This window comes from Amphibalanus amphitrite, unplaced genomic scaffold (genome assembly GCF_019059575.1).
Source record: "Amphibalanus amphitrite isolate SeventyFive unplaced genomic scaffold, NRLGWU_Aamphi_draft 000148F_arrow, whole genome shotgun sequence".
In the NCBI taxonomy this organism is placed as follows: Eukaryota; Metazoa; Arthropoda; class Thecostraca; order Balanomorpha; family Balanidae; genus Amphibalanus; species Amphibalanus amphitrite.
In genome coordinates, this window is record NW_024881643.1 from 1 (window position 1) to 57,253 (window position 57,253).

A 57,253-nucleotide genomic window follows, 5' to 3' on the forward strand; every position below is an offset into this window, starting at 1 on the left:
GTGGAATTTTGGACATAAGTCAGACGCGTGCATCTGTTTGTCGTATTAAATTTTGGTGGGGGTGGTTCGGTGGTTGCACGTGGCGGTCGCATCTTTGCGGGATTTTGGGCCGCGGCCGGCGCCGAGCAGTGAGCACGTGCCCTAGGCTCAGATTCTTCGCTGCGAAAATGATATTTCTTCCCGTCATGAAATAAGATGCCTTTAAGAAACAGGTAGATCGGATCTTTGAGATAAGCCCACTTTACAGATCTGACGCGCATGTGACATTTCTCAACACTCACATGACTATTCTGATGAATTTTGTGTTTTGCAATGTTTTCACCCAACCAAAATAAAAAGTTCAAAGTGTATTTTGAGTGGCAACGCAAGCAGTATTTGGGTAATTTCACAATAAAATATCAATAAACTGTCCTAATCAAGTCACGTGATGCTACCAGATTCTGTGCTCAGACCATATCGTGTCTGTTGGGGGTCGGAATTAGAAAAAAGCTCTTGATTGTCTTGGTAGCGCGGCAAATATGAATGTAAACAACGATGGCGTATTTTAGTCTATAGATTAGACCAGGATATTTATCCAAAGAGTAATAAGTGTTTTGTTTTCAAGTGTTGTAAGTAGTTCGTTTTTGTTGCATATTCCGTAAATGTACCCGATTACGTGATTGTCATGCGTCGGGCGGTGTCCGCTAACGCAGCGGCCCAGCGCCGTCGTCGGGCCCGTATGGCCGAGGCGGAGCGACAAGCTGAGGCCGAACGGAACGCGGCCCAGCAGCGAGCGCGCCGGCAGAGGGAGGCGGTGAGGGAGGCCGAGGCCGCTCGCCAGCGGGAGCGCGCGGACGACGACCGGGTGCGACAGCTCAACGCCGAGAGGCAGCGCGCGTTCCGAGCCGCACAGGAGGAGGGAGCTAGGCGGGCGGAGTTGGAGGCCAACGCTGAGCGCCTCCGCCAGCAGCGAGCGGCGCAAGATGAAGAGGCCAGGCGGGCGGAGTTGGAGGCCAACGCTGAGCGCCTCCGCCTGCAGCGAGCGGCGCAAGATGAAGAGGCCAGGCGGGAGGAGTTGGAGGCCAACGCTGAGCGCCTCCGCCAGCAGCGAGCGGCGCAAGATGAAGAGGCCAGGCGGGCGGAGTTGGAGGCCAACGCTGAGCGCCTCCGCCTGCAGCGAGCGGCGCAAGATGAAGAGGCCAGGCGGGCGGAGTTGGAGGCCAACGCTGAGCGCCTCCGCCTGCAGCGAGCGGCGCAAGATGAAGAGGCCAGGCGGGCGGAGTTGGAGGCCAACGCTGAGCGCCTCCGCCTGCAGCGAGCGGCGCAAGATGAAGAGGCCAGGCGGGCGGAGTTGGAGGCCAACGCTGAGCGCCTCCGCCTGCAGCGCGAGGCGCATGAGGAGGAAGCGACGCAGGCCGAGCGTGAGGCCACCGCGGCGCGCGTCCGTCAACATCGCGAGGAACAGGACGAGGACGCCAGGCACGCTCAGCGTGCTGAAGACGCCCGGCGCCATCAGCAGCAGCGCGCTGCCGCCCGTGCGAGGCCAGCCTCGCTTGCGGCCCGCCGACCGGCGGACGTTTTGTCCGGCGAGCAGGTGGTGGAGGCCGATGATGTCGGTGCGATGGTGAAAGTGTGTGCGTCGTGCGGAGCCCTGCGGTGGGGGGTGAGCGCGCCACGTTCTGCTGTGCAGGCGGCAAGGTCCGCCTTGACCCGCTCCCGGCCCCGCCGCCAGTCTTACGCCGCCTTTGGACTGATGACACCTTAGAGGCGCGCACCTTCCGGCAGTACGTCCGGCACCTCAACTCAGCGCTGGCCCTATCGTCTTTGTCCGTGCGTGAGGTGCCGCCGCCTGCAGGCACCGGCGGGTACGCACCGTGTGTGGTGGTGCAGGGGCGGCTGTACCACCGACTTGGGCCGCTGGAAGTCCCTGAAGACCGGCCACCCTCCTTCGCCCAGATATACATCAGTGACCCGCTGGCCGAAGATCCGGAGGCTGAAGCGGCCATTCGACTCGGTCATGTGCGCCTGCCGGCAGCGACCTCTGCCGCCGTGCAGCACCGGCTGCTGGACCTGCTGGGACAGCTTCAGGCCATGCTGCGCCAAGTCAACCCCTGGGTGCACGATTTCATCATGGCTGCCGAGGTCCTGGCACGGGAGGTGGAACACCGGCAGCTGATCATCAGCGTTGCAGCCCGACCCGCCGGCGAGCACGCGCGCCGCTACAACGCCGCCGAGGGACTGCGCGAGGTGGCGGTCCTCATGGGAGAGGAGCCCGGACAGCACGACCTGGTACTGCGCCGCCGAGCTGATGGCGGGACCGGCGTGCTGCAGACCATCGATGAGAGCCACCGAGCGTGTGACCCACTCCATTTCGTCCTCCTGTTTCCACTGGGGACTACAGGGTGGCACCCGGCGATTGCTCAGGCGCCGCAGCCCGGCAGGGAGCGGCAGCGAATGGTGACAACGCTCCAGTTTTACGCGTACCGGCTCCAGATCAGGCCCCACCAGGACGACAGCCTCCACCGCGCCGGTCGCCTGTTTCAAGAGTTTGTCTGTATGGCCTACGCCAAGGTCGAGGCCATCCGGCTGAAGTACATCTCCACTCACCAGCGCGAGATCCGGGCGGACCTCTACCAGAGCGTCCGTGACGCCGTGGCGGCTGACGCGGAGCTCGGCCAGCAGGAGCAGCCCGAGGAGGGACGTGAGCAGGCTGGTGTACCGGTCGTCGGAGACGAGTCGTTCTGCCGGCTACTTTCATCGGTGGACCCCGCCATATGAGGCAACGGTGAGCTACGCAAACAAACACCAATCTTAAATTACTAACCACTATTTTGTATTCGCTGAAGTCTTATTTGCACTATTACCACTCATATTAAATTTGCTTGAATGCATCATAATGCACTCAAATCAGCATAGCAACGTTAAAAAAAAACGAACAAACACCTGTGCTCACATTTAACGAATAAGTTAGTATTCGCCAATTCATTTTTGTTTGGACTATAATCTGCCTACAGGTGCCAGGTGGTCATATTTTTGGTTCTACGACAAATGTCACTTTCAAACAACCGTCAACAGCTTTGTGTTTGGACTATTTTCTGCCCATAGTCATGCTTTTGGTTCTACGGTAAATTTTACCTTCAAACAACCATCTAATATTATCTACATTTTTCCTCAACTTTGCAGTTACATGGACGCCATGGCCATCGTGAGGGCCAAGGGGAAGCCGACCCTCTTCATTACCATCACGTGTAATCCGAAGTGGCCGGAGATCGCAAACGCCCTGTTGCCCGGACAGAAGCCCGAGGATCGACCCGACTTGGTGGCTCGAGTGTTCCACCTCAAGCTCCGCCGCATCATCGGGGACCTGACCAAGCAGGCCGTCTTCGGCAAGCCGAGCGCCTTCATGTGGGTCATCGAGTTTCAGAAGCGCGGTAAGTCACAACATGGCTTTGACAGAAATCCCTGTACAGACATGAGCTCAGTCGCGGGGGGACGTGACACGCACCCAAGCAATATGCACATTTATTCCGATTTAAAGCTCACGCCTTAACGGCCAAATAAATATGATCGAAGAAGTCAACGTGAAAAAGATTTCGTCGTGTAAAGTTCATAGTGCTTCGCGTTGTTTTACCTTTTGACGGCGAATATAAATTCACTTATTGTTAGACTATCCCGCAATACACGGCTGCATGGCGGGTTGCCTAGCTTCTGTCGTATTAACGCAAATCATCTGCGACAATCGGTTGAGCTATACCAGTCAGAAATGTTTTGCGTCGCTTTAGCTTCTGAGGGCGAATATAAATTCACTTATTGTTAGACTATCCCGCAATACACGGCTGCATGGCGGGTTGCCTAGCTTCTGTCGTATTAACGCAAATCATCTGCGACAACCAGTCGAGCTATTCCGGCCAGTACAGGCGCTGGCGTTTCCATATAATTCACTTATTGTTAGACTGTCCCGCAAGACACGGCTGCATGGCGGGTTGCCTATAGCTTCTGTCGTATTAACGCAAATCATCTGCGACAATCGGTTGAGCTATACCAGTCTGAAATGCTTCGCGTTGCTTTAGCTTCTGAGGGCGAATATAAATTTACTTATTGTTAGACTATCCAGCAATATACGGCTGCATGGCGGGTTGCCTAGCTTCTGTGTATTAACGCAAATCATCTGCGACAACCAGTCGCATTCCGGCCAGTATAGGCGCTGGCGTTGCCATATAATTCACTTAAAAGTTGAATCTGAGGGCACCCATTTTGTAACATAAAGTCCGTGGCAGTGTATTAAAAATGACAAAATACCGCTGCGTGTCAGTTTGCTTACCCTCTACCATACTAACGTACCGAAGCTACGCATCTTTAAATATCAGTCAAGCGATTCCAGGTCACACTAGAACGCATCAAAATCGTGAGTCTGACATTTTCTTTTTGTTTGCAGGCCTGCCTCACTGTCATCTCCTGCTCATCCTGCAGCCGGAGGACCGGCCTCGGACCGGCGCCGATGCGGACACGATCGTCTCGGCGGAGCTGCCGGACCCCACCGAATCGCCGCAGTCGGCCCGTCTGCAGCAGATTGTCCTCACCAGCATGGTTCACAACGAGTGCGGCGCTGCTCGGCCGACCGCCACCTGCATGAAAGACGGTCAGTGCTCCAAACGGTTCCCGAAACCGCTCTCCCACGAGACCATCTGGCAGGAGGACCGCACGTACCCCCAGTACCGGAGGCGCGGACCCGAGGACGGCGGCCAGCAGGCGGAGCACAATGGGAGGATGGTGACGAACCAGTGGGTCGTGCCCTACAATCCGCTCCTCAGCCTTCGCTACGAGTGTCACATCAACGTGGAGGTGTGCTCCTCTGTGGACGGAGTTAAGTACATTTTTATGTACATTTACAAGGGCTCCGACCGGCAGATGGTCCGCGCAGATCAGCTGATCGAGGCCGGTCAGGACGAGGTGGCAGCCTTCCGAGACCTCCGCTCCATTGGTGCGAGCGAAGCATGCTGGCGGCTGTTCAGCTTCGAGATGAGCGACCGGTCACCAGCGGTGCTGGCGCTACAGGTTCATCTCGAAGACCAGCAGCTGATCTTCTTCCAGCCTGGGGAGGAGCGGCAGGCAGTGGCTGGGGAGCCGCGCCACACGCAGCTGACTGCCTGGATGACCTACAACCGGGCGTCGGCCGGCGAGGACCCCGAGTGCCTCCGGGTGCTCTACCCGGACTTCCCCCAGAAGTACCGCTGGGACGCCGGCCAGAAGCGGTGGCACCGGCGCCGCAACATGCAGGCGGCGCCCACCATCGGCCGGGTGGTGAGTCTCACACCCAGGCACGGGGATGTATTCTACCTCCGGGTATTGCTGCATCACGTCCCCGGCGCCACGACATTCGCCGATCTGCGCACGGTGGACGGCCAGGTGTGCGACACACACCAAGAGGCGTGTCGGCGGCGTGGCCTGCTCCAGGACGACCAGGAGTGGGCGGAGACGCTGGCTGAGGCCGTCCGCACCCAGCGCCCCGGCCAGCTCAGGCAGCTGTTTGTGGTACTGCTTCTATTTTGCGCGCCGGCCGATCCCGCAACCCTCCTCCACCGGTTCCAGGCAGCAATGGGAGAAGACTTCGCCCACCGCCACCCAGAGCTGCCGCCGGAGACGGTGACGGGACTGGTGCTACTGCGCATCAGCGACTCCCTCCAGCGGGCCGGCAAGACGCTGGAGGACTTCGGCCTGCCGCCCGTGCCAGCTGAACACCAAGCAGCGGCCGCCGCCTTGGAGGGGGCCGAGGAGCTGCGGCGCCTGCCTCCCATTATACGGGAGGAGGTCGACTTCGACCGTGCCGACCTTCAGCACACCGTCGACCAGCGGCTGCCAGGCCTACTGCCGGATCAGCGCCAGGCGGTGGACACGGTGCTGGCCGCGGTCGACGGCCAGGAGCCGCTCGCCCTATTCTTGGACGCGCCAGGTGGCACTGGCAAGACATTTACTTTTAATTCTCATCTCTGCGGTGCGAGCCAAGGGCCTGGTGGCACTTGCCGTGGCGTTCAGCGGTATCGCCGCTACACTGCTGGACAGCGGGAGGACTTTTCACAGCCGTTTTAAAGCTCCTCTGCGACCGGACGACACCGTCATTTTCAACATCTCCGCCCAGAGCGAGCTCGCCCAGCTGATCCGGTTAGCGCGCCTCATCGTGATGGATGAGGCTCCGATGGCGCACCGGCACCACATCGAGGGCCTCGACCGGACGCTGCGCGACCTGACGGGGTCCGATCAGCTGTTCGGCGGCAAGGTGGTGGTGCTGGGCGGCGACTTCCGGCAGGTTCTGCCTGTCGTCCGGCACGCCAACCAGGCAGGCATCGTGGACGCCAGTCTCCGCCGCTCGCCGCTGTGGCGCCACTTCAGAGTGCACCGACTGCGGGAAAACATGCGCGCCAGGCTGGCGCAGGAGGAGAACCAACAGGCCGAGCTGGAGGAGTTCTCCACCTGGCTGCTGCAGCTCGGCAACGGCGAGCTGCCCACGACGCCGATGGACGGGTCACCCTGCCGCCGGCGCTGGTGCTGGAAGCCGAGTTGCCGGCCGTCATCGACTGGACCTTCGGCAACCTGACCGACGCCGACAGCATGGCGTCCCGCGCCGTGCTGGCGCCCACTAACAGCACCGTCGACTCGGTGAACAGTTATGTCACCGACATCTTCCCGGGCCAGGCCGTGGAGTGCCTCAGCGCAGACGCCACCGTCGGGGAGGAGCAGGAGCCGGTACCCCAGGAGTACCTCAACGGGCTGTGTGTGCCGGGCCTCCCGCCTCATCACCTGCTTTTGAAGCCCGGCATGCCGGTCATCCTGCTCCGAAACATCGACCCGGCCAGGGGACTGTGTAACGGCACCCGGCTCCTGGTGGTGGCCGTCCACGGCGGCCGGCTCCTGGAGGCGACCGTGGCCTGCGGCAGCGCGGCCGGCCGCCGGGTTCTCATCCCCCGCCTGACGCTGCAGCCGCCGGACGACGCCTTCCCGTTCGAGTGGCGGCGGCGCCAGTTCCCGGTGCGGCCCGCCTTTGCGCTCACAATCAACAAAGCGCAAGGTCAGACGCTCCGGCGGGTGGCCGTCCTTCTGCGAGAGCCCGTGTTCGGCCACGGACAGCTCTATGTTGCCGCGTCCAGGGTCGGCCGCTGGCGGGACCTGCGCTTCGTCCTGCCGCCGGGCAGCGGTGGACGGACCGCCAACGTCGTCTACCGGGACGTGCTGTGAGCCGGCAGGACACCGCCCAGTTTCTCTACCCGCAGGCATCGGTTACGCTTTGAACCACCTGCGGGGTCTCTTTTCTGTTAAAAAGAGATCCATCTGCAATTCATTGTGGCCGCCTCCTCGTGGCGATTGTGGGTAACGCTAAGAGCCACACAAAGCACAGGTGAGAATTGATTTACGAAATGTTATAAGTCACTACTTAATTTCCACTATTGTGCCTAATTACTTCAGTCCAGCTGGATTTGCTAATTGCGATTCACTCACGGCTTAGTATGTACCTGTGCCTGAAACGTGACTATGTCTGAAACGTTATTATAAACATAACCTATATGTAGTAAATTATTTGAACTACACATCCAAGTAGCTTATCAGTCTGAATTGGTTAGGTCAATGACCTATTTATTTGAATTGTATCCATTTGGACCGCACCATTCACCTTTTCGCGTACATCAAGGCTTCTAGAAGTCACTATTACACAAAACCATTACTACTCGAACTGGCCAATTATGGGCAAGCCATATCCTCGCGACGCGAAGCAAGCGGCTTGCCGCTTGTTCACATATATAAAAATCAAAATGTCCGTATGTATGTATGTAACGCGTCAGTCACGCTTTAAGGGCTATTGCTGTGGAACGGTGCGGGCTACGGGGGTGAAATTTTCGACGCAAGTCGGACGCGTGCATCTGTTTGTCGTATTAAATTTGGTGGGGGGGGTTCGGTGGTTTGCACGTGGCGGGCGCATCTTTGCGGGATTTTGGGCCGCGGACGGCGCCGAGCAGAGAGCACGCGCCTTAGGCTCAGTTCTTCGCTGCAAAACTGAGGGAAATCAGAGCCGGCAGGTCACTGACCTTTGGCAATGAATACCGGAACAGAGCACCACCGGCCAGGAGGAGACGCCAAATTTATTCTGGCCATAACTCGGCCGCTACTGGGCCGATTCTGATGAAAATTGATTTATTACGCTGCGCGTAATGCTGTCCCTCTTTACGCTGCGCGTAATGCTGTCCCTCTTTACGCTGCGCGTAATGCTGTCCCTCTAGTCACATATATAAAAATCAAAACGTCTGTACGTATGTATGTATGTATGTATGTATGTATGTAACGCGTCAGTCACGCTTGGCGGGCTATTGCTCCGGAACGGTGCGGGCTACGGGGGTGGAATTTTGGGCGCAAGTCGGACGCGTGCATCTGTTTGTCGTATCAACTTTTCGAGGGGGTGCGTGCAGCGGTGTGCACGTGGCGGGCGCATCTTTGCGGGATTTTGGGCCGCGGCCGGCGCCGAGCAGACGGCACGCGCCCTAGGCTCAGATTGTTCGCTGCGAAAATGAGGGAAAACAGAGTCGGAGGTCGTTGACCTTTGGCAATGAATACCGGAACAGAGCACCGCCGGCCAGGAGGAGACGCCAAATTTATTCTGGCCATAACTCGTTACATATATAAAAATCAAAACGTCTGTAGTATGTATGTATGTATGTATGTAACGCGTCAGTCACGCTTGGCGGGCTATTACTGTGGAACGGTGCGGGCTACGGGGGTGAAATTTTGGACCGAAGTCGGACGCGTGCATCTGTTTGTCGTATTAAATTTTGGTGGGGGGGGTTCGGTGGTTTGCACGTGGCGGGCGCATCTTTGCGGGATTTTGGGCCGCGGCCGGCGCCGATCAGAGAGCACGCGCATTAGCCTCAGTTTCTTCGCTTGCCAAACTGAGCGAAATCAGAGCCGGAAGGTCACTGACCTTTGGCAATGAATACCGGAACAGAGCACCGCCGGCCAGGAGGAGACGCCAAATTTATTCTGGTAATAACTCGGCCGCTACTGGGCCGATTTTAATGAAAATTGATTTATTACGCTGCGCGTAATGCTGTCCCTCTAGTACATTTGAAATTCCTTTCTGAAGAGTTCAGTAAAATCTTTCTCTCACCTTACCCTTCAGCATTGGCTGAGGATCAAAATTTCACTCTGGCTCCCTCTCAATATTAGGCCTCTGGAATGATATTGTTATCAAAATGAATGTTGATATAAAAAGATATGCGATTTCCAGTTAAAAATAAATAGTGACACAGTGAATAATGAGTATCCAGTCGATCTACACATAAAACAAATCATGCAAAATCCCAGCAAAAACCAACTATAATAACATATATGGCCTTGCAACTAACCACCAATGAACCACGCATTTCTGGAAACATGCGTCAGAAGCGTCACCAACAGCTGATTGCAAAGAATGTTACAGCGACTAAATTATTGCGGCCGTAGTTAGTCGAACTTGTTGCGAAAACACTGTTGTATAATGCATATTCATGTGCCATTCTGATTAAATTATTTTACACAACAGCTAAAGTTTTACAATTCAGAGGTTAATCACCGGTTTAGAAATAAAGAGACAGTAAATGCTAAATTAAATGTAATGATTTTATAGATGGTCTTGGTAATGCTCTCCGGCTGGTCATCTGTCGGCATACAAATGATAAGGACGTAAAAAGACAAAAGAAATAAATGCGACCAGCTACGTGGTTTTGTAACATGTATAACTGCTGTTTTGAGGCATTCAAAAACCAAGACAGAAAAACTGATTGAAAATTATTGCGTCATCAATGACAGCTTTCCTTCGCCTCAGAGACCAAAATTGACGCAGTCAAATGCCAATCCTTGTCAGAATGTCGGAAGTGCGCCAGTATTATATTATTGCGTTATGTTTGGGCCGGCCAGTCTATATTTTGATTTTTTGTAAGGGTAATTGGTGTGTTATTTTCGTAATATAGGGTGGAACAGAACATAGAGTAGGATAGGTAATCAATGAATTTGCATCAAATTTTGTTTAGCTGATAGCTCTTTTTATGCCGACCAGACGCAAATAAAGTAACATGTGGCATTTGCTCTGATTTTCAACATCTCATTTAAAGGGGGTGCCACCTTTTGGACACAACGCAGTTTTTACAAGATTAGCCTCACATGAACCTAAAAACCGGCTTCACTTACCTATGCTCGAGACGGTCAGCATTGAATCCGCACGTGAAGTTATCATTTGCGAGTTTTGCTGCCAGCATTCGGGCAGGCAAAAATCTTCAGCACTATTTCCTCGTCGTGTTAAGGGTATTTTATAAAACATGAAATCAGCAAAGGTATGTATAAAAGTTATACTTTTGAAGCATGTTTTATCATTTTGAAAGGGTGTATTTTTTCTTTATGGTATACACTTAAGTTTTAAAATTTTAATTGGGAAGTTTTTCTAGTAAGTTGCATGAAGGGTGAAGGGTTCCATAGATCTCTTAAGCATTGTAAAGGAAAAACCTTTACTCGACTTATTTGATGTTCTTATTTGATGATGAAATATGGCCAACAGTTACCTACTTGGTTACCTACAACTTAGTTCAAATCATGTTATCTTCTTCCTTTTTATGTTTCATCTTTTTGTCTCAGTTGCGCCATCAATGCAAATGGCAGAATGATATGTTGCCATGACAACAGGATATGCCAGCCGTCCTAGCTGCCACATCAAACGACCTTGAGTTGTAGTGGTGATATAAACAACGATCTTTTTTTTTGGCCAATGTATTAAATGCAATGTTTCGGTTTTTTGTATATTGTGGACGCGCTAACCACGTCTAAAAATTCAAATAAGTAAAATAGATTCATAGAACAAAAATTTCGGAAGGTGGCACCCTTCCTTTAAGTCTGGGTTCTTCCATAATGTATATCTAGTGCACACTGCACAGTGCACATACATAGACTTCAGTTCAGCTTCCTATAAGTTTGCTTTCAGGGTCTTTTATGTTTTATGGAATGCTTTCATCAGCATTTATTTATGCTTAGTAGTTTATTGCTTGTACCCTGGTTTGGTCATTGCCAGACTGTGGATGCTATTGCTGGTTGTTTTCAGTTTTGCATTTGAAATGTGCTTCCTTGATATATTTTTATATTTGGTTCTGTTTTAAAAGTTGTTTTGATGAATATTGTATTGTTAACCTGAGCAAATGCACTTGGCATTGTGTTTTGCATCTAAAAAAAAAAAATAGGTTCTTAAGTCTGACCGCCAAATACCCACCACACGACAAGTTTTGCTTCTCGAACCCGCCAAAAACCCTGCGGGTTTTGAAAACCCGCAGAAAGCGGGTTCGCGGGTTCAAAAAGGGCATCTCTAGTTATAGTTGGTTTTTGCTGGGATTTTGCATGATTTGTTTTATGTGTAGATCGACTGGATACTCATTATTCACTGTGTCACTATTTATTTTTAACTGGAAATCGCATATCTTTTTATATCAACATTCATTTTGATAACAATATCATTCCAGAGGCCTAATATTGAGAGGGAGCCAGAGTGAAATTTTGATCCTCAGCCAATGCTGAAGGGTAAGGTGAGAGAAAGATTTTACTGAACTCTTCAGAAAGGAATTTCAAATGTACTAGAGGGACAGCATTACGCGCAGCGTAATAAATCAATTTTCATTAAAATCGGCCCAGTAGCGGCCGAGTTATTACCAGAATAAATTTGGCGTCTCCTCCTGGCCGGCGGTGCTCTGTTCCGGTATTCATTGCCAAAGGTCAGTGACCTTCCGGCTCTGATTTCGCTCAGTTTGGCAAGCGAAGAAACTGAGGCTAATGCGCGTGCTCTCTGATCGGCGCCGGCCGCGGCCCAAAATCCCGCAAAGATGCGCCCGCCACGTGCAAACCACCGAACCCACCCCCACCAAAATTTAATACGACAAACAGATGCACGCGTCCGACTTCGGTCCAAAATTTCACCCCCGTAGCCCGCACCGTTCCACAGTAATAGCCCGCCAAGCGTGACTGACGCGTTACATACATACATACATACATACGTACAGACGTTTTGATTTTTATATATGTAACTAGGTGTCCAGCATTACGCGCAGCGTAATAAATCAAGTTTCAATAAAATCGGCCCAGTAGCGGCCGAGTAATGGCCAGAATAAAGTTGGCGTCTCCTCCTGGCCGGCGGTGCTCTGTTCCGGTATTCATTGCCAAAGGTCAGTGACCTTCCGGCTCTGATTTCACCCAGTTTTGCAGCGAAGAAACTGAGCCTAAGGCGCGTGCCGTCTGCTCGGCGCCGGCCGCGGCCCAAAATCCCCCAAAGATGCGCCCGCCACGTGCAAACCACCGAGCGCAGCTCTTCCAAAATTTAATACAACAAACAAATGCACGCGTCCGACTTGCGCCCAAAATTCCACCCCCGTAGCCCGCACCGTTCCGGAGCAATAGCCCGCCAAGCGTGACTGACGCGTTACATACATACATACATACGTACAGACATTTTGATTTTTATATATGTGAATTGATGCATTATTCATTTTCCACTATCCAGTGTGCACTTCCTGAGGACTTAGCATAGCAATTTCAAGTCCTTACTATTTGTTTGGCTGTCTTTTTCTGCACAGCAATGAAGCAAGTAAGGTTTATATAGCTATAGCATTGACTCAGCTGTATTTTTTCTTGCAAAAGTATGTTTTTAAGATTGCGGGTTTTTTGCGGGTTCAGCTCAGCCAAAATCAGCTTGCGGGTAGTTGTGGTTGGGCAAGGGGTAGCTGCGGGGCGGGGCGGGTAATGAAATTGCAAATTTGGGGCATCTCTAATACCCACCTTACATTCAGCAAGCGATAAGAGAATTAACCCGCGACCCGCTGGGGGCGGGTTACGCACATTTTTCGCCAATAACTTTTAAACACGTTACGCCAGCGACGTGAAACTTTCAGTACTTTATCATACATCAATTGGACACGTTCCCTGCAAATTTGAGCGAAATCCGTCGGAAATTTTTGAGAAAATGACGTTTTTGTGACGTCATGTTCGCCATTTTCGCCTTAAAAACGGAAAAATTTCAAACGCCGCTAACATCTTCATTTTTAAAGGAATCAAGACGTAACAAAAAAGTTATACGTGATTCTACTTTGTCTATCAAATGGCCATCTCGATTTTTTAAAAATCTAGGATTTCGGTCCAATTTTTTCTCTAAAAAACTGACTTTTTTGGGAAAATAATTACAAATCCAAAATTCTGAGTGTATCGAAAAAACCGGAATATATGTCAGAGAAGTGGTCAATGTGCACCTACATACCAATTTTTGGAAGAATCAGTTAAAAAATGTGGGAGTTATTCAAAATTTTATGACGTCACGACACACATTTTTTTGAAAAATGTTTTTTTTTTTTAAGTTCTAGACCTCGTACGGAAACAAAAATAGCACCATTCGATTTGCCGTGAAAAACTGCATCAGATAGACACCTTTTGAGGCCTTAACAACCAATTTCAAAATTTGACCTCACTTGACCTGACCTTGACCTGACCTCGACCTGAAATTCATCCAGAGGTGGTCCATATCACTTATTGAGTGTGCCTATTGAATTTATGAATAAAATAGCCCATAAAACATGTGTCGCACATGCCCTTTTCTATATTTTGTTTTTGGTGACCTGACCTGACCTGACCTGACATTGACCTTGACCTTTGAATGATATTGTATGCAACGAATATTGTCTTGGTAGCCTAAGAACACGTTTTGGGCAATCAGTCTCAGTCCATTCTTCGTAACGCACGTAACGTAACCGCATCTGACAGCTTCGTAACATGTTACGAAGGCACCAAAGCTACTTCATAAATGTCCAAATGGTTGCTGTATAAATTCGAATTCAGCTCCAAAAACTAGCCTAGAAACATGCAAAACTCGAAAAAGTGAACCGATGTCATCAAAGGTCAATGACCTGACCTGACCTTCAGGTGACCTTGACACCCACCCTATAATGCATTGGAGCAACATCATATCTCATGTTTCAACGCTTGAAACCACGAAAAGACTGCAAACGCGCGGCTATAGTGCGAGCCGATATACGCCGAATCGCAATTCCGGCCAAACATGGTCTCGAAAAGTAGGTCACAACTCACAACTCACAGGTCAAAGGTCATTTGGGTGAGGGTTATGAAATTTTCAGGTTAGGTGTAAAATTGATTAATGCGAGGGTACTACTGAAAGTTTCATCGTGATCGGCCGCCTTTTACGCGAGCTATTTGTGAAAAAACCGAGAGGGGGGGGGGGGGGTCCGTTCGACCCCCGCCCTATACGGGCGAGGATTAAGGGAAATTGCAAACACTCTCTGCATAATTGCATCCACCATTTATACTTCTGTGCATTAGAATAGACCAACTATTTCTCCTTCTTTGCGAGCTGCAGATTATGCATTATCACCTACGAACGTAGCGACACAGGTGTTAAAAAAAAATCTTGCAAAAAGGCGTCTTACCACACGGGGTGGGTAAGACATCCCGGGGTCTTACCTTATACTAGCATTATATGTATACTCACTTAAACTTACCTTACTTACCTACACTGTAAAAAAAGTTTAGCACCATAGAGGTACTTTTCAATTGACTAATTTTCAGTACCCTAGCGGTGCTAAGCTAAGCATTTTATTCGTACTTAACTGAGATTTAGTTTAGTATCAAGGTGCTAATATAAGTACCCATATTTGTTTAGCACCCGTGTACTAAATGTAGTACCCTACACCTGCTAGACCAATTTTCAGTACCCTAGCGGTGCTAAACTTTAAAAGGTGCTAAGAATAGCATGCAGTTAGTACCTTCCGTACTCACATATGAACCGTTTTAGCGCTATTGTTACCCCACAACAAGTAGAATAATGCTAACGAAAGCATTGGGGCTGAAAGTAGAATATCTATACTAGTTAAAGCTGCTGCATGAAAAGTTCGCAAAAACTGCTTTCTTTAGCAGCACATACTTTCACTAGTTACTGCAAAAAGGACTAATCAATTACCAAAAAGGAAATTGTGCAAGGCCGAAAAGACGTGCAAAAAAGGTTATATCCTAGATAAGTGATAACTACAAGCCTCAATGATTGTGTTTTGCATTCTGCAATATTCCCGTGTAAGTGCATCTTTCAAGCATCCAACACATTATAAAATTAAAAAATAATAATGGAACATTTATTAACACTTCATATCATCTGCATGAAAAACAAATGTAAATATATACACAAACAAACGCACGGGAAATAACGAAAGGTCGCTCATATACCTGCACACTCGCAGTGACCGACGATTAACGCGAGATCGACTGGGGAGGCGGCGGGGGGGGGGGGGGTCGTTGAACCGACGTTCCGTTCATGGCCATAAGTTCGACCTCATCCACGACCAGACGGCGTTTAGTGATAGACGGAACCGGAGACCCCGTGTTGTTGTCGTAGTTGTCCTCCATTGTAAGTGGTAGTCGACGGAAGAACTGACCAGGCCCCATGCCTGGAGCAAAAAAAAAAAACTGGATCAGTTCCAATATTTTTTTCTGTTGGGAGTTATTTTCGCAAACAACACAACTTTCCTTCAGACCAAGAAGCGCGATTTGCCAAAGTCGGAATATGAAACACTTAAACAATATAAGATAATGTCAAAAGATACAACGTGTCAGACTCACCAAAGTCGATCAACGTCGGTGTCGGTGGCATGTGTCGGTGGCATGTGTCGGTGGCAAATGCTCATGTACCACCCGGCCCCGGAGCACTTCACTTCACTTCACTGCACTGTTGCACTGCACTTCCCTCCACCTCACTGCCTCCCGGAGCAGGGGCACGCACTCCCATGCCACGCACGACGGATTCCACCGATAATAGCTGATTTAAGCATTCCAGAGCTATCACTCGGTGGCATGTGCCCGGAGCACTTCACTTCACTTCATTTCACTTCATATACCGGAGCACGTGCACACACTCCCACCACGACCAACGGACTCCACTAAAATGGCGAAACACGTGGCCGGAAACAGCTGGCACGCGCATGCGCATATCGCTCTGCGCCGTCAAAACGTGCTAAAGGGCTGGTGATAAGACTCCCAGAGATTTGTAAAGCAGGGCTTAGCTACTTTCTTTGGCGCCAATTTCAAATTTGTTTCCTCTGTAAGCATGTCCGGTTCTATTGTGATACTAACGTAAGCACCATATTCAGCATTACCAACTTCTAAAACACTTAAAATGGTTCTAATTAGAAATCCAGCTTGAAAGAGCACTCACTGATGGTTTGGGTACTAGCAGAAGTAGACGTTAAGCTCAGTAGAAGAATAGGTGATCTAAACTTATAATATTTGATGGGAATGTTAGCTATCATTAGCACAGTATTAGCACCATGCTTCTTTGTAAATACGTCGTAGGGTTCTTTTGACGCTAAAAGGTGCTACGAATAGCAGCCGTTAGTACCCCAAATGCTAAACTTTTTTACAGTGTACCTACACTGTAAAAAAAGTTTAGCACCATAGAGGTACTTTTCAATTGACTAATTTTCAGTACCCTAGCGGTGCTAAGCTAAGCATTTTATTCGTACTTAACTGAGATCTAGTTTAGTATCAAGGTGCTAATATAAGTACCCATATTTGTTTAGCACCCGTGTACTAAATGTAGTACCCTACACCTGCTAGACCAATTTTCAGTACCCTAGCGGTGCTAAACTTTAAAAGATGCTAAGAATAGCATGCAGTTAGTACCTTCCGTACTCACATATGAACCGTTTTAGCGCTATTGTTACCCCACGACAAGTAGAATAATGCTAACGAAAGCATTGGGGCTGAAAGTAGAATATCTATACTATAGTTAAAGCTGCCGCATGAAAAGTTCGCAAAAACTGCTTTCTTTAGCAGCTTATATTTTCACTACTGCAAAAAAAAAACTAATCAATTACCAAAAAGGAAATTGTGTAAGGCCGAAAAGACGTGCAAAAAAGGTTATATCCTAGATAAGTGAATAGTGATAACTAGCAAGTCTCAATGACTGTGTTTTGCATTCTGCAATTTTCCCGTGTAAGTGCATCTTTCAAGCATCCAACACATTATAAAATTAAAAAATAATAATGGAACATTTATTAACACTTCATATCATCTGCATGAAAAACAAATGTAAATATATACACAAACAAACGCACGGAAAATAACGAAAGGTCGCTCATATGCCTGCACACTCGCAGTGACCGACGATTAACGCGAGAACGACTGGGGGAGGCGGGGGGGGGGGGGTCGTTGAACCGACGTTCCGTTCATGGCCATAAGTTCGACCTCATCCACGACCAGACGGCGTTTAGTGATAGACGGAACCGGAGACCCCGTGTTGTTGTCGTAGTTGTCCTCCATTGTAAGTGGTAGTCGACGGAAGAACTGACCAGGCCCCATGCCTGGAGCAAAAAAAAAACTGGATCAGTTCCAAGATTTTTTTTCTGTTGTGAGCTATTTTCGCAAACAACACAACTTTCCTTCCGACCAAGAAGCGCGATTTGCCAAAGTCGGAATATGAAGCACTTAAACAATATAAGATAATGTCAAAAGATACAACGTGTCAGACTCACCAAAGGCGATCAACGTCGGTGTCGGTGGCATGTGTCGGTGGCAAATGCTCATGTACCACCCGGCCCCGGAGCACTTCACTTCACTTCACTGCACTGCTGCACTGCACTTCCCTCCACCTCACTGCCTCCCGGAGCAGGGGCACGCACTCCCATGCCACGCACGACGGATTCCACCGATAATAGTTGATTTAAGCTATCATTCCAGAGCTATCACTCGGTGGCATGTGCCCGGAGCACTTCACTTCACTTCATTTCACTTCATATACCGGAGCACGTGCACACACTCCCACCACGACCAAAGGACTCCACTAAAATGGCGCAACACGTGGCCGGAAACAGCTGGCACGCGCATGCGCATATCGCTCTGCGCCGTCAAAACGTGCTTAAGGGCTGGTGATAAGACTCCCAGAGATTTGTAAAGCAGGGCTTAGCTACTTTCTTTGGCGCCAATTTCAAATTTGTTTCCTCTGTAAGCATGTCCGGTTCTATTGTGATACTAACGTAAGCACCATATTCAGCATTACCAACTTCTAAAACACTTAAAATGGTTCTAATTAGAAATCCAGCTTGAAAGAGCACTCACTGATGGACTGGGTACTAGCAGAAGTAGACGTTAAGCTCAGTAGAAGAATAGGTGATCTAAACTTATAATATTTGATGGGAATGTTAGCTATCATTAGCACAGTATTAGCACCATGCTTCTTTGTAAATACGTCGTAGGGTTCTTTTGACGCTAAAAGGTGCTACGAATAGCAGCCGTTAGTACCCCAAATGCTAAACTTTTTTTACAGTGTACTTACCTCTTACCTTTTACTTGACTTATATATAGTCGGAGTCGATTATGGAAGTAAAGCCGGAGCCGGAATCGGAGCCACCGAAAATCCAACCTTCGCAGCCATTCAAGGTCTGCCGAGTCGGAGTCGGAGTTGGAATCGATCGGAGTCGACAGTCTGAGCTCAGAGTTGGAGTCGAAGTTGTTTTTTGGAAACTGAAGTCTGGGTCGGAATTGGAGGCGTCGAAAAGGCATAGACTCCGCAGCCTTGACGCAGACAGTGAATTTTGTGTGTGTGTGTGTGTGTGTGTGTGTGTGTGTGTGTGTGTGTGTGTGTGTGTGTGTGTGTGTGTGTGTGTGTGTGTGTGTGTGTGTGTGTGTGTGTGTGTGTGTGTGTGTGTGTGTGTGTGTGTGTGTGTGTGTGTGTGTGTGTGTGTGTGTGTGTGTGTGTGTGTGTGTGTGTGTGTGTGTGTGTGTGTGTGTGTGTGTGTGTGTGTGTGTGTGTGTGTGTGTGTGTGTGTGTGTGTGTGTGTGTGTGTGTGTGTGTGTGTGTGTGTGTGTGTGTGTGTGTGTGTGTGTGTGTGTGTGTGTGTGTGTGTGTGTGTGTGTGTGTGTGTGTGTGTGTGTGTGTGTGTGTGTGTGTGTGTGTGTGTGTGTGTGTGTGTGTGTGTGTGTGTGTGTGTGTGTGTGTGTGTGTGTGTGTGTGTGTGTGTGTGTGTGTGTGTGTGTGTGTGTGTGTGTGTGTGTGTGTGTGTGTGTGTGTGTGTGTGTGTGTGTGTGTGGTGTGTGTGTGTGTGTGTGTGTGTGTGTGTGTGTGTGTGTGTGTGTGTGTGTGTGTGTGTGTGTGTGTGTGTGTGTGTGTGTGTGTGTGTGTGTGTGTGTGTGTGTGTGTGTGTGTGTGTGTGTGTGTGTGTGTGGTGTGTGTGTGTGTGTGTGTGTGTGTGTGTGTGTGTGTGTGTGTGTGTGTGTGTGTGTGTGTGTGTGTGTGTGTGTGTGTGTGTGTGTGTGTGTGTGTGTGTGTGGTGTGTGTGTGTGTGTGTGTGTGTGTGTGTGTGTGTGTGTGTGTGTGTGTGTGTGTGTGTGTGTGTGTGTGTGTGTGTGTGTGTGTGTGTGTGTGTGTGTGTGTGTGTGTGTGTGTGTGTGTGTGTGTGTGTGTGTGTGTGTGTGTGTGTGTGTGTGTGTGTGTGTGTGTGTGTGTGTGTGTGTGTGTGTGTGTGTGTGTGTGTGTGTGTGTGTGTGTGTGTGTGTGTGTGTGTGTGTGTGTGTGTGTGTGTGTGTGTGTGTGTGTGTGTGTGTGTGTGTGTGTGTGTGTGTGTGTGTGTGAGGGGAGGGGGTCTTACGCCTCAACTACCTACCATATGTATTTGAGCTCCATTTTTTTTTTCAAGAGGTTCAATCCAGCCTGATCAATCGTGAGGCACAAACTCGTTGCAACACGTAAAGCGTATCTACATAGGTATGAGTTATGGGCAACATGCAGTAGCGCGGGAACTTCTTCCAGACTGGGAGCGGGGGGGGGGAGGGAGGGGCTGAGCCATAATAAAGATCAACCTATACCCTCAAACCTAGTTTTCTCACCGGTTTCAGGCAGTAGCGGTGGAACACGTTCAATTACGGGGGGGGGGGGGCACTGCCGACTTTCGGTCCCATTCTTTCCATGCAACTCCCATAGGACTAATGTTAAAATGCCAAAATCAATGGGGGGCACGGTGCCCCGGTGCCCTCCCCGTTCCGCCGCCTATGGTTTCAGGCCACTTATTTTTCAGACCTTGGCCTTTTCAACGAAAAAAAACGAAAATATTTGCAAAAAAGTGAGGTATTCCGTCTCAGCTGAGTGAAGAAACCTAGAATAAAGGTTTTAATCTGCCAAATGAGTTGCCGAGACAGTGAAAGATGTGGATTTTTTCACTTACATGCTTTCTTCCGTTATATTGTGACCCACGACCCCTAATTTGGGAAGGACAAGCTGCCCAACGGTTCCTGGCGTCATGAAAAGTTGTGGGGCACCGCCCCCACGGCCGCAGAGTTGTGGGGGCAAGCTTCCCCCACTGCCCCCTCCCCCGGTTCCGACGCCATGTATGAATCTATGAAATTATGTTGGTAGATTTCCGATTTCGATTCCTCCAGCTGGGGGGGGGGGGGGGGGCTCAAATACATTACGAGCCCCCCCCCCCACACACACACACCCGAAAAGCTGGAGGGGCTCAGCCCCCGCTAGCCCCCCTCCCCCGGCTCCCGCGCCACTGGCAAAATGCATCTGCAACATAATTTAAAGGCCTTCTCCCAGTTATTAGATGGTAAGCGATGAGACAAAATTTTATATCAGAACCTGTCAAAACATAAAAGTGCTCACCGCCTGCAAACGACACCACCTCGGAACCGAAAATCTTGTCCTTGCAAACAAAACGCAGAAACAAACGTTGCATGAACTTATGAATATAACAGTTTTCCTCTTATATCGAAAGGGCGTCTAGCCCCACCTGGGCGTCTTACTCCACTCTCCCCTACTGATGAGGTCACGTGATCAGCTTGAAGTCAGGTGGTGTTAGAAAAAATCCGAGGTATGCTTACAAGTTTTGAGGGGTTGGAAACTTACCACTTTCGTAAATTTCATTCATCTAATTTCATTCACCTATGACGTCATTCCATGGGTCAGCGACCTGATCTGACATAAAGTGCAGTCAGTGCTACCGAAATCGGACTAAATCTAAGGTCAGGTGTGCCAAATTTCAGCTCTCTCTTATCTCTATATCACTAACGCGTTCGCCGTTCTGAACAACCGCCATGAGAAAACCGTCGAGAAGTTGGCACCCCGTATAGGATGCAGTGCTCGCCGACGTGTCTTTGCTCATCGATGTCTATAAGAACCCGCCAATGTCTCATTGTGTTTATCCACGTAGCATGGTACTCTCATCAACGCTTGAAAGTATTCATTGACGTCATTGAAGTGTTTATCCACGTTAGTGCTCATCGAGGTCTCAAGGTCACACATGACCTCTCACAACCGCCGACGTCTCGTGCAGTGCCAATCACCGATGTCTGTGCTCACCGATAAACAATCATCTGAATGTCTCACAGCATATATTTTTCGCAAATTCTTCTCTTATAACACTTAGTACAAAACACCAACACAGCTTGATATTGTTACATAGGTTCACAAGAGCAAACGTAACAGCCAACTGCAAGACATCTCATAACATAGCAAAATATAACATCAATTTTGATATGATCGCAGAAATACACCTCCATGCAATATCATACATGAAAGAACATTTGAACTTCTTCCAATATAACAGTAACAGCAGCACATTCGAGCTCACACAGGCCCAGCACCCTTCCGTTGAGAGTGGGACCTCTCGCTGGCTGCACTGCCACCGCCCGAGAGGCGGCGAGCACCGACCAGCACACAACCAACAGCAACAGAGCACATAGCGAGCGGGCAGCACTGATCAGCGGCCCGCGGCCCGCCAGCAGGAGGGCTGACAGCGCGTGACAGCCCGTTTGGCAGCTCATTAACAGGGGAAGTGACGGACCGTCGCCTGACGAACCGTCACGGCCAGTGCTGGAGCGCAGTCCCCGGCGGGAGTTGTACGTGGGACACCTTGCCACTTGACCCGCCCGAGCCTAGTATGGATCATTGAGGCGCTGTTGACGCATCCCAGCAAAGCGAGTTTACACATCACATCGGTAAGAATAGTGGCTACCACCGGCCGAGCTCTTCTCTGGCCGAGTTTAGACGGCGGTGGTGGTGGGGGCGCCGGCGGCGGCGGCCTCGCCGTTCTGTCCCAGCAGCGAGCGCAGCGTGGCCACCTCCATGGAGAGCCGCTCCAGCTGGCTGCGGATCTGCGGCGCGCTCTGGGCGGGCGGCTCCTCGGAGCGCCTCCGCTTGGCGGCCGGCGAGGCGGCGCCGTCGGACCGGTCCGAGAGGCCCGAGTCGCGCTCGTCCCCAGAAGAGGCCGAGTCGTGCGGCTCCTCCTTGACGACGGCGACGGCGCCCAGACGCGGCTTGTGGCGCAGCTTCAGCGGCAGCCGCTGCTCGGGAGAGCCGGCCCGCTCGGCCGCCGGCTCGGCCGCCGCCTTGGTCAGGTTGACGGCGGCCGTGAAGTCGGGCGTCAGGCGCGCCGAGTCGGCGGAGCGCGGCCGCCACTGCTCCGGCACGGCCGGCTCGGCGCGCGGCTCGCGCAGCGACTGCTGCCGGTAGACGAACGGGTTGGGCTCGTGGCCGGCGGGCGCGGCCGGCGCCGACGGCGGCGTCACCGGCCGGAACTGGTGGGCGGCAGCCAGCAGCGGGGCCTGAGTCGCAGCCGTGGCGCTGCTCAGCCGCAGCAGGCTGGCCGGCGCCAGCGACTTGGGCCGCTTGCTGAAGCCCAGGATGCGGTCCATGGTGGGCATCTGCGCCAGCACCTCCTCCTGGTTGATGTGGTTCTCGCCGATGATGCCGAACTTGTCGCGGATGGTGTTGAGCTGGGCGCGCAGCAGGTAGTTGTCGCGGGTGAGCTCCGCCACACGCGTCTCCAGGATCATGTCGTTGAAGCGGCGCTTCTCGCGGCTCCGCTTGGCCGCCTCGTTGTTGCGCCGCCGGCGGTCCCAGTAGCTGTCATCCTTGCGCGTGTCCTTGGTGAATTCACGCTGCTTGCGAGGTCCGCCGTTGGCCTCCTGCGGCGCTGGGGTCTGCAGCGCCTCTAGTGGCGGCACCGGAAGGCGCTCCTTGCTCTCCTGGCCGCTCGGCGGTTGGTAGTAGTACCCGTTGACCTGGGGCGCGGGGGCGTACCGCACCTTCATGTCCCCGTACTGGACTGTGCCGAAGATGCCCTCGGTCACCATCATGGACGGAATTCTGCAAAGAAAGACAAAGGTGTCAGTTGCGTGATCACATGGCACGTTGTGTCATGCTGTGTCATATCAGGTGAGTCATACTACATTGTAGCTAGAGGCCACGACTAAAAATCGAGTGCTGGCGTGGGTTATCGCTAATCGCTGCAATGAGGAAAGGATGGTGACATTCTGAAGGAAAATAGGGCCAAGGTAAAACACCGTAGCGTTTTGGCAAGATAGCCAGCGATGGCATTGCCATTTGGCCTTTCAAGTGCAGGTTCTGCGAGCCATTGTTTAATTATGACCGGCCGTATGTAAGCATGATTCACTATTCCAACAGCGATGTAACCGGCAATGATTCATCGCTGCCGCTTCCCGATGCAGCCTAGCCAGAAACCACTCTTACTAAGCCAGCGCGCTTCGTCAGAAAATGAAACGTGACACAATGAGTCGGGAGCCGGCTATTTCTGCATCCCAGTTTACGATCAAGTTTTGCAGGCGACAGCGAGCGCTGCATAACCCGCTTATCACGGGGAAGTCTACAGTTCCGATTGCGCAGGCCGTTTACGAGGTGCACGCTGAGCGCTCTGCGCAAGCTTGTGCGTAGAAAATGGGGAATTTTTAATATCATTGTGCTGGCGTCACCTGTATCAAGTCCAACACAGTAGGCGTATGAAGCCGGTTCGACGACTAACGCCGCGTACCAGCGTGTCGATGTGGCGGGAAGTCCTCCGGACAGGCCGGTGGTCGGCCGGGAGCCCGTTCAGCGGTCGGGCGGATCCGGAGCACTGAGCAGCACGGGAGTCCTCTCAGCCCCCGCACCGCCGACGCCCCCGCACCGCCGCTGACGCAACTACCGTCCGCCGCAGGTCGCGATGACTCGCGCGACGGCGGCGATGGTTCGCGAGGGTCACGTGACATGTAGTCGCGGGCGTCGGCGGCGGCCTGGCTGGCCGCCTGCCAGTGGTCTTCCCGCAGCGGGGGCGGTTGCATCATGTGACACCGTGCAACTGCGTCGATAATTGATCGCTCCCTCTGAGCTGCCGCGCACCGCCAGCAAGATGCGGAAGAATAGCCGCGCCAAAGAATGGCAGCGGAGCGGCCTAAACAACGTAGGGGAGAGTGGGGAAAGATGCCCAGGGTTTTACTTTGTCATATATTATTCGAAAATGACGGTCAGAAAGCAAAAACTTGGAGTTCAAACGGAAGCCGACATCATTTTTCTACAAAAATATCACACTTTCGTGCCTGAAATATTATAACTTTTTTGCTATTAAGCATTTTCCTGAAGAAGTCATAGGGGGCATCTTACCCCACAGGGTGGGAAAGACGCCCCCTGGCGTTGGGGAAGATGCCCCCTGCACTATAAGTGACATAAATGGGCACGTGAATCGCCTGAACGAATCAGTAGTCCCTTCGAGCCTGCAGTAGACACCAAACGTCATCGTAAGGGCCCTCAAAAGTAATCGTAAGGGGCTTCAGAGGTCATCGTTAGGGCCATCGAGTCCAGCGCGGCCAAACAAGCCTCCGTGGTGGCGTTCGGAGACCACTGTGGGGGCCCTTATAGGTCTTCATGATGCTTGAGGGCCCTCGAGCCCATCGTGGGGACCTCAGATGCCAGCGCGGCCCGTGGAGCCAACGTGGGAGCCCTCAAAGGATGTCGTGAGGGGCCTGGAGCCAATAATGGGGCCCACAGAGGCCGTCGTGAGGGCTCTCAGAGTCAGATGCCGCCCAAAAAGTCGCTGTTTGGGCCGAGAGTCCGGCATGGGGAGCACCCGACCGTACTGGACTCTCAATAGTCCCAGATCGGCTTTGTCTCTCATCACAAGTATGTAATAAATGATTTGACGGGCTGCTTGAAGGACAGCCTACGGATTTAGGGGGGCGTCTTTCCCCATCAGGACAGGGGGCATCTTACCCCAAGGTACCGAAGTAATATTAAATCAGTACAATTCGTTAGCCATAAAACTACACCCTAAAACAAACTGCTTGGGACAGAGTACACGCATGTTAATGTATCACGACTATAGCAAGGGACGCAAAAATTATCTACCTTCTTTGACATTTACAATGTTTTGACACCAAAATATTTTTTTGAAAGCAGCAAATAAAAAACATGCAATCACCAGCCAGCCGTTGCCCAACTGAGCTTCGCAAATTTTTGTTCAGTTAACAAGGCAGGCTTCCGCTTTACGCTAAGAACATTAATTTCCAGGTTCGATTATTTGTTTCGCCGCTAGAGGGGGTGGGGCGTCTTTCCCACCCTGGGCATCTTACCCCACTCTCCCCTACCTATTCACTCCGCCACTAGGGAAAATCAATGTTTCGTGCAGCTCCAAGACTCGCGCCACTCGGTCACTTTCTAGAATTCACGTTTACAGTGCTGCACAGGCGGTTGCTCAACTCGATCGCAGTGTTTTCGAGTTGGAATGTTAAGCGCCGAGATGACCTTTCCAAGCGTCCCGTTAGGTGTTTATACCATCTATCAAGCCGCCGCGTCCGTGGGCGTAAGACCCGTGGAGTATGGCAATGGTTTTAGGCCTTCTTTGTTAATCAGCTCCTATCACAACAGGTGCCCCAACACCTGGCTACGGGCCGATCCTGGCCACCAGTCAGCCCGCCACACCGTTATATAAGCTCAGTCCTGTGTGCGGCGTGCATTCATTCAAAATGTATCAGCACCTGGGATCTGGCCACTTTCGCCACCATTCTGCCATCGCAGATTCCAGGGAGCACATCGGAGCAGCCGCCCCCAAAATATCACGGTTCCGAGCCGTCCTGCGGCGTCCCGGGCATCCGACATGACCGAAATGTCAGACCGGCTCTCGACTAACTTATGCAAAGGTCGGCCTCGCTTTCACCGGCTCGGCGTCGGTGGCCGGAACCGAACTTCCCATTGCGGGCCCGTCGGTGGCCGGTGGGCGTCGGCCACCGGTACGGCCACGGCACGTGAGCGGACAGCACGTGTCCCGGCCGACGATCACGTGCACACGAGAAACACCGACGGAGCGGCGCGCCCATTGCGTCACCACGCGCAGTGGGCGTCGGTCGTAGATTATGTAAAGGACTGCTCAGAGCACGGTCACAGCGCGTGATACACTGGAGCGTCCTTGGAGGCCCCTGGAGTCCTACCACAAGCGGGCTCATATTGACACCGATACGTCTTACACACAAGTTTTCAGAAGACAATGAGTCGTCCGTTGTCTTATTCTCAGTAGATAACACCGAGATGGTATGTAGTTGGGTATGCTCGGGCGCTAATCCCGGAGCGAGGAGTGCCGATCCGGCCGCTCCCAGATCGGCGAGAGAGCACAGCGCGCAGTCCGATTGCGGTTAGCTGAGCCCCTCGGACGTCAGCGCGGCGGGCCAAACGGCTCCGTGCTCGTCGCCGCCGCGGCCCAAGGCCCTGACGTAACGGCGCGCCGCCAGCGGCCCTGTTTGGTAAGGACGCGGTGACCGCGGGGCCCCGCGCCGGTGCCGGGCCGGCCCGCGCCACTGGCGTCACCGGCTTACGTAATCAGCACGGCCGGTCGGTTTGCAGACGGTGCAGACGGTGCAGACCCGGGTACGTGGTGCACCGTGCACCAGCGCGGGACGCGGAAGGGATCGCCCGCGGCGCGACTTGGGGAGGGAGGGAGGCGCCCTGCGGCCGTATCAGCCAGCCGCCGGCGTGACTCAGCCGAGTCGGAAGCTGGCAATCAGTGAGTCAGAGTTGGCGGCCATGAGTTGGGCATTGCATCATCGCTCCAGCGCGCGGTCTCATATGGCCCGCGGCCCGTGCGGGGGCGGTGGTGGCTGCCCCCTCCCTCCCCAACTATGTTCGGGCGGCCCCTCGCCGACTAACATGGTCGGCCCGGCGCGCTGACACATCTGTTTGTTTGCCCACCGGGTCCGTGTGGGCCGACTCGGCTGCTCTCCAGCCAGATGATACAACCGACCGGTCGACTGCCAGGGGTCTGAGTCAGCCTGGCCCCGCCCGGGCGGATCGGCACCGACACACCCCCGCCCCGCCCGGCGTCGGACTCGACGCGTCGGCCGCGACTGTGGCCTGGTTGGGCGCCGAGCTGTCGCCGCTGTCACGACTTTCACGGCCGGCGAGCCCCGCCGGCCCGGGCCGGTTCGGAAGTGTCACGCCGACAGCCGGTCGGTCCGATCTGGGCCACGTGAACCGCTCGACCGGCACGACCGTCCGCCCTCGGTCCGTCCGCTCGGCCGGCCGGCCGCGCACGCGGGCATAAATATACGCAGACTCGGACAATGAAGCGTGCAGGCATTACGACACACCGAGCCACCGTTAGAATAGACGTGCCGGCTGGCTGCTATACTTAGCACAGTCAGTTTTCACTCGTCCCAACGGGTTTTTGCAGAGGCCAAGGACCAGTTTTGGGCGACTGAGCTGCAGGAGCGAATCTACTTCCTCCTCGGTTACGAAACCTCAGCGAAACATAACCAGTCCCAATACAAGGACTCGCCAACCGCGGACATCAGTTATAAAACGATAATCATTCTATTACCGTGGTCGTCCCGATTTTCCGCCGATAGTGACCCAAACTGTGCGGATGACGCGGCAGCTTCATTACGTGTCGGGGAAAGTCTGGGAGGATTCCGTCATGCCGCTCGCCGGCGTAACGGTGGCATCTGGGACACGGCCGAGACTGTTGACCTGTTTCCTAGCGGGCACTGTGTCGAGTCGTCGACCTGCACTGCCGCGGAGCGACAGCCGGCACCGCCGTCAGCGCGAGCTGTTTTCCGACCTTCGGCGGAAGCCCGGCGGTTGGCAGCGCCGGTGAAATAATGCGAACTGTGTCAGGGCTTGGCAGTGCAGCACTACAGGAAGTGTCCCTGGCCGAGCCGGCTGCAGGAAAGTCGGCGCCAAAGTACTGCAGCGGGGTGGCATTCCGACCGAGGTCGAGCAGCTGGCCGGCGTACTATATCGGTAGCGCCCTGCGAGCGGCCGGCAGCGGGCTGTATGAGGTGGTCTGTAGCTGCACCTGACCGGCCCGGCGCTCCGCTCCAGCGCCAGCGCCAGCGCCAGCGCCGGGCCGGCCGGCTCTCGGGGCCGGTCACCGGCCGGCCGTCTTTGTGCCGCTGCCGGTGCCGGCGGCGCCGAGCTCTGACGTCAATCGGTTGCACAAGCGGCGAGCTGGGGTCAGCCGGTGGCGATCGGCCGCTCTGCTGAGAGGCGCCATCGCCGTCCAGCTGCACTACAGTTGCGTCAGCACGCCACAGGCCGGGGGCCCGGCCCGGGTGACGGCCGCGACACCACAGGGCGCGCCGGGCCCCGCTGCAGATGTTGCCAGGGTCCGCGGCCTTCGAGCGGCAGCGCGAGCGTCATTAGAACGGCCCATGACGCCAGCACCAGCAGATTACTGAGATCAGATCAGCCGTGCACGAGGCTTGTTTAACTTGGTACCTGCTAGATGATTAGCTTCTGAGTGCTGACACAGACCGCACGTCGTCTTTTGAATGAAAAACGCAATGACAGATTGGGTAAAAGCAATGGGATTTAAACCGACCGCTCCCCCAATTGACATCGCATTAAGCTTAAAAGAATTACATCGTGATGTCTGACATATTATCATCTAAGACGACAGTAATTGTGACGAAGGTAGGTATATTCCGTAAAGACTTGGATAACTGGCTCTGAAGTCTGGAGTTTTAGCGGACTGCTTTAGTAGATAATTGGTGTTTTGGTGTGTCACATGTTCTTGAGATTATTAATGAAAGACCCTATAAATTTCCTTGAGACCTTATAAATGAAAATAAACGGCAAAAAAAGTTTGGTATGATAGGATGAGGATTAAGTACATTGCAGCATAAATAATGATTTAAAGCCATTGATAACTGCGAACAACGTTAAAAACATGTTTATCTTTAAAAAAAAAAAACTTGCGTAAGATATTTAGATATCGGCACCTACTCATTGATTATATATAGAATGCATGTCCGTAAACAAAAAAAGATTGACAGGCAAATAAGATGATCATTCCTACCATAAAAGTCTTGTAAACAAGTACAAAATGCGTGAAATATCTCCATAACTCACCTGTATTAGCTGGTATAGATTGGCTGCTGCCAGAAAGACTCGATATCAAAACCCGTTTCTTCTCCGCTGCAGTTCGCTTCTAATCCTGGTCCTGGTTCGTCAGGGCAGGCTGTAAGAGCTCCAATGCACCCGACCGCACCACACGAGGATCCGAACCCAACTGCCCGCCTCCCGCTGCCGTGTCGAGCACATTGGCTCAGCGGTGACGCCACCGCGCAGCGCAGGCCCGCTCCAGCGGTGACGTCACACAAACACATGCTGACGTCACCCGTCTTTGGCGAAGCGGCGCGACTGGCGCGGCCCGGCGCGATGACGTCACCCACTGCGCACCTGACCCTGGCGTTCCGTGAAGGCCCGAAATCCCGGCCACCGCGGGTCGGCCCGGAGTACGGTGCTGTCCGACCCCGTCCACCGGAACTGAAAGGGTGTGAGTAACTGCGAGAGTGTGTGTTTGGGTGTAGGGACACGTCACTGGGCTGGTGACGCGGCCGGGTCAGCGGGCACTGTGTATCGGTGACCGGAAACCGTGCCATAATCACCGCGGAGCCCTGACACACCAATTGATAGGAGGAATGGGCGTGACTCACCAAGGAACGTCACCAAGCTTCCTGAAATTAATTAAGAGACCGTTCCGTGCTTCTATCCTCAGGATACAGAAATCCTTCTCCTCCACGCCGCAACCCCCCCCCCCCCACCCCACCGGGCTGGACAGGCAACTTTATCTCATGCGGGCTGCTCCCTTGGAGCGGCACCGCTGCTCCCGAGGGAGCGCACCCCGTAGCCGGGTGCAGTGAGTGCCTTGGGGCTGGGGTGGCCTGTCCTCTGGACGGGCTCAGCCCCGGCGACTCACTAGGGTGCCTGCCCAGACCAATGTCTCCCCCTATATCCTATCATCCTCCCGGCTCTGAAATGGTCTTAATGGACCGAAAGGGCCTAACCCAACAAACAAATTAATTAAGAAAAATATTTACAGCCGAGTTTCGTCGGTATCGATCACTTCCGAGACATTATGTAAGCCATGTTAAAGTAAAGTAAAAATGATTACTATCAGAACTGAGGCCTCCAAACATTGCTTTACCTTCAGCTATAATTGCCGTTGTGACGTTCCGCTTTTGGCAACATTTTGATAAGCGAGATTTCAAAGTTCACTGAGGTCTGCAAATAACCCATAGGTATAACCTTACACTAAACACATAACCAATCGGACACAAACTGCTTGCATATAATCTCATTTAAACGTGAAAACTGTCCAGCCATCGAAGAGCTATGGGTGTGCGTGCACCGCGTCCGCTGTATGAACGGTGCAGTTGTGTCTGGTCGACTGTGCCGGCAGGCAAGGGAGTATTGCGGCACAGTCTACCATCTTGAAATGCTGCCGATTTTCAGCTGAAGTAGTGGAGCTATGCGCTGCAGTCTAATTATCATCATCGAATAGTGAGCTGCACATTTATTGCATTGACAATTGCCACAGCTACTCTCATTCATTTTGTATTATGTATAAATGAATGTAAGGAATAAAGAAAAATTATTGCACACCGCAACTGAAAGCGTGGTAATGAAGAGCGTTCCATTGCGCAGATGAGGTCTAAAGAGTAAAACAGGAATTTTGCTAAAAACGCACATTTCATTTCATGGTATATTGAATGTTGAATCCTTGCTTGGAAGTTGTTTTTTTTCTAATTGTATGAAGCACATAAATAGGGGTTTGCGTCGTTCGATGTTTTTTTCCCCGGGCGAGGATACAAACCATTCAAAATAAACAAAACATAATGTAATGTGGTGCAATTCATTCTTTCATTGTGGGTGTTACAACGATTGAATCAAAATAGCGATTAAATGCTATAACAATGAATAATGATGGTAAGCAAAATAAAAACGACACTTGTCAGATTGACATCGATGAGCCATAATTCGTGCCCGTGTTGCAGCGAAAACGTTTTTAGGTGACCAGTTTAAGATGTTTGCTCTCCATTTGGGTAATGCCTTTTCGTTAGTCACTGCCAAAATACCTCTAATTTATTGTGTAACAATGATACCTCTGTTTGAAAATCGAGCTTTATTCTGCTGATGCACATAGAAATATGCTTCCAGATCATTTTTTCTGCATTTTACGATCTATTCCAATCAGAGCCGGGCCAAGGCGGTTGACATGTTATCGTATACCTCGTGCACACTGCACATTGCACACAGGGCAGCTTGGTAACCGTCACAAAGTGATGCAACTGCTTAGTTGCATCATGTGGACATAGCCAAGACTTCACCGCCGTCACCGCGATAGATGAGCACAAACGGCCGGGCCCATATCATCTAAGCTCCTTGGACATACCGGCCGCCGAGAGGAGCATGCCGGTTCGAGTGAGGGCCATGAGCTGGCCGCGCGCTCGGCAAACCGGTCCGCCCACACACGGCCGCTAGACGGGCACCGCGGATTAGTGAGTCGTGTGACGGGGCTCTCCCAGGCCGAGGATTCACTCCAATCGGCTCGCATCAGTCGTCGAAGATAAATAGCGAGACGATAAGCCGCACAATGAGCATCGGGCCCTGACGGCATTTTTTGAGCGTCCTTCCTGACCACGCGGCTAAAAATATCGCCGGTCAAAGTGGCTGAAGGTCACCGCGCTGAGCGCCGGCCGTGCACATTGAGCGGTGCACGGCGGCCGGTGCACGGCGCGCCGGCGGACCGTGTAACTGTGACGCACGCCGCGGCAGCTGTCACGCCACTGCACGGCCGAACCCGCCGCGGACGGCCCCGCTGGTGCAGCTCCGAATAACCACACCGGTCCGACCGGCCTCGGCGTAATTGGCGCGCCGCGCCGCGATCGAAAAGTTCTCCGCCGAATGACGCATGCGTCTGGAAAAGAAATCCTACAAGCTGCGATCGTGCTCACGTAACACCGGTTCCGTGACTGGATAAGCTCGCAATGGGAAATTTCTTGGGACTGGTGATCAACGGCTTCCATTCGTGCTTCTCAACATAGCCTGTGCAAGTGCTTCAGCAAACTATTAGCTGACGAGCATTTCGGTGAAAGGGTATTGGCATAGGCATACGTGTAAGGCATGATCACAGAAACCAGCATGCATCCAACAAAAATCACATTACCGGGAATTCCATTGCAACATAACCACTTGATAAAGTTAGTTTAGCAGGCAACGTGGCAAACCCGTCGCGTCTAATGTAATATTTATGTTTCGTGAAATCAGAGGAATCTGTTGGAAGCACGTTGCTGGAAACATCCCAAGAGGTCACTACCGCAACACATTCAACAGTATCTCGCCAGTTCCATGAATAGTGAATACTTTCTCGTGTATTGCGGTGAAGTTGTAACACGTAGGTGCCTTCGGTACGAATTTGAGTAGCTTATCTTTCTCGAAACTCCGTCGTATTATCGAGTCATCTACAAGCTACGCCATGAATGCGCCGCCCACGACACACGCGTCGTCATCTCGATTCAACGTGCGCCAGATACTAAACGTCTGCCCACACCGTCCGAGTTTGGCCTCGCTAGTGCGCCGTGCTCGGCCGGCGGCTGCCGCGGCACGCCGTTATCACATGCGCGGCGGTGCGGTTACGTCACTGGCGGCCGGGACGTCCCGTGTCAACACGCCGTGACACCACCGGTTGTCAGTGAGGCCGGCCGTGTCACCGCCACCGCGGAATGTGGTCTGTGGACGCGCGCGGCGGCGGCGGAGCGGCCGGCACGCTGGCAATACGAGAGTAGTGGATGTGTTGAGTGTTCTCTGTCTCTCGCGTTAGTCCCGTACCCTACCGCGGGGTGCCGGCAGTGACTCCGCAGTCCGTATCGGTGCACGGCCGGCGGGGCATGTCTCTGACCTTGGCTCCGAGTGGCTGCACGTCAGCGGTCAGCGCGGTGTTGCGTCATCGGGGAGCAACTGCGGCGGCGGCGGGTCCGACCCCGCGAACGGAGTCCGCCCGGAAACCCGACCCGCCCTGTCGCAACTTCATCTCCTTTTAGGGCAGTCACGTGCCGGAGCTTTGCCCAAATGAGATGTGCTATATTTAGAAATGTGCGATTATGTGCAGAGATTTCCTCACCGTTCAACTGTTCACAATTATATCACGAATCTGCAGAAGCTAAATTTGTTGGTGCCTGACCTGATCCTCGCTTCCCTTTCACCTAAGCTGATAAGTCATGTGACAAATTAGCTGGACTACGCCGTGGCCAAGTCATGCGGTATAAACAGGCATTGGTATATCGATCCAAAGGCCTGGTGTGTGTTAGTAGTAAGTGCATAAGTCTACATCCCTCAAATCATGGTGATGCTGGTAATGAATACATCAGTGTAGTTTATTTGGCAAAGCTCAACGGACATACCCGTACGTGGCGTAACTACAGATGAAGTCATCAGACAAAAATAAATCCTTTCCATCAGCATTCGATGGGAAAGACACTAGCCGTTTTCACGACGACCATCTGGTACACATTTGGTGCACATCTGGTGCAGATTAGGTGCAGATTTGGTCAAATTAGGTTCAGTGTAGCCGTTTTCACGACGGCCATATGGTACACATTTGGTGCACATCTGGTAAAGATTAGGTGCAGATTTGGTCAAATCAGGTTCAGTGTGTCTCTTAGCAGCTATCAGCTAAGGTTGCACTAATTGCTTATATGCCTGCTTTATCATATTATCAGGGAGCATCATCGATTAAAACACTGAAATAAATTTATAAAATGAAGATATTTGCTGTAAAAGAAATTAGGTGCAGGTTTGGTCAAATCAGGTGCATTCGCCGGATAGCCCGTCGTGAAAACGGCTTGTGTCTCTTAGTAGCTAGGTATCAGCTAAGGTTGCACTGATTGCTTATATGCCTATACTTTGTCATATTATCAGAGAGCCAGAGCATCATCGATTAAAACACTGAAATAAATTCATAAAATGAAGATATTTGCTGTAAAAGAGATTAGGTGCAGATTTGATCAAAGTAATAAATTAAGGTAATTCTAAGTAATAATTCAAAGTATTCGCCGCGGATACCCCGTCGTGAAAACGGCTACTATGTATCCGCCATATACATATGTTTTTTTTTTGTAGTTCAGCGATTGGTCGGGGAATCACTTATTGCGCTGTTTGTGGTTCAAGCCGGGCGACCCCGGACAGGGGAAGCGTGCGGTCATCCGCCCTGCCGAGGCACGGCAGCTGCCAGCGCCGCTCTGGCAGCGCGCCGGTGAAACACCCGACGGGCGAGGGGCCGGCCTCAACCTCACCACTCGTAATGATGTCATCGGCGCTGTACAATCCTGCTTAAGGGGCCCTGACACTTGCACGATTTTGTGGCACGCATTGGCACGAATCGAATCGTGCCCGTGCGCAAACTAGTCGTGAACTGACGTGAAGTGTGCTTCACGTCTTCGTGAAGTGTGTGAAGTGAACTGACGTGACGTGAAGTTAACTCGTCGTGACTTCGTGCCATGTCGGGGCAAAAACTTTGAAATGTTCAAAGTTTTGGTCACGACAAAGTTTCGCGACCGGATCGTGAACTATGCGCAAACTGTTCGTGAACTCGTCGTGAACTCGTCGGGACGGTGCGGGAAGTGCGTAAACTATGCGCAAACTATGCGAGAAGTATTCGTGAACTCGTCGTACCAGCCCGTGCCAATGTGTGGATCTTCGCTTGCTTCGCAGCGTGAAATTTGGGATTGTTTGGTGTTTTTCCCGAGTCGATTGGACGCATAGATGGGAAGTTATGACCGTAAATGTATTTAACGGGTCATTTCAGGTCAAAGAGGTCAAACTGGGTCACATGGGCTCAGGTTAGGTCATAGAGGTCAAATTAGGTCACACTGTGTCAGGTTAGGTCACAAAGGTCACCATGAGGTCACGATGGGTCACGCCAGGTCGCAGAGGTCAGCCAAGGTCACGACAGGTCAGTCCAGGTCAAACTGGTCACATAAGGTACGTTTAGGACATTTGTGTCACTGGAGGTCACGATGGGTCTTGCCAGGACACGGAGCTTACATTGGTGAATGGGAGGTCCCATTTTTATATGGCATGCCCAAGTCGGCACAAATTGCCCACACTTGTCGTGCCAATGCGTGAAGGGCGTAAACTATGCGCAAACTATGCGGAAAGTATGCGTGAACTCATCGTACCAGTCCGTGTCAATGTGGACACTGATGGCACGCATTCGTGAATTATTCGTGAAATCGTCGTGAACTGGTCGTGCACTAGTCGTGAACAGTGCGGGAGCCATCCCAGTTCGTGCACGAAAATGGCACGGCTTGCTTCGACAAAATCGTGACCAAAAGTCGCGCAAGTGTCAGGGCACCTTTACAATTGGCCGCAGTCCCCAGCCGATTCCATCAGCGCTTGTATGCTATTGCAGATGATGACATTCTACCCAGGTGAATCCCGCAAACTGAGATGATCTGAAAAAAATGCATACATCGAGAGAAGTTGACTTCCCCATAACAGTATAATGAATGATGAGGTATTATTATTCGTAAGCCAGTATGCCACATATGTGGTGGAACGGGGAGGGCCGTGCCCCCTTTGATTTTGGCATTTTAACATTATCCCTAATGAGCGTTGCATGGAAAGAATGGGACCAAAAGTCGGCAATGCCCCCCCCCCCGCCCTTAATCGAAGGTGTTCCGCCGCTACTGGTATGCCAGTAATGCTTTCGAGAAAGAGAATAATCACTTCACACTTGATATTCGTGAATCATGATATATCTTCCCTTTGTGTCGCCTTGGGCTGTGGGATGACATGAACAAGGAAGTCTATTGTTAACGGATAGCATGTAAAAAAAAAACTATGCACGTGAAGATACAGAAGCCGCTGGGGGTTTCCATGTAAACATGCACTGTGACTGCCAGTGTAATCAGATAATAAACGATATGCACTGCACATGCAAGGACATGCAGCTGCGGCGTTTGTTGAAGCCTGTGCCCACGGGAAAATATTAGTGACAGATTGGGAATTCACATTTGGACTAACGCATCCCTTGATGTGTTGAAAATTGCAGACCGTCTATCGTCAAATCATATTTACTAGACAGACTAAGAATACGGGTTTGAAAATAGCAAGTCTTAAACCAGTTGTGGCGGTAGAGACCATGCAAATTATCCGATTTTTTTTTAATGAAATTTTAGCTAAAATAGTTTGTCCCACGGCCTTACCACCAACCCCGGCTACGTATAGGTAGGGGAGAGTGGGGCAAAGCGGCCACCCGGGGCAAAGCGGCCACCCATCGTTTTATCCCTTCATAACTGACGTCAGTTCCAATTTATGTTTTCCAATTATACTCCTCTTCACGGTCGTTCGAATGAGCCAGACCGGGGTTTCAGGCCCATCCCCATTGTTCTGTGAAACACGGAAAAGCATTTCTTGCCAGGTTACCAACTATGTTCACAATTTTTAAATGTTATGTTATTCCATAACCGTTTGGAATTTTTATAAGCGTTCTTGTCCATGCATTGCATGGTTATCGTACATGTATTCTACCAATTTTAATGTTTTTACCCCACTAATAGCTAAGCTGGAATATTTTTGTCTCGGACGGTATGCGCGGGGCAAAGTGGCCGGGGCAAAGTGGCCCAATTGGCCATAAGTTGCTTCCATCTGGATAAAAAACATTATTTATATCCAAATGTGTCGTCACGCATTCATCTTGGCCACTTTTCAGTTGCATGAGTTACCAAATAATGCAATTAAATGTTTATTTTCATGAAAATCCTTTCTTTGTTTACCTACAGGTGGAAGATGATAAAGTACGTGATGATAAAGACGTCATCATCCATCCTCGCTTAACCTTGTCACCATCAAATACCCTAGTCGTACACGAGGCAACTATTTTGTTTCTCATATCGGGACTTGAGAAGATGCCGCGGTGGACGCTTTGCCCCAGGGTATGGGGCAAAGTGGCCGACGGAGATTCAGTAAATGACCCAGCTTGAATACTGACCAGCAGATTTGTATATAATACCCCTGCATGCATGATTCCCTTCATCTGAATCCTTCTAACACTGCTCCTGTGTGGATGTATGAACGAATGTGTACTCCTGGGAATTAGAAACTAGTCACTAACTGTTTTCAGTTATGACTACTATGCCTTCTCTTACACCTTTATACTAACAGCATGATAATGTGTCTCGTTTTTTGCTTCCTTGAGTTTGTTTCATTTCCTAGCTGGGAGTGCCGCGACAATTGTCTTCATTATTTTCCTGGTGGTGTTAACGTAAGGTTCTGTGTGTCGTTGGGATAGAGGGAGGGGGCACTCCTGGTCACCTGATAATGGGTGGCGGTGTAGAAATTTAAAAAAAAAGTGGCCAACATGCATAGGTTTAAAGTTTTGTCAATATCTTTCATATGTGAACGCCTTTGGCAATAAAATGAAGTTGAAATAAAAGGCAACTTAATAGGGATCACATTGGTATAGAAAGAATCTTTCCAAGTTTAAAAATCAAGTGTTAGAATCGTGAGAAGCGTTAGGGTGGCCGCTTTGCCCCACTCTCCCCTACCTTCTTACGTACCGCTTCCACTGGGCCCTATTTTCCCCTAGCACCCTCGCAAGGATCCATAGAGCTTCCTTATTTTATACACCTAAAAATGGCACAGGGAAACAAGAAGCGGCAAACTGTTACCAGGTGCTGTTTCATAACAAATTGTTACATAATCCCTAACACTTTACTCACCTTATCACAGTTTGACGCGGCTTGCAGCACCTATACTTACTGTAACTACATTATATAACCAGCATCTTGATAATTTTCATTATTGCTAAGCCAGGGAAGTCTAGTTTATATAATCCAGCATGGGTGTATTTGTATAACTAATTCATTGCGCACCATGGAAAGCCATTTCTTGCGAAATATGCTCCTACGTTTGTTGGTAGCTTATGTAGGTCCGTTATGCAAGATATTTAAGACGTCATCAGTGTAATTAGGCTTTCTAACGCTGGCTGGGGCGCTGCCGAGGATTACCAGGAGCTGTCTATCTGTAATAATGTCTATGACGTTCGGCTGACTGCAGGGCTGACGCAAGCGATCGGAGCTCGCTTTCAGCCGGTCTGCAGTGTTTGACTGTCGGAGGCAGCCGCACGGCTCTCTCCTCAGCACGTGTGATGACTTGACGTGCAATCTGCGCGATAATCTATACATCCGTGTGTAGTCCATGAAGTATATCCAGCTCTCGCCTCTCGGGATAGAGACGAGTCATTGACTACACAAATGTTTGATCGCTGATGCGCACCATCGGACATTGATTATAGTGAAATGCAGGTCACGTGTCAGCGGATTATCACTGACCTCCGCTCTGCTATTAATAGATTCACGTGTTTCAGAACATGCTTGGATTGAAACTGAGGATGATGTGATACCAGGCGTCAGCAGATTCACTTACAGCCTAATTCCTGTGCAGTGTGCACCCTCAAAGCAGTGAGACAGTCTGACAGCGAGTGACATGAGTCAGTGAGCCTGTCGGTTGCTGATAATGCCTGTATCACGCACGTCACGCATCAGATACGATAAAAATCAGCACGGAACGATATAGGGACGGAAGTACCAACCAACAAGCCCAAACATCTATCTCTCCTGTCCTTAGTCCTAGATTGCCTACTTCTAGAGCTCATAGAATGAAAAAGCTCGGTGGAAATAGATTGGATGAAAGAGTATCGATTGATTGGTGCATTCATGGAACGGATTCCGCTGTCGGACGGTCCATCCCAAATCCATCCATCAATCTCGTGCACCCAGCTCAGGGGTGCATTGGCGTAGCACGTGGGCGCAGCGTGGCCGTGACTATCGCCGTTCAGTTGTGTGGATCAGGTGTTTGATACACCGGGACACCGGCGTCACCAGTCGGCTGTAACAGGAAAACGCAGCGAGCGCCGACCAAACACAGACTAAATTTGGCGCAGTAACTCCTTGCCCTCAGCGATGGACATCATTGTGCAGGAATGTTAGCTAGTTGTTTATGCGTCTCGCTATCTTAGCAAAAAAAGTGAAATAAATACAGCTGCACCAACTGATGTCCGTTAGCAGCAAAACGATCCATACGTTCTAATTCTACAGTCTACACACCAAAAATGTATCAGGACGTTAAGGAGATTTTAGTGCTATTATTGGAATTGCTATCAAATACAATATCCGAAGGTTGGGACTTTTCAATTAAGAACAATCACTATTCTTTAGAATTGTGATTTTCTATTGAAAATCCCAACCTGAGCTACCTCTCTAGGGGGGTGTTTAGCGTTTCTGCCGCGATTTTGGTCATTTTGATCGCCGCCGAAACGGCTCGTTAGATTTTCTTGCCATTTTCACCGTTTGGACCCGTGTGGGGGAGCTACCTGCTGGGCAAGTTACAAGAAATATAATTGACACGTTTTGGGGTAATCGGCACGTGCATTTTCCCATAGGGTTAACATGGGGAAAAATTAAAAATGCGATTTACGGAAAATCTGTTCAGTAATATTTGCCCACATTTTTAGGGTCGGCTCTCGGGCTGACACCTCACCTTTTGGTGTTTATTATTTAAAAATCATAGGGTACAATTTCGGGTAATCGTGACGGACAGTTACCCCATGTTGAGCCTATGGCAATTTCGAAAAATTATTTTCAAATCGATTTTGCCAAAAATTTCCACGTTAGATTTTGAAAATGTTCCAATATGTTGTGCCCCGGGGTGTCGGCTACCACATGATATGGGTCAGATATGGGGCGATTGAAAAGCACGTGCCACGTGCAAACGTGTTTGATGGGGTAACCTCCGGGAAAATCCGACATTGGCCAACTGGGGGTCCTATGGCGTGGAAACGACTTCAACTAGCGACACCAAATCAGTGCAGCCGGTGAGCAGATGAGTCCAGCTTGTCGCACTAGTGATCACGTGTCGCACGTGCTATTGCACGTGCCGTGGCACGGGGTCAATTTTGGTGCTTAAATATACTAGCATTGTGAAATGCAAGGAATGGGGGAAATATCCGTCAGACCGTCAGTTTTTATGATAGGGTCGATCTTAAAACGGGTTTAGGCACAGAATGAAAGGGGCTAAAAAACTGCTATCTCGGATTTTTTGTAAAATGAAAAATTTAAAATTCTGGGGAAATTATATATTCGAAAGGTGAAATTTCCCTAAATTTTCCCGTTTTTCGAGTTAAGCCGTCCACTGTTCAGAGACGGTGACACCGGCCGGGGTCCTCTTTTACATGCTGATGGCCACGTCGATGGGTCATCACGTGGCGTTAACGGTGAAGCTATCCGAGGTCCGGCACGTGCCACGTGGCCACGTGTTTGAGTCGCGTACCTCCCAGATTATCGTGTGTTTGCCGATTTGTGGCCTTATAGCACGAAAACAGCACAAGCCAGGAACGCTGAAATGGTGCAATCAGTGAGGGGACAAGTCCTGCTTACACCACCGGCGGTCACGTGGCAAACGTGCAAATTTGGGCACCTCCGTTGCGGAGATATTTTATAGTGAAATATTCAAATGAACATAACTTTGTCAGTTTAAGTCCGATTGGGCCAGACTTTGGTGGTTGGATGAATTGTTAAGCGACAGGAACGAATGCGCCACGTTTGTCGCAGTGCGCCACGTTTGTCTCAAAGCGCCATTTTGCCGCAAATCACAGAATGTGCTAACTTTATCGAACATGGGACGATCAGGATGCGCTTTGATTAAGGGATGGCTGCTTAAACGGCAAATATGAATGCACCACACTTGCCGCAAAGCGCCATATTTGTCTTAATGCGTCAGTGTTTTCGTTTTGTGGACGGCATGCGTTTTTTTTGCGGCGGTGTTTGCGTTTTTCGGTGTTTGCGTTTGCCGGCGGTCGGCCGTTTAGCGTTTTTTTTTTGTGGTGTTTGCGTTTCGCGGCGGGCGGCCGTTTTTTGTGGCGTTTTGCGGTTGTCGGCGGGCGGGCGTGCGATGAAGGGGCGTTTTTTGCGGCGGTATTTGCGTTCTTTGCGGTGTTTGTGTTTGGCGGCGGGCGGGCGGGCGACGCGGGTGTTTTGCAATGTTTGCGTTTAGCGGCGGGCGGCCGTTTTTTTTGCGGCGGTTTGCGGCGGGCGGCCGTTTTTTTGCGGCGTTTAGCGGTTTGCGGCGGGCGGCCGTTTTTTGCGGTGTTGCGGTTTGAGGCGGGCGGCCGTTTTTTGCGGCTGTTTGTGGCGGGCGGCCTTTTTTGCGGCGTTTTGCTATTTGCGACGGGCGGCCGTTTTTTGCGGAGTTTTGCGGTTGCCGGCGGCCGGCCGTTATTTGCGGTGTTCCGGTTTGCGGCGGGCGGTCGTTTTTTGCGGCGTTTCGCGGTTGGTGGCGGGCGATGCGGGCGTTTTTTGCGGCGTTTCGCGGTTTGTGGCGGGCGATGCGGGCGTTTTTTGCGGCGGCGGTATTAGCGTTTTTTGCGTTGTTTGCGTTTTGCGGCGGACGCGCGTTTTTGCGGCGTTTTTTTTGCGTTTTTTTGCGGTTTTCGGCGGGCTTGCGATTGTTTTTTGCGAAGTTTGCGTTGGCGTTTATGGCGTGCGTTTTGCGCGTTTTGCGGTGTTTGCGTTTTGCGGCGGGCGGGCGGTTTTTCACAATTAAAGTCCCAACCTTCGGATCCGCAGTGCTGTTCGACAAGCGCTGCCCGGGCCTATAAAAAAGACGAGGTTCTAAGGGAATGAGGTAGGGAAATAAACTGCGGTGCATTGTTTCTGCGCACCGTGTGGAAGGGTAGGCGACATCAACCAAGCACGAAGGATACTAACGGCCGGTGGTGTGAATTTAGTTATATACGTTTCATTGGCGATTGTTACCTTTTCAAGGCGACAATCACATAGTTTTCAGGAAGCATGGCTGCGCAGCGCTTGTCCAAAGAAAACTTAACGCCGTGACCAGTGAAAACCTGTTTCATCTATCACTTCTGTGTATATCAAAGCTTTCCTACTGAATCTGAACATCGAATGATGTTCTCCTGTTCATTTCGTTGAACACAGCTTGACGTGCACTTTAACCACAAATACATAAGCAAAAGGCACCTGTAATTTTGTTGCTAAATGTGAACTGCAGTTTGGTATGCTTTGTATGTAACATTTCCAAGCTGCTGCTAGTCTCCATTGGCTGCAGCTCATATGTCAGTCAACTGAGTTAGTGGGGAATAAATTGAAATGTTCTACCGCACGCTCAGCCGGAAAGTGGCTGCCATCACCTGGTTGGCTCCACCACGCTGTGTTAGTGTAAACCGTTTGGTCACGCTCCGTTTTCATATGCACTATCAGATACATCACGTTATCATGGCACGGATGCCAGTGCGGTATGTCCGAATAAAGCCAAGAACATGCAGTCTTTCAGCTGACGGCGCCAGGGCCGCTTCGCGTAATGCGTGCACGGATCACTGCATATATGCTTACGTCCTAATCAGCATGTTGTATGCACCTTTTGGTATGCAATAGAGTGAAAAACGTTCCACGGCCATACATAAAACAACTTAGGTAGTGCAATTGATAGAGCGAAACGGGCTGCATTTGTTGAGCATTAACCCTCGCCGGCCGAGGGGGGGGGGGGCGGGTGCCGCCCCCCATAGGGTTTTTTCGCGATAGCTCCGAACACGCTGGCGATAGAGAGCTGAAACTTGGCATACCTAACCTTTGATTCAAGCCGCATCTTTTGACACCAACCGCATTGTTGGGTCAGGTCAGGTCACTGACCTATGACGTCATAAGTGAACCTCTGCACGGTCTTCAGATGTCGCAACTTCGCAACGCCCTCACTGCCAGAGGAGATGTCACAGGGAAATGAAACTTGCAGGATCTAGTATCCATTATGCGTCTCACAACTTGTATATCTCGGATTTTTCCTAAAGGTCATATGAGGTCAGGTCATTTTCGTGACCTCACCATTATAACTCAATGGGGAAAAATGAAAACTGCTATTCTGGCGCCGGGAACGATCTCCAACTATCTCAAGCACACAGAATCGTGATTTGATGCACTCCTTGCAAGGTTAGATGCGTCACTTTTGCAATGTTGACCTTTCGTGACGTCATTTATGACGTCATCAAGGTCATATCAGTTTTTCGTCAATAACTCTTGATCAAATTGAGCTAGCGAGTCGGGAAAGCCACCAATGGACTCAGGAAGACCTGCCGAATCCAATGATATGCGACATGACCCCTTTCGACCAGCTTCGTGACCTTGGGGTGCTGACCTGACCTTGACCTGAGGTCAACACCCTAAATTGACCTGACCCGAACAAAAAGTATATCATTCGAACACGAGCGAGGCGAACACGATGCAGCCAAAATCGCGGCTCTGCGGCCGTTTTCTGCGAAGTTATTCACCAAAAACTGAACCGTACCTTGGGGCACTTGACCTGACCTCAGAGGTCACCGGTTGACCTAGGACCTTAAAATCGGGTACCAATCTCTGCGTCTCGTAACGGCGCACACGCTCGTTTTTTCCGCGACGCGCTAGCTCCACCAGGGGCGAAACGGCGAGGGGGGGTCGTACCCCCCCCCCCTCGGCCGGCGCGTATGTAGAAAACCAATAGGTCCGGCGAGGGTTAAGGAAATGTACTAAGGAGTTGCTGAACCAGCCTGGACCTTTTTCATAATGCATTTCTCCGATATTATGAGCATAAGGTCAATTTTAACATTTGTATTGATTACAATCATGCAGCATGCTCAAAGAAACGTTGTACCTATCGTATAGAACCAGCCTGTATTAACCCGCGCACCGACGGGGGTCTGCGCCAATTTCGCACCGACGGGGGGGGGGCGGATGACCGCCCCCCCCTGAGATCTCGAGAACGAAGCAAGATAGAGACAAGCGGTAAACGGCATCGGATACGCACGGTCAACATCTACAATTTTTACTAAGGTCATTTTCAGGTCAGGTCAAAGATGACGTCACAGGGGTCGAAAAAGTCAAAATGGCGGCGCTAGATATTGAGAGTTTTTCTCGAATAACTTTCGAATTAGTCAAGATAGGAACAAACTAAGGGCATCATCGTGATCCTCTTGTCAATCCGCATCGAATGATATATATGTTGACCTCGAAAGGTCAAGGTCAAAGGTTGACCTCAGGTCACGTGACCTCGAGGTCATCATGTATATCATTCGATGCGTCTTGACGAGCTAAACACAATGAGACCATCCACGCGGCTGTATCTTGTTCCTGTACGGAGTTATTGGCCAAAAACCTTTGGTGACCTTTGATGACGTCACATGACCTCACAGCTGCCCAACAGCAAAACAGACCTCAAGGTAGTGAAGGTTGATCGTATATAAAGCCATGTATGGTATATGGGGCCATTCCGACCCGTTTTAGTGGTAAAAATAGGGAGTTGATTTTTCCCCCATTGACTTATAATGGGGAGGTCGCGAAATTGACCTGACCTTAGGTCACCGATATCAAAATTCCGAGATATACAAATTGTAGCTACTAATGACCTAATAACATCCTGCGACTTTCAAAGGTCTCCGACACCTACTGTAGCTCTGGCACGGTGACAAAGTTGCAAAAAAGTGACTTGAGGTTGGGTCATTCAAAGTGACCTGGTGACCTGACCTTGAAAGGTAGGAGGTTCAAACTTGCACACCATGTGTAAAATTGATGAGGGAATAGTCATACAAAATTTCGCGGCGCTACGCCCCGCGGTTTTCCCGCTATTCGCGAAAACCCTCAGGGGGGGCGGATATCCGCCCCCCCCCGTCGGTGCGCGGGTTAAAATGGTCAATGGCGCCATTAGAACAGCTTGTCCCTTGATGACTTTAATAGCAGTATCTTCACCCGACAACGATGTAAAACCTTGCTGACTTTTCACACAGTAATATATAATTGCCATTCCACTATATATTGCTATCATTGCCATATTGCTATAGTTGCTACTTCGATTTCAACACAAATGATGAGCACTGGTTCAAAGATATGTGAATCTTTGATAAACTTAAGCCTAAAACTGCTTCGTGCTTTCTATTTAGGTATGTAAAAAATACAATAGACAGTTACAAAGAATACAAAAGCAGTAACTTAAGTTAAGCAATGTTTTGTTGTTCTGTCAGTCGTCTTTTCATTTGGAACATTAATCACTTAGGGATGCCTGCACATAAATGTAAGTGCCAACAGGAAATGTTACGCATACCAAACCAGCTCGCAATCACCGGTTTTGACCACTACAGCTTGGTATTCCCCTCTGTAAACGGTGCAGTGCAGAGCCCTGCACGTCACTCGAGTAACAGCTTTGTCAATTTGTCAACTTGAGCCCACGTCAGCGTTCCTAAGCGGCGGGCCCCTCCTGCGGCCATGACAGGTGCCACAATTCACAGGCCACAGCTGCCTTATCGGTGTCACTTCATGCAAGGTGTTTTCCTGTCCTGTACATACATAGCTACTACATAGGTATGCTAAGACACTATCCTACGTACACAGTTGAATCATGATTTTGATAAGATATCAGCAATGTCAATGTGTTTTGACCTATCATGGGTCGCAAAAAGCACTTGGAGCATAATAAACTTGTTACCCACTCATATTCATTCACGTTTTCAGCCATTCCAGTTAAATCCGTGTTTACAGATGCTGCCGGAAGAGTAGAAAGTAGCTACCACACTATGCACCATGTGGTGGAGCGGTCTGACCGTAAAGCATCTTACCATGTGGGTCAACGTGACGAAGACGGTCGCGGCGGCGCAGCGGCACACGCCCGGTCACGTGACCGTCCGTCGGCCGATGCTCCCGTGCGCGCCGCGATGACGTCACGCGCCGCCGCTGTGCAGGAAAGCGTGAACGATGTTCGGCGGATCGAGGTTACGGCCACCGTCTCAGCAGCGTATACAGCCGCGCGAGAAAGTCGGCTGTGAATGACCGCATCACTGCCCGCTGTCATCTGCTGAACAGTGCTTCTTAAAACACATGCGTAATGCTGGATGCATGGAGGCTACTAACCTAAAAATCTGTTGAATAAAAGTTGTTGAACGGAGGCGTCCCACACCTTATATGACATATCCACGTCATTGAATCATTGAGTGTGGATGGGGGGGGGGGAGGAGGAGAGGAGGGGTAAAATCAGCCCCCACCGGACACGATTTGGTAGCCGAGGTCTGTGACGTCAGCCGGGCGTGAAGTTTTCCCTTCACCATAGGTTTTACACACAAACTTGCCGAAGTTCATGCCAGGATAGCCCGGCCTGAAAGTGAAAAATGATTAAATTTTGCCCTCATTAGATTCAGTGCTTCATTTTATAACTAAAAACGTCCGTTATTAGGCCTCAATGAAGGTACAAAGTACTCAAAATCGAAATTCAAGAAGATGCTGTCCGAGCACAATCTGGTAACATCACGTGACTTCTTTTCAGCAAATTATTCATAATTTCAGGATATATTCACACGATTGCTGCCTAAAACATCATAAATAATACATTTGCAGCATTTATTACTTCCGTTTAAGTCATAACCTTGTAAAATGCAAAGTGTATCATGGTAGTCACGTGACCAAAGGTATAACAGGGGGTTGGGACAAACACTCAAAGGATTTCGAGTTTATTAATTAAATTATATAATTTTCATGGTGGAATTGAAAGATTGTATTTTTTCCTAATAGCATACAAATTTTTGTATGTAAAATATTTTCCTTACGGGTGAAATTCTCCATATAAGAAATATCAGTGACGTCACCAGGGCTTTACTCAAAACATCGGATCTACCTGTTTATTATAGGTATCTTGGGTAAAATAAGCGCCAATAGATCCTTTTTGGGTGGCCGTTTTTGATCGGCTGATGATGCTCCCTGTTACAGTAGACTGCAGAGCTAACGTACACATCTAGTTTCAGTTGACTACATAATGATCTTCCACTTTTCACAGGTAATCAGCTGCCTGGAGAGGTAGGCTGTGCCACATCACACGGGCTGAGTTCACAGTTTTATGCCGTGGTCCAAGGCTCACCATCGACACGCTTAATTGCGTGATAAACAGCGCAACTTAGCGTTCCATACAACTGCTAGCTTCTGAGGAGTGGAATATCATAATGTAGTCAACTGTACCTACATTGTACAGTAGGTCTACTAAAAAAGTCCCCCGCTCCAGAGGCGGCCGGCCGGCCGAACCCCCGGATGCCAGCCCTGACTCTATTGCGCAGGCCGCGGCAGCGACACGGGTCAGGTCGCGGCGCCCGGCGAGTGGGTCAGTTGGCGGCGGCCGGCCGTGGAGTGAGGACGCCGTGTGTGGGGCGCAGAGATGCCGCAGTGCAGAGGAGGGGGAAGATAGTGACTCTGCACTATGCCGGAAATGATGCCTTTGTGATCTAAATTAAACACCTGCAGTGCATATCCTCCCTCGCCCCATTCCTATTTTATCACAATCCTTCAATAATCCGTAATGACCATTCAACGCAAGCAAGCAAACAAAACAACCCGTTTAGCGGCGACATCATATCGGATAAAAAAGCGACAGTGATGATTAAAATAGACTTAGCGCGAGGGCAAATCGAGGGGTATATACTATATATGTATCACATACCGAGTATTTTATTCCCATCTAGCAAATCAAGACTGGGGATCTTGTCCAACAAGTCAGCGGCCGTTCTAGACACAGATAAATGCTTTGTTTTTTTTCGGTCGCATCATTATCTGCAATAATTCGAAGCGAGGTTTAACCCTCGCCGGCCGAGAAGAAGGGGTGAATGCCGCCACCATGTATTTTTTGCGGTAGCTCAAAGCACACTGATGATAGAAGGTTGACATTTCATATGCCTTGCATTTGATTCAAGCCGGATCATTTGACATCAACCACGTTTTCAGGTCAGGTCACTTAACCATGGCGTCTTAAGTAAGCCTCTGCACGGTTGTCGGTTATAAAATGATGCAAATCCGCAATGCACTTAGTGTCATATAAGCATAATGGGGAAATATGGAAACTGTTAATCTTGGCGTCGGAAATGATCTAAAATTATACCTCAACTCTCAAGCACTTCAAATCGTGACTTCATACATTCTTGGCAAGGTCTAATGCTTAACTTTTGCATTGTGTCACTATGGTGATAGGAGTGCTTCGTCAATAACTCCCGATCAAAATGAGTTAGCCAGTCGGGACAGCCATCAATGGATTTTGCAAGACTTGCCGAATCAAATGTTATGCAACATGTCCTTTCAACAGCTTCGTGACCTGTGTTGCCCTAACATGACATTGACCTCAGGTAAACATCCTAAATTGCTTCACCTAAACAAAAAAGCATGTAAATCGACGCGTCTGAGAACGGAAAACACGATTGTATCGAAAGGACGATAATGCGACAATTTTTGTGGTTATTTACCAAAAACCGATCGAATGCCTTGGGGCCCTTGACCTGCCCTAAGAGGTCACTGATATTTTAAAATGGGGTACCAGTCGCTGCGTCACGTAACGAAGCAAACGCTCGTTTTTTCCGCGAGGCTCTAGCAGCTAGCTCAATTATAGGAGCTAAACATGGGGTTGGGGATCGCTCCCTTCTCACTCACTATTTGGCCGGGATAGTGTTTGCAATTATTGTTAAAATCTAGCATTTTAAGATTTCAAATGACCCATTTTTCCCGCCCAAGTCTTTCAATTCAAGGTCATAACACCAGGTCACGTCAAGTGGCCTTACCTCAAGGAAAGTTCCTGTGCTCATCAATCTACAGCGTTTACTTAACACCGACTAACCGATCGCTTTAGAACTTTCAGCGATTTCAATGGGCAACACTATACCTATGTATTTGAAACGTTTACTTTGCAAGTTTGACATTGTTGACAGAAAGGCCGGGTCAATTTTGAGATCGTTCAAGTCAATGGGAGAAAATTGAACTGCGCTTTTTTGGACGGAACGCATAATAAACACTCTGAAAACATGTGGTGTTTGATGAGATACAATATTAAATGAGAAAATTGTTTGTTTTGTTGGAAGCCATCTTTTTCGGTCTGAAAAGGCCCTTGCAGAGCTATGACATAACTATGCTCTGGTGTAGTTTGTGCGAGCCAGCGACAGTGATCTGCGGAAGCGAGACTGTTCCCATGGGACGATTGCCCTGTCGGGACGGTCCAGCCGTCTCCCAAACCGTCACCACGAAGAGGATTATTTGTCCTGGAAATTGGAATTGATCCGACATCAACTACAGGTTGGCTGGTGGGGTGACCTCCAGTCCAGAGAGGGAAGCATGAAGACTAGGGGCGATGCGGATTGTTTTTTTTTTCCTGAGGATAGCGAGGACGGAAGGAATCTAGCACCCTTGACCCTTCCTTATACTGAATGTATCTCAGGCTGTTAAGTCTCCTAAGCGTTTTTTTCTCGACATCGTGAAGGTGTCATTAATAAAAATATGAAATCCGGGAGGATAAATTAAATATAGAAATTGTGGCCAACAGAAAATTATCAGTTGCGTTCAACATACCCGTAAGTATGATCACACACCCAGCCTACATATGAGCCATGTAATAATTATTTTTGATAGACATGCTTAAGTTAGGAAATCATCTGAAGTGTTTGTAAAGTTCCACGATACGGATCTAATATCCTGCTATGCATCATGACCATTTCTGGTCAGGTCATGTCTTTGATTGAACATAGGCCAATTTTTTCAAATGACCTTTAAAGATTAACTTTTGATTCATTCGAAGCGTTTTGATAAGAGGAACACGGGGCTGGTAAAATTAATTTCGAGTAAGTTTTAACCCTCGCGGGCCCGGGGGGGGCGTTTTTCGCCCCCCCCCCTGGCGAATATTTGCGATAGCTCCCGAACGCTTAGGGATAGGAAAGCGAAACTTTCAGTACCTTTTCACCCATCAATTTGACATCTTCTGAAGTAAAAAATTTGGACCTAGCCCCCTTGATGACGTCACAAGGTCCATTTTCCTAGACCCCTGCACGGCAAACTTCGGCGTCACAGACGCAAACTTCAAATAGCTGCTAAAAATAGAGTTTTAGAGATAAAGACAAATTACGAGCATGGTTGTGTAGCGTTTGACCTAGCGCAAAATAGAAAAATAGTATTGGTGACCTGAGGTCAGAGGTCAGGTCAACGACCCCGAAATGTGGTTTTAGTTTTTCGCAAATAACTTCGACAAAAATGGTCCTAGAGCTACGGCGGTGGTACCATCGCATTCGCCTTGTCAAGCCGCGTCGAATGATATATATTTTGTTCGGAAAAGGCCAAATTTTATGTTGACCATGTGACCTCGAATGACCTCTGGTTAAACTTGACACAATAAAGGTCGTTTATGATGGATTTGTATCTGCTGATCACGAATCTGGCATCTATTTTCCTCTCAGCCTTCATTAAGAGCTTCCGGATGGCAAAATTGTCTTATTTATTATAACTAACTTGAATTAGTGAAATAGCCTCTAACAGGGATACTCTTCTGTGACCTTGACCTTTGAGCAGCCTTGTATTGTAGGATGAACCACAAATAGGGAACTGATAAGCCTCAAAACATTTCAAAACATCTTGGAAGTTAGCACGCAAGATGTGCGAAAAAGTGCCAAGTTTGAGGTCTATTTTGAGCGTGACCTTGACCTTGACCTGTGATTTTGAGCACAGTCTCGGAATCCTCAGATTCTCTTCTTTCGTTTGACACCCAATTTTGCCCGTTTGATGCAGCCTGCCGTCCTCTAGAAGGCTTACTTTGAGATCACTTCACATGTGCCGGTTTTTGCCTTTGACCTTGACCTCTGACTTTGAAAATTGACCTGAGGTCAAAATTTTTAGGTGCTTTAGAATCGTCTCGTAAGGACCTTTCGTTTGGTATCGCTTTTGTTTCCGTAGCTCCCTTATTTACGGAGTTAGACAGGGGGGGGGCGAAAAACGCCCCCCCCCCCCCGGGCTGCGGTGGTTGGGATTACCCCCGGGCCCGGCCGGGTTAAGCTAAAAACTTGTGTTTGTGGAAAAGCAATTGGTTTTCTCATAATACCGATGGTGGCAGTTGCTGTTATTTACGTGCTAAGCCGTTCACCTTAATTAAATCCGACAATATTATTCAGACATAGCGGTAAACGAGCTGATTGTTGTGTTAGGTTAGGCTCGGTCGATTTCAGAGTTGGAAGGATGACAGGAATTAGGGGGAGACAGGGGGCCTGGGCGGTGTTTCACGGCCCCACGCTGCAGCACGTTGCGCTGCGCTGCGCTGCTGCATTGTTGCGGCGGTTGATATGAATGCGGCTCCACGCTAGCGTTGCGAGCTTCCGAATCTGTTGATGTTTCCATGGAAATTGGAAACCCAATGCGCAACGCACCCTGTCCAAGCAAAATTTTACCACCGATGACCTCTGGTGACATGATCTCTGGTTCTGACCCGATCTTAAATTGGCTGAAGTATTTTTCTTCTTCTTTTTGCTACTTTTGACGCTACTTCGAATGCCACTTAAATGCCCAAAGCTGAGTTATAAGAATTATGCTCAATCCCCATTTCCCCTCCAACAGGGCGTTAGAGTCTAGGCATTCCTGTGGGGCACGGGCTAACAATGACTATCTCTATAATCATTGTGGCCATGAACTGCCATTCTTAAACACCGGTTTCGCTGCGCTGAGCGGTAGCCGTCCCGTTTGTTGGATTCTACAGCTGGCTGGCGGAAAACGCTACCGGCCGCCCGTCCACCGCCCGCGGGCCGGACCGAGCGGTCCCGCTGACCCTACCTGACCTGAGCCCGGCGCGATATGGGACAGGCAGACGGGGGTTCGGCTCAGCGAAGGCAGCGCCCACTGGTGCCGGGGACTTTTTTAATAGACCTACTGTACAAGACTTCATTTGGTATCTATATATAATGCTGATAAAATAAGTTTTGTTTTTCTTAAATTTAATTATTTCTTTTACTTTAAGGCTTAGGTAGGTAAACAAAATTGAAGCTCTGCATGGACCTGAAAAAATATAAATTCAGTAGTTTCGCAGAGTATACATAGTGTGGCAATGCGCTGTGACCCTTTCCATTATCTATTTCATTTCAATGTTTTGGCTAAATGACCGCAACAGTGCTAAATGATTGATGAATGCATCCAACTGCAATTGAATGCAATCCAACCACAACCAACGCTCTCTCACTGCTGCGCTGGCTTCCCGTCTGCCCTGTTTGCATTGCCTGTCGAGTGCAGACTGTGTGCAGCGGGCTGGACGCATCGCACGTCCTGCCTGGCACGAGATATGTATGTAACCTCCGCGAGTGCGTCACTGCCGCCGCCTGCGGCGCAATCCCTGACCGGCCGGCCATGCATGATGCAACACCGTCGATCTGTTTATTCTGGGAGGTTCGCTGATGATTCAGCACAAACCAGAGATCGTATATGTGCAAGCGCTCCTTGGTTTTGTGCCAGGTGGTGGCGGCTCCTGATATATTGTATGTATATGTTGTGAATGAATATGCGCATTGACCTCGGAAAAGTACCCAGGCAGCCTGTAACAGACCAGAATGAACGCAATTTACCAGATCTATCTCGATCCGCATACTCATTGTCGCGGTGCCGTCATCGCCGCACGGTCGCCTGGATTTATTAAAAGTGAGAAATTGCTGCAAGATATACCGGTAATTGTCATTAGTCCACCAACTAACAGCTTGGCTGTTATCTTCGCTCATTAGCTACTGAAATAACCCCGGCAATTTTGCAACACAGGACACAGAGACAGTCAGCCTTCTTCAATACATAATGTGTGCACCAGAACCTCGCATCATTATGTTCGGTATTATCCTTTACCGTGTATATCATTACATTGGCACTGGCGCAAGATGATTCACATATCGGATTTGCTTTCTGTATGAAATAAACGGACAATACCTTACACTCGTGAGTTGTTCTTGAAGCTTGCAACATCATTTGTGGAAAGAGACCGTCGTCATTATCCACGTCGAAAGTGAAATAAGATAATCTGAAATTAGCCCATCCTAGACGTATCTATAATCATATTTATTCTTGTTAAAAATTAATTCAGCTTAGGGCTCACGTATATGCTTCCACGATTCCATCAAAAGAAATTTGTTTGTAGGTGTGCTATATACAATACCTATACATCCAGTTTCACTTGCATAACCAAACAAGTGGCATGGAATGCTGTAATATTTTCTTCTAAAAATCCCCGATTTTTTTCGGATTTTTGCTCTGGATCATTTAATTTCCGTCTATTCGAGGAAAACGTTAGCTCTTTATGGAACTCAGGTGCCTGACATTTGCTCTTAATTTGCTCATTCGTCTGCATCCTCCTCATAAAAACAAAGTTGCCCATGAAACACTACTATCAACTGAATGCTGTTTCGCCATTTTTTTCGCTTTCGGAGACACTGTTTTAGAACGATATATACGATGCATGCAGTTTTTGAAAAGCAGCTGGTACTTCAGAAGGCTTGACAAGAGATGTTCATTTACAACTTTTCATATGTTATTCCTTGACCAATGACGCATGGGTATCTGCGAGCGCGTCACTAAAACGGTGCCCTCAAACTGGATTGTTTTGGACCACTGGGTGGCCGTCATAGCCGTCCTCTCCTAGATGGTGCGGTCACGTTTTCGGTCTGTCAGTGCCAGCCGCATAACAGATCCGTCAGTGAGTAACGTCGGTCTGCACGCAATCAGGTCATGGCCCTCGTATCATTATATAAATCTGGTCGTCGTCAGGCTTTCGTAATCCAAATTCTACTCCATTACTGCTACGAAATGAATGCCGATTTCGCATGAATGATCATGTAATGGGAATAGTTCATTTCTATGTAGTAGAAGGCTTTGACCTGATGTTTGACCTGAGTTTTGCAGCTTGAGCTAAAAATAACGGTATTCAGGGGATTGTGTGTCCCTATCCAAAACACATGTGGATTTTAGCTCCACGGTTTCGTACCCTTAGATAGAAATTCGACTCGTACCTGCACAGGAACGCACACGGTATACCACCAGTCATTATCCTCCCCCTCCCCCAAAAAAGGGAACACAACTATTCTGAAGTGAGTCGCAAAATTGCTCCACTCGTAAATTGTTTGAAATAATGACAATTTATGTGCTCGTCATTATGCGCCGCAATTTTGCTAACATAGTAGGCACGTATAAAAATGCGTTTATAAGATTGGATGTTTCCTTTAATATCGGCTACATATGTGTATTTCACTTTCGGTCACACTTTCATATTGTGACCCCCCAGTGACCTGGCCTCTGTGACCTGACCTGGTATCAGTTACCTCAAATAGCAAAATATGTGTTTGAAGAACATTTCCCCATCGATGATTTTCAATGAAATGCATTTTACTCGATTTTACAACGCATTTCTTGAAATGCCTGTAAACGGTGAAAAATGGACCTTTGACCTGACCTGTGACGTCATCAGTTTGACCTAGGTCAATAAAATTGGGTCACAAGGTAGTTCCCTGATAGGGCTATCCAACACCGTTTGCCGCTTGTCGCTAGGTTGCGTGGTTCTCGAGATCTTAGGGGGGGGGGCAAAATGCCCCTCCCCCAACAGGGTGCGTTGCTCGGCAGAGCCCAACGGGGCGCGGGTTAATATGCTTAGTCTGACTCGTTAGATGGCTAGGGTTCGGATGCCCACTAGGCACTGAGCGATGCTTGTTGAGCGACATTATATGGGCTCAACACACCCTGGCCATTCATTGGCAGGTAGAGGGCGAAACGGCCGCCCTGGGTCAAGTGTGTCCGTCTCCACTCAGCCGCCTGAAGGCTACTCTGGTCAGAGAGCAGTAGCACGCACCTTTCCGGCCTTTAGCTTACGAGTACTAAATACTGAGACACTGAATCATGTATGTAGGGGAAGGTGGGGTAAGACGGACCAGCTAAGGTTTGAGGCCGCATATCTTGCTACACTGCTCTCGTAATTTATATTATTTATAGTCTTCGGAATGCTCAATCCTTCCTCTATTGATATGTGTAAAGACTAAATTTCAAATTAAAGACATCTAGGTGGTGGATGCTCTTAAAGAGGGACATGTCAAAAACTCAGACAAGAAAAAACGTGGGGTAAGACGGACCACCCAGCAGTGCCTGCTATCCGTTCATGTGTGTTACACTTCTGCTCTGTACTCTTGTAAGAAAAAGTAACCAGAATGGTAAAATAACAAAATGAGCCTTTATTCTTTACTCATGTGTGATGGAAGTGCAGCTAAAAGCTGGGAACATGTGTGTTGGTTGTCGTTTGGCATGAATGCATGCTAACTGAGCACTTGCATGCATGGCTCACATGCAACAAAGACTCCTTCATTAAAAATTAGCTTACTTAAACTTGTGTCAATGTTTTGGAAAAGAACTTTCCATATGCAGGGTACAATGGACCACCACAGGGTAAGATGGACCACAGTGGTCCGTCTTGCCCCAAAGCTAAATTCTGTCATTATCATGACGTATATGTCAAATAGCCCAACATTGCAAAACATTGCCTTTCCTAAAGTGTGACTATAACCAAGTTTATAACTTTGTTCTTCACAGTAAAGTGCAAAATAGAAGCTAATCATGCAAGAAAGGCGCCGTAATTGAATCACCCGTAGACCTCTTATATTAGATCGGTTTGACGAAAAACAACATTTTTCTCAATAACTCAAAAGCTATGCATCCTAGCAGCATCAGCTCAAGGTGGCCATTGTTACGAAGGAAAACAAACATAGTGAGTGCATAAAGCAGTAGATACCAGCAGCGGTTCAGCCGGGAGGGCTGGTGGTCCGTCTTGCCCCGCTGGGCCGTCTTACCCCACCTTCCCCTATGCATCTATGTATGTATGAATTAACATCAAAAGTCCCCCCCCCCCACATCTAGCGTGGCGATTACGGCTAAGATCCGAGTCGATAGTCATGGGCCATACCAGACCACGATGCTTTTATTTCAAACGAAGATACACATTTTCTGACTAATCATCTATATCGTTTTGCTGAATATAAACCTAGATAAAATTGACTGTTTCCGTCGTAGACCCTCATCAAGTCTCAAAATGTAATTTTCCATCATTTAAATTCCGTTCATGATACTTATACCACTGACAAAGTGAAAAAAATACCTTCACGAAACCGTCCGCAAAATTCGCTGAATACCTTAAAGGTAGACTGCCACCTTTTTTCCACAAAACGGTTTTCACTAGAGCTGAGCCACCTATGTCCCAGACTGAAGTCGGTTTTCCGAAATTCGAACCCGTTTGCGAGAAATCGGAGACCAAAGTTCAGTTTGATGCCATTTTTTAGTCCAAGAAAACCGACATCTCTATTGTTTATCGATAACTTTGAAACATGAATTTTCTTATCTTTTGGTAAATATATGTCAAAACTTTGATTGTTTCGAGATCAGAGTAGAATTTTGGAGTGTCAAAATAAAAGTTAAACTTATATATTCAGTAGTTCATTTTTCCCAAAAAAGTGTGGGAAATGGGGTTTAACATGGGCCAGACCCATTCCAAATGAGCCATGATTTTTTTAATGTTTTACGAACTTAAATGCAAAATAAATTAAACATGGCCAATTTCTCATGAAATCATATATTAGTAAATCATAAAATACCTTACTTTTTCAAATAAAATGTAATAATCTTATGACCTTGAAGTCTAGTGATGTGTAAACATTGTCGCTAGACATTAACCGATTGATAATTGTATGAAAATCGACAATTTTTTTTTTCGCGATTCACGTGATGATACTTTGTCAGGTGAATTCTAAAATTTAGTTTTGTCCAGGGAATAAATCATAGGCCGATCTGAGAAAACTTTTTGAAGGTGGCAGTCTTCCTTTAATAGAAACACTGAATTTATTGCCGCGTACTATCAAAACATCAGGCACTGAACCACCTTTTTTCTAATTTTAGGTAATATTATCAAGATCTGGATCATTTGCAAAATCCTACTTGTTCTGCTATTTTTTTTTTGCCCATACATTACCTGTACAGATGCTTCTACAGAGGCTTATGAGTTAGGTATGAGTTATGCTTATATGTATGTTTATGTGGGTATGTGACTTTAAATTCAGCTTTTAAAACTATCAACAGTGAATAAAGTAAGAGTGCGGGGGCTCAGTTGCATGTTAACCCTCGCATGTGTAGGGGGGGGTCGGATGGACCCCCCCCCCATGGTTTTTCGCGAATAACTCGCGTAAAAAGCGGCCGATCGCGACGAAACTTTCAGTACCCTCGCATTGATCAATTTTACACCTACCCTGAAAATTTCATGACCCTGACCCAA

General features: G+C 49.5%; 4 protein-coding genes across 4 annotated transcripts; 3 read left to right on the plus strand and 1 right to left on the minus strand.

The window, feature by feature from the left end:
• The first annotated feature begins 718 nt into the window (after positions 1-718).
• Positions 719-2,757, plus strand: LOC122382855 (plectin-like). Its single transcript, XM_043368716.1, has 2 exons — positions 719-1,609; positions 1,936-2,757. The coding sequence occupies exons 1-2, from the start codon at positions 719-721 to the stop codon at positions 2,755-2,757; spliced, it is 1,713 nt and encodes a 570-aa protein (XP_043224651.1).
• Positions 2,758-3,175: 418 nt separating this feature from the next.
• LOC122382858 lies at positions 3,176-6,571 on the plus strand. The gene is made up of 3 exons (XM_043368720.1): positions 3,176-3,410; positions 4,415-5,874; positions 6,116-6,571. The coding sequence occupies exons 1-3, from the start codon at positions 3,176-3,178 to the stop codon at positions 6,569-6,571; spliced, it is 2,151 nt and encodes a 716-aa protein (XP_043224655.1).
• A 14-nt stretch (positions 6,572-6,585) lies between these two features.
• LOC122382859 (ATP-dependent DNA helicase PIF6-like) lies at positions 6,586-7,209 on the plus strand. The gene has a single exon (XM_043368722.1). It carries the CDS (start codon positions 6,586-6,588, stop codon positions 7,207-7,209), a length of 624 nt encoding a protein of 207 aa, XP_043224657.1.
• Positions 7,210-21,388: 14,179 nt separating this feature from the next.
• Positions 21,389-29,558, minus strand: LOC122382856. Its single transcript, XM_043368718.1, has 2 exons — positions 29,186-29,558; positions 21,389-23,161 (listed from the first exon to the last, which is right to left on the minus strand). Exon 2 carries the CDS (start codon positions 23,149-23,151, stop codon positions 22,057-22,059), a length of 1,095 nt encoding a protein of 364 aa, XP_043224653.1. The 5' UTR covers positions 23,152-23,161; positions 29,186-29,558; the 3' UTR covers positions 21,389-22,056.
• Positions 29,559-57,253: the final 27,695 nt, after the last annotated feature.

Bases quoted from the DNA above. Each gene is read 5' to 3' on its own strand.
- LOC122382855 (XM_043368716.1), top strand. From the start codon at position 719: ATGGCCGAGGCGGAGCGACAAGCTGAGGCCGAACGGAACGCGGCCCAG. The intron at 1,610-1,935 runs GTGTGTGCGTCG...TCCTTCGCCCAG, and splicing joins ATGTCGGTGCGATGGTGAAA to ATATACATCAGTGACCCGCT.
- LOC122382858 (XM_043368720.1), top strand. From the start codon at position 3,176: ATGGCCATCGTGAGGGCCAAGGGGAAGCCGACCCTCTTCATTACCATC. The intron at 3,411-4,414 runs GTAAGTCACAAC...TTTTGTTTGCAG, and splicing joins CATCGAGTTTCAGAAGCGCG to GCCTGCCTCACTGTCATCTC. The intron at 5,875-6,115 runs GTGCTGGCCGCG...ATCTCCGCCCAG, and splicing joins AGCGCCAGGCGGTGGACACG to AGCGAGCTCGCCCAGCTGAT.
- LOC122382859 (XM_043368722.1), top strand. From the start codon at position 6,586: ATGGCGTCCCGCGCCGTGCTGGCGCCCACTAACAGCACCGTCGACTCG.
- LOC122382856 (XM_043368718.1), bottom strand. From the start codon at position 23,151: ATGATGGTGACCGAGGGCATCTTCGGCACAGTCCAGTACGGGGACATG.